This window comes from Chroicocephalus ridibundus, chromosome 6, assembly GCF_963924245.1.
Source record: "Chroicocephalus ridibundus chromosome 6, bChrRid1.1, whole genome shotgun sequence".
Classification (NCBI taxonomy): domain Eukaryota; kingdom Metazoa; phylum Chordata; class Aves; order Charadriiformes; family Laridae; genus Chroicocephalus; species Chroicocephalus ridibundus.
Window position 1 is genome coordinate 9,951,391 of NC_086289.1, and position 52,521 is coordinate 10,003,911.

The following is a 52,521-nucleotide window of genomic DNA, read 5'->3' on the forward strand; positions in this document are numbered from 1 at the left end:
TGTGGCCTCACCAGGGCAGAGTAGAGGGGGAGGATGACCTCCCTCGACCTGCTGGCCACACTCTTCTTGATGCACCCTTCTTGGTCACAAGGAGACACTGCTGGCTCACGGTCAACTTTTTGTCCACCAGGACTCACAGGTGCTTCTCTGCAGAGATGAAGAGCTGTAGCTCAGGTGACACCCCCAGGTACACCTCAAAGCTGCTACGTTTATTTCCTTTACCCTCCTTGGCTGTTACAACATGGTGCTGCAGGCCTGGGGACGAGGCTGCACGTGGGTCCCCTGTGGGGAGAAGAGCGGTGACCACGACCTCCCGCAGGCGTAGTCGTCCTCCTGCCTCCTCACTGCAGTGCCAGAACTCCCCTGCGCTATTCCCAGCCTCACGATCGATCGGCGGCGGCGGCAGCAGCAGCGAGTGCCGCTTGGAGGACTTAAACGAGACAAAGACAAATGGATGGGAAGTCCCAGGGCGCCAGGACCGTGGAGCGGTGGATGTTCCACCACAGTGCCAGCCAGACCAGACACATATTTGCTCAGGGTTATTTCATTGCTTTAGCTGACCTTGAAGAGCAGGTACTGCTGCCACTTGTTTGATGCTACAGAATAACACTAAGCTAATCCTTTTTTTTTTTTTTTTGAAGCGCCAAATATAGCAAAAATGTATTTCCAGCACAGAGCTCCAATTTTACTGTCTTTGACTTGATCTTTTTTCCTACCCCCAGTCCCTCTTGCTGTTAATAGCAATTCCTCGTGACTCCGTTTTCCTTCCTCTCTGTTCTCCCCCCCGCCCCAAGCTACGTTTCTACTACGGGGGATTTCTCAGAAACGTTACGCTGCCAGAATTCGCCTTTATTCAGAGAAACGGGAGCACAAGGACATTTGCTTGGAAGTAAAGTGACAACTGTGAAGAAGGACATGGGCCTCGGACATAGAATAAAATAGAAGAGGAGGAAATTGGAGGGCAGCAGGCCAGAATTCCTGGGGGGGGTTTAATTACTTCAATAGCATTTAGCATGTAAATGAGGTTATTTTGGCAAAATGAGTCCTGGTGTGGAATATGCGACTGATCAGTCAGACTGCTGAGGAGCAAGTACGTGAAAACATGGGCTCCTCCTGGGTGAAAAAATTGTGCCACCTTCATGGCTGATGGTGGTAGTATCCTTCAAACAGCCCTTAGGTGGTCATCGATCATGGCTTTCAGCTGTGTTGTACAGGCACGGACAGAAACAGATTTAATGGGAAAACTTACAGAGAGAGAAAAAAAAAAATGGATGTAGCTCTCTTGAAGGGCACGGTGATGACTCGCTGTGGTCGGCTGCGTTTCAGAAGGATGTTCTGTGGCATTTTGACGTCCGTTCTGCCGTGCAAAACCCGCAGTTCTCTCCCTCTGTCCCGCAGCACGGGTGTGAGCAGAGCAGCAGCGGGCGTTCGCCGGGCTGCATGCCGTCTGCTTTCCTCTCCCGCCACCCCTGCTTCACATCTACCCCCGGCCAGTCCGTCAAACGATGGCTTCACCAAATTTACCGCTGGTGTCGGTGACTCGGGAGCTGGGAGCCCCTCGCCGGGACTGTTTGCACGGGAACTGGTCGGTGGACGTGCCCCTGTGCCCCTGACCCGGCGGCTGCTGAGCTTCGCTGGTTTTCTCGTGTCTGCGCGGCACAGGCACGCCGGGGCTGAGGCTTCACAGAGCACCGGAGCTGGTCCCCGCGCAGATTTGGGATGTTCAAGTGCCCAGAAATCCCGGGCAACTGTACAACATCCTCTCAGTCTGCCAGAACAACGTTTCCAGGTGGGAAAGGGCACGTTTGAGAAATGCAAACGCTCAGTGGGCCTTTCCAAAGGGGTTTTGTAGCGTACAACTAATAATTCAGCCCTTTTCACAGAAAAGTAAGGGCAGACAAGGAATACGCTCTAACTCTTCCAAGCCTTTTTTCCCCCTTGTCTCATTTTTCTTCTGGGATGACGAGATGGAGGCTTAGATTGATTTGTTTTTCTCTTCTGGAGCAAGGACTTAGGGATTTCACTTGTACAAGGAACTTCTGTCATGTGGAGAAAGGTCAGAAACCTTTTTGCTTTGGGTTTTTGGTTTGGGAGTTTTTCTGTGCAGGTTGTTTTTCCAGTTCCCAGGGCCATCGAAGACAGGCCTGCACCACGCCGTGGTGATTCCAGATAGATGCTGTCTAGAGCAGGGCTAAAACAGAAGCGGGGTCCCAGGAAAGGCGGTCTCTGTATCAGTCTGGCCAATCCGCACTCTCACGCTGCCGACAGAGGCAGCAGCATCCTTGGTGTTCACGGCAGCAGCTGTCTGAGATTATCAGCCTGCAATTACAAACCTTGTGATTATCCTACAGCACTGCCCGGGATTATGTACGCTTAAACTGCATCACGCAGCAGCAGTCTGTCTGGCACGATCAGCGCTGATGGCCTCTGTCGCTGGGAGTGCCAGGGCCAAAGGTGGAGCAGGCTGCAGGTGGCTCATCTGCTCTCTGGCCACCTGGCAACTGCTTGCCGGACTTTGCTCTTGGCTCTTACCTCCTTTAATCAGCTTTGTTATCTCCGTTTCTTCGCCGTGACGGAAGAACTGAACCAAACTGGGAAGGAGAGTCTAAGGAGACCTCGCAGACTGGTCCCCTGCAGAGGGTTTGCTTGCTTTGGTGGCAGAGGTGTTGAGCTCTTCGGGGAGAGACCCCAGGGAGGAGCTGGAGGAGCTGGGCTGGTGGCCTGTGCCTAGGGCTCTGGAGCACCTCTCGAATGACGATAATAGCAAACATTCGGCATTTTAAACCACAGTGTAGCACCACTGGTAGCCACGGTCTTAGTGTGCCCACTGACTGCTCAACTTCACCCTCCAGTGCTGGGTTAGAGAAGAGACCAGTTCCCTGGCGCAGAGTGACCCAGGCGCCCCAGGAGGGAAGATTCAACACGGCCGGACACTCGCTGCTGCAAGTCCAGCCCTGCTCCCACCACGGGGGCTTGGTGGCCCCTGAAGAGCTGGTCCTGCTGTGAGATGGCGGTGGGACGGCTGCGTCCCTGAGCTGCTGTTGCCAGCGAGCAAAGGGCTGCTGGCCGCCGAGTATCCTCCCTGTTTCTCTTCAGGTGCTTTTGCTGAATGAAAGATTTGTATCAAGCTTGGCTGGCCTCTCCTTTTCTTTAAATGATGCAATAAATTAGGAAGTGATAAGGGGCCAAGGGGAACATTTAAAATTCCAGTGGCATTTCTAGGAACTGCCCGGCACGCTCCAAGTTCCTCGCAGGAGGGAAGCGGCTGGCTACGGCGAGGCACGTAAGTGGGACGGCTGTTCGTCCCTGGGAAGCAAACCAAAAAAGTCCTCAGCGCATCTCGGATTACGCTGACAGCTCCCCAAACCTGAAGGTAGGCGGTCCCGTGGCTAAGGCTTTCTGCGGAGGAGGCAGTACCCTGTCTGTCTGGCCCCTGCACTCACAAAGGGAGCGCCAGCGAGGAAGTACCCTTGTAAATATTAGTATTTTCCCTAATGGGGCCTGAAGTACTGGACGAATCCGTTTGACTGAGGAGATTTCTATAGACCCTGCTCGGTGCGGCTCTCTGGGGCGAGCCAGTTCCCTGCAGGGAAGCGGGAGCATCACCCAATGTTCGCTCGCGACGGTGCTGTCTGAGGGGTGACTGAGGGTAAGCCGCCTTTCTGCAGGGCACGGGGGATGGCTTCTCCCTTAGCACTGGATGGGCACATCAGCATCTCTCCGTAGCATGGGGCATTGAGGAACCGGCCTCCGCACCTGTAGCGTACAAGCCTGATGGAGGCGTTTCCAGCAGATGTTCTGGGAGGAGCAGATGTTCTCCGGAGCAATTCATAGTATTGAATGTGATGCTGGAGATCGCGTTCATTGTAAGAGATAGCGCGATGCCAACGTGTCCGAAATCACTTTTTAATTTTACTGAGTGCGTGCGAGGAAACGGCTCCCCTGAGGTCACGGGAAAATTTGTGGCAAAACATAGATTAAGCACCTGGTGTCCTCAGCTCACTCCTGACCCACTCCTCGGTGTGCAAGGTGAGATCGCTCTCCTTTATTGCCGCCGCTCCTCTATGGACTCCGTTTGCTGGAAGTCCAGCCACAGTGCAGCCAGCCTGGCTGGGTACCGCAGGTTGGAGGGACGCTCCGTAACGCCCAGTCCTGCGCATTGCCGCCACAGCCTGCGCAGAGCTTCTCTCCAGCATGGACACAGACAGAACCTTTCCTGGCTGGACTCGTTCTCCCGCAGGACTCCTGCTCTCCTCGATTGGCGTATGACTCCAAGCCCGGTTCTCGGCAGCGTTGCCCTTGAGAGGAAGCGCGGGGGCTGTGTGGGCTGGTTTGTGCTTGCTGCACAATGGGCTTTTTAGTTTCTTAACTTCAATGACCTCACACCGATTTGGAGACTTCTCTTACCAATACTTTCTTTCTGTTCCGGGACTTGTTTTTCTCCTGGACAGTTGCCATTTTCTGGCTGGAGAAGGGTACTACCGTGGTAGAAAGAGCATGATTCATTTTTGGGAATTCGGGGGGGGGGGAAATTAGCAGCCACTAATGAGTGAGTGTGGCATGGGAATGTGCCATGAATTAAGAGCCAGAGAAACAACCTAGAGGCAGTGGTTGTATTCAATGACAGGAAATAAAGAAGTTAGTGAGGAGCATGTTAAACATTAGCTAATCAGGTAATCTGTGTTGCAGTCGGTTGGGTTTTGTCTCTTGCCCACCCAGTTGGCAGATGCTGAGCGATTCAACGTGGCGTGCGTTGCAGCCAGCACTGGCCCCTGCGTCCAAGCAGGTGACTTCATGGGGTCAGCAGTGCAAGACGGTTTCAGGATCTGCAGCCTTCTTCCAGCTGTGTTTTACGTAGATGTGCCAGTCTGTGGATTCACTGAATTTCAGCATGATGTAGAATCATAGAACGGTTGGGATTGGAAGGGACCTTAAAAGTCACCTAGTCCCACCCCCGCTGCCCTGGGCAGGGACACCTCCCGCTAGACCAGGCTGCTCAAAGCCTGGCCTCAAACACCTCCAGCAATGGGGCATCCACAACTTCCCTGGGCAACCCAAATTTAAGCATCTGTGTCAAGAACCTTCCACAACCCAAAACTTACCTGGAGACTGGCTGAGAAAAGATTTTGACACCACAGACCACGCTGCAACAAGAAGCCACGTTATCACCTATTTCTTTAAGAGTGTGTGCTTATACGACGCATTTAAAATGCCAGTAGGTGATCTAAAAAATTACCAGTTACCCCTCAGACACCGTGGGTTTAAAGACATTCCCGTCAGGTCTGAAAGCGAGCACTGGGTAACGCCGTGCACGTAGCCATTTCCCTCTGTTGTTGCTTCTAGAAGCAGTCCAGAGAGTTAGCGGAATTTGCTCATTTGAAGGAAGGTAAAATTTTCACATTGGGAAAAACGTTACAGAATGAGGTTGATCTTGTTTTTTAAGGGTAGCTTTTTTTAAAAAAGGCTGTTTGGTGACTCAGCTGCAGGTTTCTGGGAAATTACAGGTAGTCTTTGGAGAATGAGGAGAGGCTGTGTCAGGACAAAGTGAGGTATTTGCAGAATACAATGTATTGTAAAGCGTTAATGCATTTATTAATCACATGTGGGCAGACAACTTCACACACCCTACCAGAATTTACTGTACCGATGTCAATTCCATATTGTATTTGTCTAAGTGTTATGAATCAGCCAATATGTGACATTAATTATCTGCATTTATCACTGTGTAAACTGACATAATGATCAATTATGGGGTAACGCATCAGTAACTGTTTACCGACGTACAGAATTAATCCCTCAGTTTTCTGAAATGTTCTGGAATTATCCTGTGTGGGTTATATCTACCCAAATCCTATTTTTGTCCAAAGGTAACATTCGTCCACGGCAGAGAGGTGCAGCATGCGTTGCGCAACCCCTGCTTGGGCAGCAATGCCGCGTGCGGGTGCTACGGTGGTGGGTCTCCTCCACCCCATCACCACATACGGGTCACAGCTGCTTTGCTAGTTCACCTCTTTTTGGAAACGTTTCTCTATGAAATGCCAGGAAATTGCGTTACAGCTGATCTCACCTCTTTTGCTCACCCATAACTGGAGAACAAGGTATTTGTCTCACAGTTCAGTGACATATATGACCACTTTCAGGAAACGTTTGAAAAAATGTTGAAAGAATGCAGGATGTTTGGTCTAAAAAAGGAGAGAAGGAAGAACAGGCAGAAGAAAACACCTTCCAGAATGAAGATTTCTCTGGAGGCAGTGGAAATCAAGCATTCCCCATGCCCACTGACAACAGGGCAAGAAAAAATCAGGTTAATTTTCTAAAAAGACCGTCTAGGATAAATACTAGAAAAAAACTTCCTAATTATACAGAGAGATGAGTCTTGGAACAACACAGGAAAGTTTGGACTTCCCTTTTCTGAAGCTCAGTAGAAGAGCTCAGGCAAACCTTGGGCAGGAAAGGTTGAAGGTGACATCTTCAGTGGATACTCTTGAACTAGGTGATCTGTGATTTTAGGATTCAGGCCTAGAGGACTGTCCCAGCAGGCTGACACAGTTACAGAGCTGGAAGAAGCCTTGTGTGGTGATGGCAAGCCATCCCACCTCTCAGAGACTCCTCAGGCAGCAACGGATTTGTTGTGCTCCAAAAGGGAGGGCAGAGCAAAGGAGTCCCATGGCAGCTTTGGAGGAGAGCTCCCAAGGAATGTCTTTTCTTCCATTGTCAGCCTCTGTAGTTCCAGAACTGGGGTGTCCCTCTGTCTTCATGCAGAATTCTGCACAAACAGGCCTCTGAACTGAACAGAAACAGAAATAGCAAAAAGTGATCCTTTCCTGCCATAAGAAATACGCGTGTCCCAAACACTCTTAGCTCAAAAGCAGAAGAGACAGGCTGTGGACACATTCAATCTGGAAATTAATCTTTCGAATAGGAGCTGAGTCTGAACAGACTGTATGAATATTTGTGTTTATAACGATTTTTTTAAAGTCCAGACTGGATTTTAAAGGATGTATACAAAGCAAATTCACTACTGGAGTAAGTGGCACCGATGCTGATTTTAGTGAGCGTAGGCTCTTACTATAGTAACTGACTCGGCCTAATTCAATTGGAAGCCGGACAAATACCTCCTTTGGGCCTAATCCATCTTAATCAAAGCTTATATAAATCTCTTAAGATCAATAATCCTATGCCTGCTAAACCCAGTAGTTATTTTGGTTCTACCTGGCAAGACAAAATTATTTGTACTCAAAACCAGTGATTCGTTTTGTTGCCACATCATTGTATATGAACCCAACCTATTTTACAGCAATATCTATGTATGTCAATATGTCCGAACACAAGCACATATACACAAATGTGTACACATCCATAGGTATGTGTTCTGCACACACGCCATGTCACACCATGTTTCTGTGAGCAACAGAGGTCACTGTAGCACAGGACAAAGCTCCCTTTTGGCATCCAGCAAAGGCACCCCTGCAGCAGCTCCACGTCAAGGACCAACAGGTTTTGGTGTGATATTAGCCGAAAATCAGTCGCGTTTCTATGATAGCAATGGAAGCAAGACATATTCGCAAATAAATATTGACAGGAAATGTCCTTGGGGATACAAATAAGCACTTGCTCTGGAAGTGCTGCAGTACCGGGGGCGTCCCCGTGGTCGTACTTGGTAGCATCAAAACTCTTTCAGTGAACTCTGTTTGCGCTGGGCTGAGTGCACGTGCCTATCCCATTTCTCTCTCGGGTTTTCCCAGCTGTCTTTACCAGTAGCACTTTCACAGAGCAGGCCAGCCCTCCTCTCTCCCAAATCCATTCATTCATTCTTCACTTAGGGCTTATTTTGGCCGCCAATGAAACCACAGGTGCTCCAGACACATTCCTTTTCTCCCACCAGATCTTTTTCCTGTCGTCCCTTGAATGTATTTTTGCGGTTGTAACCTAAGAGGGGCATAACACAAAAGGAGGCCCCCCCGAATCACTACACAACGCTCTCTTCACCAGCCTTCCTTCCAACACTACAGCTCTCAGCTTGCCTGTGCCTTTCTGGAGTTAAGGGAGAACATGGGAACACATGGCTTTGTTCCAAATGTAAGTTGTTTCCACGCCCCTAACTGATTAGGAGCACAGTCTAAATCAACGTGACTCAGCGTAAAGTGGTGAGCAGAGGTGTGAACCAGTATTTTCTACTGAAGTACTGAGTTTACACGGGGCAAAAGTTTCATAAATTACTTGGCCCGCAGGTTTTTTCACGTAGCTGAAACACACGCCAACATGAAATACAAGCCAAACGCATGCCATTCATGTCAACAAAACAAAAGTCATTAGGACATACAATGAAAATGAAACCCACGTTCTCTATTCTTTGTACTTTAGCAACAAAAGACATCTGGCAGCTCTAGAAGATAAAGATTTACCTCCATACACTATATATCGTGTTCTTCTCCCTGATCTTTTCCCTTGAACTTTGGCACTTACTTAATCATCGAGGTCATTTTTCAGGAACATGAGCAGCCTTTAACATGGAAGATATCTGAATGTGGAATCCTACATACAGTAAGTTTCACCTTAAAAAAGGAAAAAAATAAGAGAAACTTTAATAGCTTGTTATACCTGATCAACGTTTGTGCTACTACCTAACTTGTATTTTAACTAGCTAAATAAAAATGCCCAGTTAAGAGAGATGAGTATTTTTTTCTTGCAGAGACTGGCTTTCTTTTCTTTAGATTGCCACAGCATCTGGAGACCTCAACCTTCTCAGCAAAACTCAAATGGGAATGTGTTCAGGTATGGGTCAGAGAACCTGGATACTGAAATATGAGTCCATCTGACAAAAAGGTAGGTATCAACATGTAGCAGATCACAGTGGTGTTAAGGCATCACTTAGAAATCTCCCACGTTCCTCAAAAAAAGTGGTATCACACAAGGAAATGTGTAGTGCTTGACACCCAATAGGAGGTGGGTATCTAGGGCTCTGCCCTCAATACCTAAAACCACTATAAGCAACTACACATCCACTGGAGGCAATTGTTTATTTCCCAAAGTTTGCAATTCATGGGCCTTAACAAAAAATACCAAGTAACTCTCATTTATGGTTGCCCAGTAGTATCTCCTGGGGTTGCTCAGACTCTTTGAGATCAAGTCCTTAAACACAGCGGTGCGGATCTTGCATTCCCCAAATAGCCCAGAAATAAGAGATGCTACATCAGAATGATGCTGAGGAGCTATTTGGTACTGAAGTTATTCATGCCAAACTGAAACTAGAGTAAACTGGTTTGAATGGAGCAGCTTGAAATGCAAGAAGCTACTCGCTTTCTCATTTGGCTTGATTCATTTGACTATCACCTTCAGGTTTGTCAAGCTTACCTCCTTTCTTGTGGACCTGCTGATGAAGAAGTAAGCCTCCTCCACGTCCTGCGGTTGCAGGTCATTCACAGCCACTATATGGTCTCCGTGGTTAAACAAACATCCCAGATGGCGAGGACCAGTCCACTGTGAGACGCTAGGGTATTTGGAGGACAGATAATAAAGGAAACATACGCGATATCCAGTTACTGCTAATAGAACGGCGATGGTTGAACAGGATTGCATTTATGGTACTGCCCTCTGGAAATAACACACAGGCTGAATGACTTGGCAGCTTTTTGATTTGGTTCTAGCTGAAACCAAGCTGCTTCACCCACCTCCACCCGTCCTCCTAAAAGCGCACGTGACACTGACATTGCAGCACGTTACCAAGTGAGAATGGTGCTAGCAAGGTCACCGGTGAAAGCCGGGGATTCCGGTTCAAAAGCAGCGGGCCAGACACGCTGCAGATGTTCTAGCTTGATGTTTGAGTGAGGTGATTTCCGAAGTCATCCCAAAAGAATGAAATTAAAACTTATTACCATGTGTTTTATCTATGATCTAACTGCAAGGCTCAGAGACCCATTGCTGTCCTGACAGGACCCTTATGCAAATTCCAGTGTCTCTTTCCTGCTGGTCTCTGATAGACTCTTCTTAATGACAAGCTATTTAGGACTAGCTGAGCTGTCAGATCTAGTGCTCTCCCTCCCGGAACAAGCCCCGAATTCTTTCAGTATGAATTTTTACTGAAAAAGCTCTGTAAATTTAGATATCGATTGAATTATTGAGGTGGAGGCCCATTTCCAGTCCCTTTTACAATGCTGTTTTTCCTTCTTGCTGACAGTGGCTGAAACAAAAAGTGACTTGCTGTGCACACAGTGCATCTGATTAGTGTAAACACGGGAGCAACAGCAAAAGGCAGTCTCCGTGATGTGTGGTGGTGAAAGATCAACAGGCAGAACAGGAGTATGCACCGAATGGTTTTTCTGCTCCCACTGCTTCATCCTAGTTATTGATATTGAAGGTCTAAGGAGAACACTGATTTCCAGTGAGGCTAATAAACAGATGTATGTGCTCTAGCCCTTAACACCCACTTGTGAAAATCTCTGCCTAGCACTCATTCCTAGCACTGAACCAGTGCTGGGATTAATTTGGATTAATTCCAACTCATGGCAACTTGATCTATGTAACGTCATTTATGTTAAGTTTTCGCTTACAGCTCACGCTTCACTGGAGAGACTCAGAGTGCTTTGCAGGTGCTACTGCTTAAATGACAAAATGATGTGATGGAGGTCTATATGAGGGACACAGGCTAATAAGTTAAAGGAAAAAAGATAAGAAAGGGTGAGATGAAAGAGAGTGAATCACTGAATTTATTAGGTTTGGAAATGGTTCCCTCTGTGCCAGTGGGTTCCATATTGTCACCCTTTCCAGTGTTTTATGGTATATGGCTTTCCGAAGATCTGTCATCTCTTTCCACAAATTCTCCTTTTCTTCATAAGACTTAAGTATACATAAGGGGGTACAGAAGTCAAATGAATGGCACTTGAAATCTGTCCCTTGTATGTGCTTCCTAATTTTTGGCTTTATCATCAGTAACAAAGTGTTATTGGCCACCTATGCTAAAGCCTGTAAGATTTTTGGTTGAAAGGCCCTATTTACCCTATCACAAGATATATCCCCTCACTGTATCTCTGAGACACGCCACCATAATGATTCACCAGATCAAAGGTAAAACTGGCTAGCAGTGATTAGGTGACTTCACATCAACATTAGAAGATTAGCATTTGGGGTGGGACTTCCTTGCAAATTATTACACAGCACGGCAAGGTATCTTGGTTCTACATAGCCCTTTTCAACAGCAGTTGAAATAACAACTCGAGTACATTAAGAGTTAGAAAGAGCAGAAAGGAATCACTGAAGTTCCAGCACAGACTGACCCTGCTCTGTTCTGCACTGCCAAAACTGTACATGGATGTGTGTGGTTGTACCCTTCTGTACCTACACTGATTGTCTCTCGTTCACATCTGACAAGCACCATCAGAAGACATCCAGAACTTACCATATTTGTCCTGCAGCTTCGGTAAGTTTTAGGTAGCTGTTAATATCAGCCAGGGGGACAAAAATATCCAACATCTGCAGTTTGGTCTCATCTTTAACTTGACTGTGAGAGAAAACATCAGAGAGCAGGAACACTCTACCAGTACCTCAACTGAAACCCACAAAGAAGACACATCTGTCTTCTCTGCAACGAAAAATGGAGAGGACACTTACTTGAGCAGTATAGACAACTGAACCACTGAAAGCGGTAATGAATTTTGCCTTCCCTGGAGGGCTGGCTGCTGGCTGGGGCTGCTTTCAGGGAGTTTTAGGTCTCTCTTTGCTTCCAGGTCTCTTGGACATGCACCGTTGTCTTGGTGTTTGGGAAGAGATGGGAGCCCATCACGTCTGCATGGGACCTGGCAGCTCTCATCCAGCAACCTACTGAAGAGGAACCGTGATACAAAAATTAACTGGTTTGGCCATTCCAGGTAATCTTGCTGTGTTTGAAGCTGGATCAAATAGCTGTCAGTGAAGCAAAAGAATAACAAGTTCTTGTAGAATATCCAGTGGACAAAATTACAGCTAAGTAAAATAAACAGTCCGTCCAAAAATGGACCATAAATCCCAAATAAACCTTTTCATTATTTAAAGACTATTTATTAAGCCTGAAAACATTCCAGCTAACAACATGCCTTGACGAAGAAACTGAGTACAGATTGTTGGCCTTGGCTGTACTGGCTTCTGCAAGGATGTAATGCTGTCCCATGGGAGATACAATAACTCAGATGTGCTTGAATGCTTTTTATTTGATGAGCCACGTAATTCCTGGAGCCAACTCCCCTCCATGCCCCAAACAGCACCAGGGTTAGTAGCAGAAGCTGCTCCTGGTACATTTTAACTGAGATGGCATAGGCTAGCGAGGTTTTTACAGCAATTCCCTCCAGGGGCTCCCAAAGAAATAGATGAGCTTGAATAAGTCTACTGGAATAAGCTGTTTTGTGGGTCTGCATTTCCAATTGCCTCCCACTATGTGGCATAAGACCTGACTGTCTGTAGCTGGCAGGCCATAGCGAACAGCTAAGGACCAGTCTTCTGGCTCAGGAGGTAGGCTTATACCATGTAGGCACACTGCTCTTCAGTATACTGTGCTATATCGCGGAGGTTGTAAAGTTTCCTTGTGGCCCTACAACTGTCATACAAAGCTCAGGTCTTTCTTTGTGTCATGCCGAACACTGTACCTCCAAAGTACACAGCATCAGACCCATTCTTTGGATGGGAAAACGGAAGGAAAGAGACAACCTACTCAGGATCACATAACTTCTTACTGGAGTTAATGCCCCATGTCTACCCTTTTCTTTTAACCCCTAGATAACACTGCCTGCTCTGAAGAGCACCTGTCTGAAATGTTGCTGGAGCTTAGCTGCGGTATCTGAGTCAAGTGGCGGGCTGTTATGTCAAGAAAACCTAGAAAAAGTGTGAATCAACAACAAGCGCTGCATCCTACAGTCAGAGCCTGTCTGAATGCAGGAGTTTGCAATGTGAGTTTTAATTTCACTTTGATGAGTTCGAATTTCGCTCTGGTATTTCCACAAGTTCTGAACCAAGACTAAAGAAGGACTCATTCTAACAAGGTGCAACCTCTAGATATTGTTATGTAAATACCATAAATGATAGTTCTATCTGTACCACCATATCACTTTTAATTTGCAAACCTTAATGAAGTTTTACTTACAGTGATTTCATTGACATATAAATGTTCTCCTTTACTGGGTTCTTCTGCACAGGCTTCTCTTGCACAGAGACATCAGACTCAGCTGTATGGTCAGGCTTTGATACTTCAGCAGCGCACTGTTGGAAACACATAACAACATAAGACGTACATATCCTTGCCCTGCCTGCAGAAAAAAAATCTTAATTTCCTTATTTTGTTCAGTGATTGTGCTGTTTAAAGACATCGGCTAACATAGCTTGGCTTTCCCCACATAACTCGCTTCCCAGAAGCCGCGAACAAGAAAGGTGGTTCAAACTTACAAGTTAATGTTGTCTGGTATTATTGACTCTACCATTTGCTTCCCTTTCAGTTTGGACATAACCAGCTTATTCAAAAAATACCATCACAAAAATTTTGTTACGTTTTCATTTACGCACTTTGAAAAAAGTCTTGTGCTTTGGGTGTACTTAACTTAAAGCACTTCGATTATGTGACAAAATCACGTTGCTAATGTCCTTCAGTTAGCTGTACGGTCTTGGGAGAGAGGCAGTGACTTCTGCAGGAGCTGGAGTCCATTCCTCCTGACCACCATATGGGAAGCCTGGAGAAATCAGCCTCCCAAATTACATGCCAAGATTCGTTTAAAATAACCAGTACGATTCCTCCCGTTCCTTTGTTTCACAGTGAAATGCAGACACCAAAATGTTTCACAGTGTTTTTAAATTACTGCTTGGTTTTATGCAGCTTAACGATGCTTCAACCGAATTATATTTTAAAAGATATGAAAATAATATACAGCTACATTTTCTAAATGAAGCTTTCGCTTTTGAAAAAAAAAAAAAAAACAACCCAACCTTGTGATGCAATAGGCAAAAGCCATTTACAATGAAACAGTCAATTTGGGGAATTTCAACAAAATCAGCAATGTTTTTGTCAAAATGCCACTTTCTACCAGAAAGATCCTTTTAATGAGTCTAGTGTATTTTTTCTTGTACAAATGAAACCTCTGTTATCTACTGCTTTATCTACATATTCCTTTTGCAAGGTACTAGTGGTTCCTCATACTGGTTCCTTTTTGGCTCATTAAATGTCTCCTGTCTCCTTGGAGCTATTAACAAACCAGCAGAACCCACAACCAATAAACTACCTTTGCTAAAACACTGCGGGGAGTTTGGTAATAGTCTTCTTCGTCCTTTTTGATGTCTTCATCTGTATCTGACGACAGCAGGTTTTCCTCACTCTTTCCGAGATCTTCATCCTGTTAAAAGAATGGGTTTGTATTTAGCAAGGTCAGTTATACAGATTAACAATGTATTTTTCCATTTACATTGTTAATTTAATAGAATCAGCAAATATCCACAGAGAACCGAGGGAGACATGTTTCTCCTTGAAGTGAGATACGCCTCAGAGCCAGTCTGTTTTAGAAACAAGGTTTCTGTGTTCGTGGTCCTTCTTGTATTTTTCAGATTCGCTGCACACGGACAAAACCGGCCACTGGCATTAGTACTTCTCATGGATGGATCCGTGGTAACCGGGCAGTTGCAATTGACCGCGTGCTCACAACCGGTTAATTTGTAGAAAAATCAAGTGGGTTGAACATGTCATGCAGGCATTTAGGGTCACTTGCGTGGAAAAGACTTTTTACTTGCGCTCAGTTCTAAAGTCCTTACACTAGGAAAAACATCTGTAGGAAATCTCGAAGTGGATCGGGATATATTTGTCCTTTTTAAGCACCTTTTAACTGCTACCAAGTGAAGAATGGATCTGGGACTTCCCTGACTAATGAGAAGTCTGTTAACTCATACTTCTCCATGATCAGGAACATACTCTGGAGATCTGACATTGAATCCTTCGTGTCCTGAGTGATATTTTGCCTTATTAAATACCTGAAATACTAGAGTTTGTGGTAATTTGGTAAAACAAGGAGACATGAATCGCTCCAGTAAGTTTACCTTTCTAAGTCACAAATATAAATTATTTATTTTTATGTCTCCTTGTTGACTTCACTATAATGAAGAGTATGGTAATTAGTATTTAGCTGCCTCCTAATGCAATTCTCCATGCCGTGTTTGTGATGCAGCCGTTTTTTGTCTCTCCACTTACATCCTTGGTTTCCATGGTAATCATTTTAATAATTGCTAAATATGCCACAGAATATATTACTGTTTTCAAGGTAAAGTAAATTAAAGTAATTACTTTCTTACATGTAAAGAGAAGAAACTGGCATCGAATAGAAATTAAAGATGATGAATGTATTTTTGATCCTTCTTGGTATAAATGCCATAAAAAGCAGCTTATGCTGTAGGAGTCAGAACAAACCTGCAAATGGCCCTTCAAGAATTGCATAACAAAACCACAGCAGGACCCAGACTGGCTCTGTGGTCATGATTTAAAATCATCAACGAGTTTCCTAGTGACTTTTCAGGGGCTTTGGATCAATCAAACAAGTAAGCACTTGGGGAAAAGGGGGAAGAGGAGCTGATTTTATGGTTTTCAGATCCTCAGTCTCCTAGGAAATCTCAGAGAGCAGATGACACTCATCAGCTTCCCAAACTGAGCCTTCAGTCACTGACAGTGGCTACCTTTTGCCAAATAAAGGGTTTCTCCTTGGCACCATTGCAGACATTGGGGACAATGGGAAGAAGAAGGTTATGCTGCAGCACTGTGTTTCCCTAAAGTGTTTTGCTGTTCCTCCAGGCGCTTTACAACCCGAGCAATACAGTTAACCCCAGTGTATAATTATTCGCAGACATACAGCTAAATGAGTACTTGAAGCCTCTGTTGAACCATGGTGTCGATCTACATTAGAGAGAAAGAGATTATGGAGAAAACTGGCTGTAGAGGAGAGTTATGTGTTGCCCTTGGACAGAGGAACTTCTCTTTCAGAAAATCAGGTGTGTCTAACAGATGTTGAAGACAGACTTCTGACGAGGATGCCTTGGTGCCTGCAATACACTAACGAGCAGTATGGGGTGATGCAAGTCAGGGCTCCTTATTTCGATGTATTTGAGGTATTGAAAGCTGTGTGTCAAGATAGCTGGTATTGAGTTGCTGAGCCGGATGTGGTTTGGTAGCTCCAAAACGTGGGCTGAAAGGGAGCCAGGTCCCTAGACATCTCCAGGGTCCCTGCCTGCGTGACGAGACTCAGCTGACATTGACAGGCCTGTTTGCATGAGTAATGGCTGCTGACCAAAGAGTTTTCAAGATCTGGGGCTGGATGAGGGAACCACTGATCAAAAGCAAAATTAATCAGATGATACTAGAAATGTGGAGTCATACTTCTAACAGGAAGTAAATACAAGGATTAATCTGGAAGTCAGCTGTCTAGGTATCACTGAGCAGCGAATAGATCCGGAGATGTTAGCGGATGCTAAACTTGTGAGGGAAGTGAGATATTTTTAGGAAATGAATAAACATTTTTGTTTCTGGTTAGCTGTATGGCAAGCTGCTTTGTTTTCACACCTGCTGAAACAGAAATATGATCTTCCTGCTATTCCTTCTGCTTCAGGCTAGAAAGGTAAAATCCAAATTCCTTATCTTTTAACCCTCATGGTCTGTCTGTCCTAGTCTGAACAGCTGCATGTAACACGTGATCTCTGAGGCACCTTAAGTTTGAAAAGAATTAATGAATGAGACAGAAAAGGCATGTCTAAGAAAGGGACAGAAAGAGAGCCTTGGTATGCATCCAGAGCTGCACTAGTTGAAATCAGACGCGGTGCATTTCAGAGGTCAGACCCACAACTGAACTATTGCAGCTTCACAAAGTACTGTGCATCAGCTGAGCTATGCTAACTGCCCATAGCATTGCAATGTAGTTTCAACTATTTTTTACTACTTTCCACTAAGTTTAGTTGTATTATCTCATACTTGCTGCCAGCCTACATACATGGGTGGTGACTGGAGCACATGATTTACCACCCTGTTAGCTATGATAGCAGAACAGATTCTTTTCCCTGTGTCTCAGGCAATCCAGATCATAGTCCAATGCATAAACTGTTAATAAAGATGGGTTTAAACTCATCTGCCAAACTGTGTACTGGTGTGGTAGAGCCTTGGCTGTGCCTTCTGTTCTGTTGACTCTGCTGCAAAGGCAGTAAACCAGGGCAAGAGGAATGGTGAAAACTATCTGAAACTGCTGCAGGTGTTTGTTCAGGGAACACAGGTCAGAACACTCAGGCAACAATACATGATAACATCCATCGTTCCATCTCTTTAAATCATTCCTGCCAGATATGGAAGCTAAATTACTTGAAGCTACATTTATGCTGACAGAAGGTCAGGCCTGAGGTGTGCCCCCATTTAACGAGCCTTGTTCTGTACTTCAGTTACATTGATTCAATTGCTACTGGCAGAGGCTGGAGAAAGAAACCCTTTAGGAAGAATATGGCACAGCTGAGAAATGTGAGGGAAGGAGCAAATCCTCAAGCAGCGCAACTTCATAATTTTCTTGATCAAGTTTGCGACAGCTGCTACAAGTTGCAACAGCTGCACAGAAATTCTGAGGATCCACCTCTAAGAAACAAAGTAAACAAAGGATATTCCAACTGAGTTCGTAGAGGGTTATTTTCAGTGCTAAACAAGACAACAGGCTAACCATATTTAGGATACTTCACAGTGAAAACCAACTCAGTGTGCTGGGAAAGTAGGTGAATGATCTATAGTTACAGATACTCAGGTGAGATGAGAGCCAATCGTCAATTCTGCAGACTGAACAAGTCAAGAGCCGTTTGGTTTGTTCTGCTCACCAGGCTTGGAAAAACTCTTCTTGGAGCCTGATGAGGGCCAGGATCTGAATTAGGCCTGTTCTTGTCTTCTGAGGGACCATTCTCCTGTATACAAAAGAGAAATGTTGACTCCTCCTAAAGATAACACCGGAGGTGCTTCACCTGCATTCCGCTTCCTCCAACTGGGCCATTTGCTCACAGCTTTGTGACTGGAGAAAACCAACACTCCCCTGGCTGCTGTTCAGCTGTCACCAGAGGACGGGGACTGCAATTGCTCGGTGACAGCAGCAATGCTTTCCTTCCTTTCAATTTAAGTATCGAGGGAGAAGAGCTGTAAGGCACAGCAGAACTGGACCCAAACTCCTCTCTAGGCTTTACAGCCTGAGGAGACAGACAAAGAAAAGCACAGTCACAAACCAGGAGGAACGTGGGAGGCAGCTGCCAAAACAATCATCACATGGCTTTGGCAAGGCATGTCAAAGCGAAGCCGCAGTGGCTTATTTCATGCCCACTAATCTTTGCCAGTCAGTTGAGAAAGCCAATGAATATCGTTGCTTATTGCCATCAAGACCTGCCTTTATTACGTGCAGACTTTACTCAAAAGTCTTTCCTTTGTGGGGATTCTCTGATGTTACCATCCAGGTCCTGCTCAGAAATCCCACCAGGGAGCAGAACAGACCGGGCACCCATTGCACAAGCTCTGAAGAACTTTTAAACGGAAAAAAGCAACTACACAAATCAAATTTCACAGTCACCCTTAGGACCAAACTCATCAGTAAGGATGGTGAATCTGTTTACCTTCTGGTAGCTTTGCCTTTCCAGGGAACTGATTGTACTTGAAGAATTCAAGAACAGTGGCAAAGAGGAGGGCCGGCTTCTGAATTCTGGATTTGAAAGATCTTGGGTCTACAAATAAAATGACAGCAGTATAAGAAGAGAAGCACCTGATGGGCACGGACTACCGTGCAACAACACACTCCACTTGTCCACATTTCACTTCGAATGGCTCAGAGAGGTTGTCTGCACGGCGTTTTTCCGGCAGACGTGGATTTGCCCTGCCTGCGCTCTGAGCTGAGTGGGAGCTGTCGGGGTGCAAGTAGCTTAGTGCTGACTCTGAACTAGCAGGTCTGGCTGGCTGACAAGGTGCAGAAACTTGGGCCAGAGCTTCAACTAACAGAGCTTCCAGCTGCTCCTACACTGACAGACTAGATGTGGATCAGTTTGTAAAAGAGCATGTAAATATAACCAAAAAGCACACAGTAAGAATATCGCACAAGTTTTCATTCTGATGCATCAAAGGGGCAATTCATTGCAGCATAATGTCAGTCATCTCCTAATTTCCATGTGGCTTGCTCTTCAAAGAGATTCCTTCACTGTAAAATCAATCCCAGCGCAGACAGACGGTGCAATGCCTGCTTAATGCATAAAGCCAGGGTACAGGATTTATATAGAAAATGAATTTCTGATTAACCAAGGCAAGAGCCAACTTGCAAAGGCAAAACCAGGAAAAACTCTTTGCACGGGTTTCTAATGAAATGACAAAGTTCTTTCTTTCTAAAATCAAGTGCAGTAACGTGTCACCTGAGGGCAGCATCCACCTCGTTCGGCCTCCCCGCAGACTGAAGACAACACAGTGACCCAGTCCTCTGTTTCCTGCCTGTAGGTTGGAACAACAGAAATGAGAACCTGCTCACAGGTAAAACACAAGCAAAGTCCGTTTGCCTCCCTACTTCTTCCTATGGGGCCCAAAATAACACTTCCTGAAATCAACGGGGAAAATCTGCACCTTCCTTTCAAGAGAGAGTGCTGGGGTGGCCACAGCCAGACGGGGAAGTGGCAAAGTTTGACGGCAGAGAGGTGCAGCCCGGGACTGGGAGCTAAAACATGTGCGGGGTGGGTACGTGTTGGGGGGGGAGGTTGGTGTACACAAGAGACATGGAGAGGTGGGACGGTGCTTTCTGCTTCATTTTCTGCGTGTAATACTTGGTCAAGCAGGATGAGAAACATGCCATGAAAGGAATCCTGAAGCCCTGTTCCATGCTTGCGGTGGGGTGAGTTGGATTAATTCTGGAACACTTCCCACGGAGCGAGGGCCGTGAGAGCGGTGCCCCGGGGGAAGGCGTGGGGTGGCACGCTCAAGTAACACAGAGGTATGTGTTTTTCTTCTGCGCTTACCAGCATTTCACACATCAGCTGCTCTTCTGCATAAAGGCAGAAAAAAAAACCCGGAATGCTTGTGGCTGGGAAACTGAAGAGGAGAAGCTGGGAAGCAGCAGTAGAAGAGCACTGTGCCAAATGTCCTCCCTCACCTAACTGAGCTTTGGCTGTTCAGCTCGACAGCAGCAGTTTCTGCCCTTGCTGAGGACTGGATTGCGGTCTGGGAGAGCAGGGAGCACATCACCCCGCTGTAGTAACAGCCCCAGGCGTTCCTTTTGGGGTCTGTTTTCCCTCAGGGGAGTTTTCCCCTTAAATCTGCTGTCCTTGATTAACAATCTACTTCCCAGGGCAAGATTATTTCCTGTGATTTATCCATAAGGATCAGAAGTTTTCCTTAACTCCCAGGAGCCGCTGGGTGAGAAGACAAAGCTCTCTGCTCTTCCTTGACCCTTAACCGGTACAGTTTGACACGGCACCGCCACCCCGATGTGCTGCCGCTGTCACCCCCGCTCCCAGCTGCACGCTCCCACTACTTCCACATGTTGGACGTTGTAACCTGAACCAGCAAAAATTAACCTGGACGCAGGGGCAAAAAAACCCCCAAACAACTCAGAAAAGAGCAGTTTTCCATTGGATCAACCAGCTGAATCATTTCATCCCAGAGCTGCGCCATCAGCAGCCGGGACACAGGAAGGGATGGGAGCGGTTGTGAAGTGGTAGGACCTTGCCTTGGGGCAGTGCCTTAGTGTTACATTAGCTTAACTGTAATGTCATGCTGCATACATACGCGTCTTTCTATGCCTACCTGCTGCTCCCGATGAGGTAGTAACATCTGTTTCCAGTACTGATGGACATCACCTGTTCAGGAACGCATTTAAACATCTTCCTCACCGTTTCCATAATTTCATAATTGCTTATGCCAACTTCGATATTTATGATTCTGTTGAGACAACCACACAAAACATCCTGTATAACTATACATACAAGCATACACACACACATATGTGTGTATGTGCATACTTTACTCGAAGTACAGCATAGCATGGTGAGATCTACATGGGAAAAGGTAAACATTTTCCCACAGAAAAAATTCTCAAGAAAATAAGCATGCACGTTCAAAACGGATGGTTGTTCAATGAAGAAAACTTCCAAGCAACAAAATAAAATCAACTTTTGCAAAGACTCACGTTCAGATTTTAGATCCTCATTTCTGAAAAAAGGGGCCGTTGGCCTAACACAGAATCTTGAAAAGCAATGATAGTAAGAAAAATTCCTGGCAAATGTTTTTGAACCACTACAGGACAATACATTTGATTTGAAACTAATTGTATATTAACAGTGTTTTAATGGAGGGGAAAAGGAACAGACAAAAAGTATTCTTAATGGATACTTAAATGAAAGCACTTCTTCCATTAACTTCCAAGAAGTTAAATTAGTAAAAATAATAACAACAATAATGATGGTAATAACGTAACCATAAAACATTGAGCAAGCAGAATTTTTTCAAAAGCTTCACAATGTAAATCCTTTTAATAGACGAAGCTCAACAGCAATGGGAGTCCAGTGACCTCCAAGCCTAACAATTCCAGGAGCCTGGAGCTCCAGGTCTGACTGGTAAAATCTTTACATTTACTGTTTCCTTTCTATGTATCTCATACCACATGTGACATGGTAAAGAGCGCTAGTACAAAGCCAAAGATACGCAGCCTTGCTGCAGTGGGCACCGTGCTGAGAAGAATGAAATGACGAACTCAAACAAGCCAAGCAGAGCAATTCCTTGTCGGAGTAAGAGGCATCGGGGCAGCCAGCATCAGCCCACAGCGCTACATGAAAGCCAGGAGAGCTCTGCACAACTTGCAAAGCACTTTGTAAAGGCGTAAGGTGGGAAAGGTTGTGTGCCACAGTTCAGAGTGGCGTAGCCCATCCTTACTCGCATGTAAGTGAATGCATAGCACTGTCCTCACAGGAGATAAAATACCTTCTACTACAGGAATACAGCCTTTGGGATCACGGAGACAAGACATCTGGTTTGCAGATACCACATCACCACAATCACTCGCGTAAACGTATCAAATTTCATCAAAACAATTTAGGATTTTTACTTCTACATATATCGCACGCTGTAACTTGCACCCACAGCCTACAAAAGACCAAAGGACTATTTTCTGGACTTCAGCAGGAGTTGGATCAAGAACCTCAATCGGGAACAAGTGTCTATATAATCAGTGGCCATTTAAGAGTGCTGATACATGGTTTAAAATAGAAAGGTGATGCATTTGAGTTACATACCGATCAACAGCTATGGAGCCTTTTATGTTCTGGCCTTTTAGATACTTCAGGATGTAATTGCCCTTGCTGGATTTGGACAGGATGAAAAAACGCCTCTTCCAGGAATTCTGCCGAAGAGAAAGTAATTTGTCTCTCATTAAAATTTAGGATAGCAGAAAAAACAGGTGCTTGTTGAGGGATTGCTGGAACATGACTGATCTGTGCTAGCATACCTGCGAGTTGAGAAGTTGAAGAGGTGGTGATTTGATGAGGAAGCCGTGCTTGCAGACTGCACCTTCAGGGCAAAACGTATTTTGAGTCGTCACTAATCAAAGAGAAACGAACAGCACCATTACTTAATTTGTTGCCAATTAATCTCTTCCAAAGACCTGCTTGAACTGGAAATTGTTGCTGAGCACGGGGTTTCTGTGCTTAAATGGCCATAAAGCACGTTACAGTTAGAGAAGACAAACACAAATCAAGGCTATAAACCGTAGGGCCAGGCCATGCTCCTCTGTTAGTTTCCTGCTGACAATTGGCCCAAACTGTAAACAAATAATAGTGACTATGTATGTAGGGCGCTTGAAAGATATCATGGGTCTCTGACTTATTTAACTGGTCTTACTTAACTTCTGGAGTCTGGTCTTATTTAACTTCCCAATCAGCTATCTGAAAGACAGTAAACAGCCCCCTAACGAAATCTGCAGATGGCATTCAATTCGGATAGGTTGCAAACGCAGCCAAGGGTAGATTTATCTTACACCCTGAATCATGATGTGACAACAGGCAAAAGTCTTAGAAGTGAAATATGAGCTAAAACCTTCAGGGGGAAAATGCCTGACTCTATTTGCTTACAACCCTGCGTACTCTGTGGCCAGCTGTAGTTTAAGATCTGCATTTTCTAGTCACTGGTGGATTTCTGATCACAATCTCATTTTTATTAAGGCACTTTAACATTGGACGAAAGGAGTGACAATCCCATTACATTTTGTAAGCTATAAACTGTGTATGGGAAATTAAGATTTTTCTAAGAATCCAGTGACTGAAAGGAGCACGGTTTTAATGTTTTTTACAAATGGCAGTTCAACCTCTGCGTCAGGGACAAGAAAAATTCTGCTATAAAGGGAAATGCTGCATTTAGGACAGATTCTTTCAGGAAGGAAGCAGAGGGGCAGAATTCACACACGGTGTAAGTCCAGATGAGATCTCAAAATTTTTCTGTAGGCTATTTTCCCTTGTTTTTCACCTCTTGGTTACTACAAAATCCTCGGCAGGTGGAGGGCAAAGAGAATGGTATCACATATGGATAAGAATGGATTGAAACCTGATTCAACCTTACTACTGCCAAATCTTAGCAAATGAAATTTTGTACCTGCAGAATTTCTTTTACTTGAAGAAGCCATCCTGATTGATTCTTCCACCCAGATAGGTAGTGAGGAGAGCAAAAACCTTGAAGCTAATCCCTTTCGCTTTGCTTGCTGCCGAGCAGCATCTCACTGCATGCACGGTTGCCTGAGAAAATAACAAAAATCTCACAAGTGTTTATTTTCATAATGATGATTAAACTATATAATATAAACATAGACCAATCTATAATAAACTATACAAATAATTAAAACAATTATTATTCATTTAAGCATAGTATTATACATAACGATATATTATAAAGTAAATTATCCATTATATGCTATAATATTATATTTATTCTACTATAATATAATTATAAAATTGCGAATAGTCAGAGACGATTTGCCTAGGAAGTGGCGAGACCTGCCAACAGAACTTCATTTTGCCCCTTCCTTTGCAGTAGACACAACACCTGTAACCTGGGAATATTGCATCCCATATATGTTTCTGACACTGCCTTAGCAGTGTGATCAGCCCTCTATAAAATAGGCATTGCTTGGCCTAAAGAGGTCAAAATCTATCTAGAAATTCTAATCATAACACTATAGTAATCACAATAAATTGCAAGTCTGTAGCATTCTTAATACAATGCCCTCAGAGCAGTTTATAAACAGTGATGAAAAACTTTGCAGCTTTTGTAGAGGCGGAATAGTATTCTGATTTTTCAGAGGGGTACACAGAGAGTATCTGTTTTTATTTATCTCAACTTATTTTTGCAATGTCTCCTCCAATATTGCCAGGGAAATGGGATTCTCACTGTAAAGCTGAGCAGCGGTTAAATAACCTGCTCATCGGTATTAGCCAGGCTGCGGCAGAGACGGGAACAGAGGCTGGCAGGGAGGCAGAACCCACCGATGCATTTCCATGGTCTTCTCCGAAGTTTTTGTTAAATAACCCTTCAATAAAACATGCGGGTAGCGCGGTCTGTGGGATTTGGTAAGTGCAGGAACACAGGGATGGAGCATTTAAGTAAAAGGTGGGTTTGGTTAATGGGCTTCCATTGTGGGTTTTTTGAGCTAATTTGCCTTTTGGTGGTTTCCTTCGAGAGAACACCATTTGGGTGTCAGGGTAACAGAGCCAGACCTCCGCAGCACTGCTGTTCCTTTGGAATTCGTATGCGAGCTCTGCATTCTTCCCAAAGAATTGCATGCGTGGTACTATGGCACTACATTTTGCACACTCGGCAGTTTTTTATTGTCTCGCAATTGCTTTCTTGTTTATTTAAAATCAGATCTAGTTTCTCTCATACGCTTACATTTCCAATTTGTAATAGCATGTCTGTTTGTAACACCATGTAGGGAACTTCTCGAGTTTCCCTTTGCCTTACCCCAAAGCTCTCATTCCTTGCAAAATCAAATATTTTCCTTTCAGTAATTTGGCTTGAAGTTGTCCATTAGGTACGACAAGGTTACACAGTCTCCCAACATGTGTGCCACCTGAAGCTGCAAAGCCTCTTCTGGGAACGTTTGAAGGACGGCAAGTGCTGTTCTGTAGCTCTTTGCCGAGCTCCCTGGCCGGCCTGAGAGACTTGAGGGGTCTCTTTTGCTTCTGTTTCGCCAGTGATTTACTCCATGGTGCCAGAAGTAAACACGGTATGGTCAGAAGTGGTGGTCAGAAATGGTTGGCTATTTTCTGGCCTCACTCACCGGACGTGGGGTGGGTTACATGCAATATTTCACCTCTGACACACAATTAAAGCTACCGACTTCCACACCTCCTGTTCCAGGCAATACCATACTGTAAATGAGAATGACCCCCTGCAAATTTAGGTCCGCTGGGGATCTCTGCAGAGCATTTCTGCCTGTCGTTTTTTGTTGTTTTTTTTTTTTTTTTCCGAGGGAAACCTTTGCGATTCTGCCTTTTTGGGAGAAAGATTAGTTGTACAAATGCTGGACAGACTGTGATAAAATTTACTGCTAAGGTTTTCATCTATAGCCTACCAAAAAAAAAAAAAAAGGACAAAAAAGCAATTTCCAAAACAAAAAATGACTGCACACAAAGTCAAACTTTTAGTGTCAATAGTTGCCTGGGGTTGCAATGAAAGGCAAAGTAATATTCTTTTCAACGTGACTGACAGAGCCACCAGACTGACAGACTGGCAAACAATGCCAGTCTTGCGAAACAATGTTCCGAGAGCCTATGACAGGATAAAAGTCTCTTCTAGGTTTCAGTAAAAGTCAAGATTTGCAGGTGAAAAGACAAAAACCCATGATATTACAGTTGTGCTATCCCACTCTGCATTTTGGGAAAAAGTTTTTAATTGTTGCTTTTAATTGTCTTTCCTGTTCAATGGAAAGCCGTATTTTAAACAGATTACGTCTAGTTCAGAACAGACAATGCCGATACCATGATTACACCCCCTCAGATTTTTGTATGCCTGGTATTAAGAGATTTGATTGCTTTCAACCTTTTGAAACGCAATGAGGCACTTCAGTCTAAATGCAAATAAAATGTGGCAAACGATCAAGACATAGGCTATTATAAAACTTCAAAAATATAATACCAAGAGAAGGAAAACAAACGTTAATACTTACAGGCAAAATGTCTTCATGGCGTAGAAGGTCTTAGAGAAAAACACCTTGAATTATTTCCAGATTCCCTGTGTTGCCTCCTGCAGCAAAACTCGATGTGACCCTGCCCTGCCTTGGGACTGCCTTCTTATAGTCCGTGTATAAATACAAACACCCTGAACTATGACCCACAAGGAAATTCCTGTTTCTGCCACAGGAAGCAAACTAAAAACTATTCTGAAAGGGGAAATCCAGAAGCTTAATATTCACTTACAAGCAATGAAAAAGTATGCACATATGAGGCAGCCATCAATGTCTCCCGTGCAAAAAAAGCCTGGAGACAACTTGCTTTTACTGGTTCAGCTTTCTAAACAGTCCCTTTATTTCCCCCGAGCTGTGTCTGAAATATCATATCCATGACTAGAAGATAAAGCAACATTAAGAACCCTGAAAGAACATAAAGTACTGTAAAATGTAACCAAGCTCAGATTTAAAGAACAGAATTTACTTAACATGCAAGAGTGAAGCAGGATTTCTTACGCTACCTATGTAATGACAATTACATCGGGGGTCAATGTCTGTCTTGGTTATAAGTGAATATTTTGGATTCTATTATACATTATATAATATTAATGCTTTTTGGACACAATCTACAGTAATGCTCCATCTGGCAGAGACACTGGTCCCAACACAAGGGAATGTTTTAGTCTCTCTCTTGCTACCACTGTAGGTTACCTTTCCTCCCTGTAAGTTGCTTTTCCTCTCTGGCAGCGTCTTCAGGTATTTTATGCTGATCTCTGTATATTTCATATACTAGAACTAGTGCAAAGGTTGTTTAAGATTCAGCCTCAACTTCTTCCTTTCGTTGTACGTCAGCAGGTAGAATTCCTGTGCTTCTTTGTGCCTATCGTCTTTTTTCCAGGAAACCTTTGGTCTAGCAGGAGATCTCTTGCAAGTGCTGAGAGTGCCTTGTTTGCTTGCCACATCAGAGCACTGAAAAGCTTCGACTAACACTACAACTTTGCCTTGTTTCTTAGACAGAGAGCTACCATCTCACCTGTAAGTTGAAAATTCCCAAGCTGTCCTTATTTAGATTCTGTCATGGTAAATGTACAACAAAATCTGATAAAGATCTGCTTTGTCCACCTTTTTCTTTTTTCCTTTAAACATTGTGTCCAATAGGGCGAACAGCTTTTCCTGGTCCTAGAGAAAACTCATTAATAGTAACTCCTGATTCTTTCTCAGCAGTCCCTTGGAGGCTGGACCAGGGACTATTTCTAGTAAGTTTTACATTTTCCCAATGCTTCTAAGCTGAGATAAATTTGCTATAGCTATTTTTTTAAATAAAATATCATTCTCAAAGAACTTTTAAGAAAAAAGCACGACGCAAGAGGAAATGTTCTCCTTACCTTTTATGCTGTTACATTCCTTGTCATTATTTTAAAAACTTAAATGACCTGTTTCAGAGCCCCTGCTTGCTGCTTTATTGTTCCCAAGGCTCTCTGGCTTCAGAGCTACAATGTATCTGAATAAAAGCATAGTTTTGGAGACAGCGGAATATTGTTATCAGACATTTAAAAACAGGCTAAACCTTAAGCAAATAAACACTAATGAACTCTAAAGAGCTTCCAGAGAAGTAACAAATACTGAAACGTCGCCTGGCCATCGGGTTGGACTCGATGATCTTAAAGGTCTTTTCCAACCTAAATGATTCCATGACACATTTCTCACGCTAAAACAGGAGTATCTCTAATGCCAGCAAACAGTTAAAGATGGAGCTATTTGCCAGAAGTAATAGAAAGAACATTTTCATAGGAACTGCTAGACCACTGTACAGTTTACTATATCAAGGCATTTTATACACAGGGCAAGATGAAGTGCTGGCAGATCAGGATACTTCCATTAAAATATTTTCAATAATTTTGGTTTGCTCTAAGAGAGGACGTGGCCTGCCTAAGCCAAGTCACCCAACGCCAGCTTACGTTTCTAAACTACTTTTCAACTGACACTGTAAACCTCATCTTGAAAAGATGCTGAAGACCATCTGCATTCTCGGCTGAGAAAGGTTTTGGGTTGTATTTTGTTTGGTTTCCACTTCACCAGATTGAGTGACAAACATGCAGATATTCATAGGAAATTTTAAAAAAAGGTCTTTATTGATTTCATACGTCCATAACGCAATAATTTATTTAATTCGAACAACTGTAAATTTGACTTATGAAAAAAAATATATGTCTCACTATGCCACAATATTTGTAAGAAAATAAACTTATTAATTTGGTAACTTGGCTTTGATAGTATGCACTTATTTTATTAGAAGATTTCAAAAGTGTAGAGAGTACATTAACTGGGAAAAGGGTGAACAACTAATCATTTATCAGTTTAACCAAATCATTAAGCTTACTTTTTTTGAGCTAGCTACCAACTTTAAGGTGAACATAAAAGGTAGGGATATAAACATCACTGACAAAACGCCAAAATACAAAGTCAAGACTGTATAGTAACTAAAAAGGCACGTCTGGTTTCTGATTCAAGCAAGTATTTCCAGTCTTGGCAAAAGTCCTCACAAATAGAAGCTAAATCTAAACATACATTTGTTACTGGTACATATAATTTTATCATTTCAGCATTAAATTTTAATGTTTTATAAAAAAGCCTTGGCATTAAGTTTCTGTTGGTTCAAAACTTGTCAATCAATAACCAGACATTCTCATTTCTACACGCAGAAAAACTGCAATACCACTGTTTCAGGCCATTCTGTCAGTTAATTGTAATTTGCAAGGCAAAAATCTTTACAATGGTGCTTTAATAAGGCATCATCCAATTACTGTTTGCCAATCTGTTACAAAGATTTTCATTTTGATTTTTCTATTTGTTACATTTCCGTACTATTCACGTAAATCATCCACAAATATTGATTTTTTTATTTATCCATCTTATGCTAGTGACAAGTAAATTGACTTCCAGATTAAGCACAGAGCAACCATTAATAATAATAATCTCATTAATGATGTTCATAAAAGGAAATGAATATGTTAGACTAAGAAACACCCTTTTAAGTAGCTACAAACTGTTTCATCACAGGACATACCCATAATATGGTGGTCTTTGGACATTTCAGAGGAAGTTATGGTTCCATGAGCTATCAGTGAAAGAAAAGGTGGAGTCTCACAATTTAATTTTTTTGTCCTTAAGTTACAATCTGTTTTCTCGAATAAACCTCTATGGATCAGGTAGCTGACTCTCAAAACATCTTCAATTGCCATAAATCATGACAGCCACACTGAAGGAAATCAAGATACAGTAATTAGTATCAGCTATCAGGTCAGCCCACAGCATTTATTTCTGCTTTGAAATCTTGCATATTGTCCATCCATCAGATACCCCAGCTTATACAATATAAAAATCTAGTGTAATTACAATATAAAAATCAAGTGTAAAAATGTATTACTCCAGTTTATAATCAAATCTCCACCCAAAACCATATCCTGATCTTTCATCACTGGCTGCATTAAAATACACTTTCAGAAGTAAAGTTCCTTAGTGAGCATAGAGACCACGCAGGGAATCTGCTTCTTCTCACTGAAGCGTGGATCATCAGACTGTGATTCAAAATTTGTGGCAACCACATAGTTGACCCGTGTGAGGATCTGCATGATCTCAAGTTGTTTTCCATGCTCATTTAGCACAGAGCACAGAGACTGCACAAACCAGGAGCCTCTTCCAGGATTCCTCCAGGAGTAATAACCTTACAGGAAAGACAGATAAGAAAGCACATGGGGTTATTTTTCCTCTTTTTTTTTCTTATTATCTTGTGCTGAAGAATGGAATTGCAGAGAGATATGTACTAATTAGTGTGAAAGATTCTGGGCAAAAAGTAACAATGCACAGACAGAAAGTTTAATTCTTAGCGCTTGTGTCACATATCCTACTTCATTAAAGTGTAGAATAATGTATATTAACTGTCCAAAGCGCTTCTCTACTTTTGCATTTGGGAAATTGCAAGAAGTTTTAATGTTTTTCCTCTCTAAGAATAAGTTTTGTGCTGTAACTGTTCCTCTTCCTGCCTTCATCCCATACTCACTAAACTGGGACATGGAAGGGCAGGTTTCCCAGAAAATAGTACTGCCTTCGCCATCTGTAATGTCTGTGTCTTCTCACCTGACAAATCCGGGCTTTCTCCTGTTTCCGCTATAGCTTGTGTAAAAGGGGTGGATGCAACACACTGGCCCCACATACACTGGGCCTTAGTGTTTTGTCCCTCAATGTACAACATATCATCGATAAGGGTCAGTCAAAGATCAAGTCAATACGGGTGATAAATTGTTAAGCTTCTGTCCCCACCCTGACCCCCTTTTCTTTACCTGGCACTGTGGAATACGCAAACAGAAAATCTGCTTCTACTGGGATTTTGTATCTCGGATTGGCGTCTGTTTCCAGAGTCTCATTTGCAGGTCCAGAGTCAGTTTGTATACCTTCATCAAATTCAGAGCCTCTGCATGCCTGAAAGCAGTGAAGATAAAGATAACTTGTCCAATAAGGAGAAACAAGGTTTTAGAAAAATAAGTATAACTACATCTGCTGCAACTCCCATATAATAAAAAAGAGAATTCAGACCCATGGTATGACAGTTAATACTGTTTGAAAAACAGCTGTCTTTAAAAGCTTAAGAAATATAGAATTAATTATTTGCTAATGCAACAATGCAATATAAATTTTTAGGCTACTGAGGGAGAGAAAAAATATTTCTTTTAGCATAATGCAGTAATTTGTAGAGACAGCCTTTATTCAGAGACCTGGACGGTATTATTTCTATTGATAACCACATACTGTCCTCAGCTCTGTCTGCACAAGAGTTTATCTTTCTGCGTCGAAGTTCATATATTACTAAGCTCAAAGAGAAACTGTGTACAAAATTACAATGACAGGATAGAATCACAGAATGGTTAGAGTTGGAAGGGACACCTCCCACTAGACCAGGCTGCTCAAAGCCCCATCCAACCTAGCCTTGAACACTTCCAGGGATGGAGCATCCACAACTTCCCTGGGTGTTCTTTACATCTGTAAATCTTGTATATAATTTATCTTCTAAAAGCAAACAATACAAGTCACCCACAGTCAACTTCCCTCAACACTTTTTTTCACAAAACCCACAGCAAAATTCAGTAAGTTAACCTACAAGGCTCTTCTAGAGCAGACAACCAACTTAGCATGTTTTCCCCACTGCAGCAGTAGGATACTATATTTACTTTAGGGCTATTACCTGAATGAAAAATAATTTGGGTTTGCCTATAAGGCTTTTACACTTGTCTCCTCTGAATAGTGCAGTCAAACTCTTGATAGCCATGGGTCCATCAGTGCCATAGATGAGGCCTTCTTCCCCATGGCTTAGAAGGATACAGGCAAAGCAAGCGGCATCACTGTGATTCTCCTCAGCAGCTACAAATCAAATACTTCTTAATCAAAAGGAAGCAACATTTTAAAAGAAAATTATATTTATCAAACACATTTTTCTGAGACTAAATATACATTGGGCCTCTACTGGAAGGTGTAAGGAGTGGATAAAGATGACACAACCCACTTGTTAGTAATGTGATAAATACCTTGAATACGTGAATGCATCCTTCCCTTGACTTCGAGTCTAGCCCACTGGAGTCAACAGGCTGGACTCTTTATCTAGTATGACAAGGCTCTTCACCTAATACACAGGACAGGCTCTTCACCTAATATGACAAGAAAACTGAGTATTGCTGAATTGAGGTTCGAGCAAGAGGTGGGGAATTAAGCCTAACCCATTCAGAAACTGAATCCTCCTATACAGGAAATTGCATGTGGTGGGGCCTAAGCAATCTGGTTCTAATTTGACGTACTTTGAGCAGGGGGTAGTTTCCGTGACTAACAGAGGACTTTTCCACTCTAAATTATTCTATGATTCTAAAGTTTTACCTTTCTTCAGTAATTTTTCCATATCATCACGGCTTCGATCATTGTATGTGTAAACGTCAAAACCTAAGTATCTAAAACTCTTAGCCAGATCTCCAGCATCTTTATCAGTGCCATTGCGTGTACCCATTCCTGCCAGAAAACAAAGAATATTGTTAATTGGACATTACACAATTCAAAATAATTCACATGTTCAAAGGTAAATTTTTAGGTTTATAATTAATAAAGCTAAACAATGTCACGGTGACATGATTTTAAAACAATCCTCTAACAGCATTCTCAGCATTGAGAATAAATTGTGAAATTTGTTTTAATGCAAAACAATGCAAGGTTCAATGTTAATATGTGTCTTATCCTGAAAAATGTTGGCATGCCTCCAGCACCTTGGAATATAGGACCTCTATGGATGATCCCATCTCCTTTTGGTTATGCAGTAATGCATACCCATGGTTATTGGTAACGCATGCATAAAGCACCCCAAGGTGAAACTGTTGAAGAGAGTCACATGTAAAAGAAACTGCTGTAAATTCTTTGGGGTAAACACTTCATTTAGTGTCTTTGCCAAGTGTATAGGAAAAGACCTATAAAGTTAACTGTAAGACAAGGATCTGTCAGCTTTGGAACCATACGTGGTCCGAAAAGTTAAATGCAGGAGTGTGAACAGAGCACAGCTCTAGCTACTAGCTTCTGTAGCTCGTAGCTGTAGCTCAGGGACACAGAAGTTCTAACATGGGCTGCAGGTGCCAAAGTTCACATTTTACCAACACAGCCTTAACCTCTGGGACAAAGGTTTAGTTTGTTCAAACTTCAGTTTGAAGTTGGTAGAGCAAGGTGACATGCTCTTTGAAACGTATACTGCAAAGAAGCTGCAAAGAGCCACTCTAACATAAGTGTTAAAGAACAGGAATAAATTGTATGAACAACTATTTCTCAAAAAAGATGAATATATTCATTAAAATTCCATGTCCTAAAAATAAAATCCTTATTGATTAATGAAAGCAAGAATGACAGCAAGGAAGAACATTACCTGTTTTGTCTTCAAAATTTTTGTTGTTTATAATAATACATTTGCCAACTTTCTTGTAGTCCATATTATACTGGAATGTGGGTGTAACAATTCGGTACTGATTACTGAGAGAGGACTTTGGCTGTTCTTCTCCATTCTTCTTTTTTCTAGGTGAACCAAATGAAACTATTGTCAGTGGCCAGTTACATGCAGTGTGCCTATTAATCTTAATTCAAACCCTTCAGGCAGCCCTACCCAATGTTTATTCTTCTCTAATATTTGTTTTCTTCCCTTAGTATTTCAGATCAAGGCATAAAGATCTTGGGATTTCCATGAAGCGATTACCGTATGTGATAGGATTCTGATGATGGTAAAATGACTCTAGAGCAAACTGCGGCCAAGAGTAATATATGCAGATCCTGACCCACAGATAAAACAAATGGCCTACACATGAAGTCAGGCTGCCAGTAACCTTTTGCAAACTATGGTTCTGGACAATTAATGGAAAGACAGACACATCTCCCTTAATAACTATTCCAAGCACAAGAATATATGTGGTTTACCCAATGGTGTGACAGGATTTGTTTACTGAATCACCATCATCCCTAAATTCTCTGAAGATTACGACCAAGCAACAGGTAGTTTCTACTGATAAAGGTTATAGATGTGAACAGGTCATGTGTTAATTTTGTCTGACAAACAGCAGTCTGAATCTGTGCAAAAAACTAAGCACATTTTAGTGCAATCATCTATACCCAGACCTCACTTCAAAAAAAAAAACCAACCCAAAAAACCCCACCCAAAACCAAAACAAGCTATAAGTGTTCTCTGTTAATATGACTATGTACTGACCTTTCTGCTATGTGCAGGGGTCTTAGATTGGATTTGAAAGAGATGCGAAGAGATAGCACAGAGATAACTCACCAATTTATGCTAAATGAATTCCTAAGAACAAATCAGTTACAGCCTGCACACACACCTGAAGTATAAGCATGAGGAACTCGGCAGTACTTGCTTTTACAGGTGGACTTTTTGGTCCAAGCAGGTGGCTTCAGATGTTGGCAAGATCTCCTCAAGCAGAACCGAAAAGGGTCTGATTCAACCTCAGAGCTACAAACAAGTTTTGGAGCAAGCCCAGTTGGAAGCAATGCTCAGGAAAAGGCAGAAGTTATCGGCACGTCTCTTACTTATTTGGTCCAGCATCCTGCTTCCAATAGTATTTATTGCTGATGTTTGAGAGGAAAACATAACCCGCTTTCACAGCACAAATAACTGTATAATGCAGTTTGGTTTTAACAGAATTAGATTTTTCCCATAATCTCAATTAATTTAAGCACTTTCACTATTCTCACTCTGACATCTTTCTAAAGAATTACTAAGCTATTTGCTTCAATAATAGCCTGTAGTCAGACACGAGATTGCTGCAAATTGATTAAATGTTGTTTAGGAAATCTACTTTCTTACCTTCCTGATTTAACAATTGTTCTCTTTTAGCTTTAAGTGTCCTCTTTGTGATTACCAGAAGACAAGACTAATTGGAAACTATAACAAATCTTCTCTAGGTGATTCATCATGTTTAAACACTACTGCAATTCAATTTTCAAACAGCTTCTTATCTTTGAGTGTCCTCACGTTCTGTTATAAAGGGACAAATTAAATAGCTGCACCTGGCAGGCTTTCTCTGTACTTTTTACATGTGACCATCCTAATTTCATCTCCTCTCTTAGACTTGTCTTAGAGACTACAAAACGAGATACTGAATTGTACCTACTTCAGGATTTTGTCTGATACTCTGGAAGTACAGTTTTTTCTGGCAAATTGCAAGTATTAGTATTCTCCTTGCATACTGCTTCTTGAGGGCTCTGGGAGCAATAATTAAATATGCTTTGCCTCAAGAAAAGATTTTAGCCATTTTAAAGAATTATCCACAGCTGTATGATGTTAATATTACATTTGACTTTCAAAGAGATCTTGGATTCTTATTTTAGCCTAAAATTCCCCCTGGTCCTACATCATTAGACAGCTCTCTGGCAAAAAGAGAAAAAGACAAAACAACAAATAACCACTCAGGTCGATGAAGAGGCTAATTTCCTCAGTCCACACTGCATTCAAGTTTCTACAGATTTATCTGGCTTCAGTGGCTTCCTGAAAAAGCCGTATGACTAACAGTGGCTAACAGTTACACACAATAGGATATTTTCAAGAGGATTGTACACAAATTTCTGTTTATGTCCAACCCATGAACAGTTGTGAACACTCGGGACAGATCCATACAAGCAGTACAGTATCATGTTTGCACTGTCTGCTCTCCTAAAATGCTGGAAGTGATCTAATACTAGTCCAGAAGTCACACAGCCATGTTACCCCACAAAAAGCCCCACTGAAAATAGCAGCTGGGGTTAAGTGGCATAATAACGTAGCCACAATTTCGCTGAAACGACTTCACTTCCGAGTTCAATAGTTTGCACTCATTCATGCAGAAATACTTGGGAGTTTAAGGGATCTAGCTACTACTGCTGGTATTCCCAAAAGTACACCAGAAGCTCTGTGCCAGTCAACGTCAAATGTCACAGACGAGCCTCGCCAGCACAGTAGCACACATAACTCTATCATTGCCCCATTCCTTTACAGAGGATAGTATGGTTTTGTTCTACCGATTCCTTCCATGCTGAACAAGCTAACGAAATACCAAGCAACCACAGCATGCTTTGTAGGGTTACGCCTTTCATTTCTTTACTGGCAGACAACAAAAAGTTCCAGAAATCTTTTGGTATCTGTCCAACTGAACAAATAAGGAAGCAAAGGTTATGGAATATACATATCTTGGGCCTGCAGTCTAGAGATAAATTTTTTGAAGATTCTGTTTTCTGTGCCAACATAGCGCAATATGGGAATTGCCTGACTGGACTAAACCGTCAGTGTAAGGTCCAACTCTCCAGTTTCAACACGCTAAATCAGACCCTGTAATAATGACTAATAAAGTAATAAATATGGAATAATCAGTCCTTAGGGCAAACGCCTTGTCAGTGACAGGCTGGCTTATGGCTGAAAGCCTAAAGCTGTCCAGCTAAATTTTTATTTTGTAAGTTTTGAACTGGACACATGTTAAAATAAATGCTTACTGCTGTTGTTCTTACTAAGCATTCTAATCACCGTATTTTCTGAAAGGGTTTCCACAGGTTAGTTACATGCTGTTATAAAATGTTTTAAACTATTTTGCCCTCAATTTTATTTCATTCTACTTCTCTGACATCTGGTGTCTTTAATTTCCCTCTTTTGGGTTTCCAACTTGCCCAGATTAAATAGAAACTTGAATTTTATGACTGTTTACTCTTTCTTCAGCTTTTAATTACAACTGTGATGTAACTCCTCACTCCACTAATGGTCACCGATCTTCCCTTTAGACAGAAATATTGTTCCTATCAGTGCTCTCACATATTTCATGTTCTCTCCTCTTGGTTAAGAGTTCAGCAAAATTGAACCTCCACTCTGGCACCCTCACATAGGTTGCACATTTTCACCCCTGCTGTGTCTCTAAATCCAGGCCTTGGGCTTGACAACAGTATGTCTGCGAATGTAATTTCATCAAGTCTAGACTCAACTGGTGTCAATCCTGGGAAAACCATTGTTATCAATTTCTCACTTTCCAAACATAAAATTAAATTTACCCATTCCATTTATCATTTTGATATTGAACTTTTAAATAGTAAAGGCCAAATTTCTTATCATCTTGAGTGGCTAAAATTCTGTCAAAGTCAATGCAGACACATCACTTGCACCAGTAGTGAACTTGATTGTCTACGGACTGCTACTTATCACAACAAACATTCTTTTCTGTTAGACTTTGGGTAAATTATGATTTCAGTATGTACAGATATCAAGACTTAAGGATAAAAATATCACTGTTAACATTTAACTATACCTAAAGATTGCTTTCAATAACAATTTTACTGAAAGCAGTACCTCTTAGCAGCTGAGATTTCCTCTCCTTTGGCTTCCTTTCCATTGGCATCTTCCTGCACTTTCTTTGCTACTGTATATTATTATGACATACCAACATACTAAGAATCCACATGCAGAAGAATGGCTTCCTTGAGTGTTGCAGTGTTGTAGCACCTGCTACGGCCAAGCTCTGGGGCTCCGGTCTGCCAGCCCTCCAGAGTAATAAGTGTTTCAGAGAGAACCAGCTGCTTTACTTCAAGTGTAGCGTGATATATTTCCATGGGGAGGGTCTTCACTTCACATTCCATAATTAATGTCAGCTGTGTAGTCTGGTATTGTCTACCTTTGTGAAAGATGTAAAGGCCAGTGAATGTAAAAAAACCCTTCTGCTCTAAGGAAGCTGGTCTGCTGTAACTATATGAACTCCCCTTGGAACAGTACCAGCATAATGCAGGGAAAGTTCTCAAGAGAAGAGTGAATGAAATGGAAACATTAAGAAGCAAGTGCAATCTCTAGGGTAGAAACTGTTACACCAATCCATTTACTAAACCTCTACATTAACAGTGATTAAAAAGAAGATGATAGTAATTGACATACAATAGAGCTCTTCTGAAAACGTGAGCTGCTTGGCCTTAAAGCAATACGGCACTCAGCACACAGACAAAATATCTCTTCCTGGAAAAGAACAGTCACTTAAATAGCCTCACAGGCAGAGGGTTAGATGAATAAAGACAAATTTCACTATCATCACTTCCCAGTCACAGAATGGCAATGATTTCCTGTTTTTTGTTTTTGTTTTGTTTTTTTTCTTTCCTGTTTGTTTGCTTTTCTAAGAAGAAATTAATGTGTTAATCAAAATGAACTCTAAAAATTATATTACAGAGGGATAGCCAGGTTTTGAAAACAGCTATAGTCCCTTTCTCTCCCAGGGAAGTTAGGGACTTTTGTTGCTCTACTGAAAAATGTAAGCAGATTAAAAAATTCTACAATTTTGATACTATTCAATTTAAGGAAGTTGACATTCAGACGTTTACATTCATTTCTGTTCGAATGACACACACACAAAAGAAGAGAACTCTGTCTTACTCTTGTTCTCTGATGTTCAGTAAATTTGGGCTTTACTTGATAAGGAACATCACAGAACACTGTAATAGTTTTCACTCTGGCATGCTTCTTTAATACAATGTACAATCATACATTAATTTTTGAATGACCGATAACAGCTTTCTGTTAAAAAGAAAATTTGCCTTAAAAAACGTGCTATCTTTACAGAACACAGTATCTCAAGATCCCTTCTGAAGTCCCCATGCTTTTTGGCACTGGAGAATAGTTTTATTCTAGTTTCCGTCACATTGTCAGCCTTTCTGTCGAGCCCGGAAAAGAAGATTATAACGGTGCCACAGTGACAAAGACCACAGTACAAATCTTCTCAGGTAATACATCAACATCCCCTGGAACTTTCATACACTTATTGTTGTGGAATGTAAGGTATCTCAAAACTGCAGCCCTCTATTCTATTTCAAATAACTGAGATGTTTCCCTCATGACTTTTACATTTGTGTGCCTCTTTAAAGGCCTCGTTTGAATAAAATCTCATTGAGTTACAATACTGTGGAATAAGTACCGGACAATACATTAGTTTTAAGACCTCTGAGAAACTTACATAGTCCATATCGCTGATTCAATTTTATGCAGTTTATGTGGCTCTATGCTGCTCTTTCTGACTAAAACCCCCCACTCCTTCCATTATTGCCTGCACAGTACAAATGGTGATGAGCAGTAGTCATAAACTAAGTGCTATGTTTGCTCTCTTGGGAAAAAAGGCTGGACTGGATTTATTTTTTTTAAATAGGTAGTTAAAGGACAGACAGGAAACAATGAAAATGCAAAGAAGATTGTGTTTGAATTCATGAAGCATCACCAAGCTATGTGTAGTAAAATTGGGTGTGCTGGAGACCAATTCAGGGTTATTCTTTGAAGAGAAGTGAACAGGAAACAGGATTCATAAATTAGACTTGTGAAGGCTCAATATTTTGTTCTATTTTTCTACCTTAGTCTCAATAATTAGTGGTCTATTCATATGTCTGATGATCATGCACTAATACGTCTCACTCCTACATAACCTTCTCTCCAAACTGCCGGGTTTAATAGTTTTATCCAGCTTTAATACTTTTATCCAGTCTAATTCCACCATATTTAGTACACCTCTAATTACTGTACACTCTCCCCTCTTTGATTTTTTTTTTCTCTTGAAACCTATTGGCAATAAGAAGCAAAAGACACTTGTTAAACCTGACTAGAGCTTTTTAGATCTTAAGTTCTTCAAGGCAGACTCTTTGTTCTTTGTCAGATCTGTTTTGGTAAAGTGTCATGCAGATTTAAAGCTGCATGCAAATAATAGATTATCCTGTTGCCTTTTCTCATTAATATTGCATCAGGTTGGCAGAGCAACAACACTTCTGGACAAGAAGAATGTGTCACTACTTGAATTGTCTTTTATAAAAATGAATATTCCTTTACTGTTAAAAATCAGAAAGCATAAATTTTACGGGACAAGGACTAAGCAGTAACAATATGGGCTAAACCAAACACTAAAAGGGTATTACACTGCATTTGAGGGTGTGATCGTGGGTCACACACTAAGGAAGCAGCGTGCTAGAATACTAACTGAAGCCTCTAACAAACACTAACAGGAGCCACTGCAGAAGACACTGGCATTTGGGAGATCTCAATTCTGTTTCCAACCTGACTGTCACACGCTATGGGCTTACAAACCTTTTCTTCTGAATATACTCCCATGGCAGGTGCAATTTCCACCTCTCTTTTTTCAGACTGTTAACACCTTACCAAGGACTCTTTTGAAAGAGGTTAAATATAATTGTAAACCAAGAAAATAAATACTACCCTTCACAATCTTTTTTCTAAACACAGGTTACTCGGGCCTACAAATTATGTGCCAGTAGATAAACTGAAAAAGAGCTTGATAGTTGAAGCAAAAACCTCATGAGGAAAAAGGAGCAATACTAATTATATAGGAGGAAGTTCAAGTAAACATTGCATACTTTCAGTTTCCCTACTAAAGTAAATAGCAAATGACTGCTGACTTTGATAGACTAGCACAACCAAAACAACCAGTCCTTAGAAGGCTATTTTTAAGTATGCTCCAGATAAATGTCAAAAGAAAATTTTAAAATTTTCTAATATTAAAGTCAGACTCTTTTCAACATAATAGAAAGTATTTGTTTAGAAGAGAGAAGAAAGGTGGTCCTACAAAACTGAACATAAAAGTTCCTGCAAAAGCATCTACACATTATTTCACCTATATTGCTTACGACAGCAATGAGATGTCTTACACAAAAGGCATGAAAACTGACAGCTGCAATTTAGAATAGTGAACATAAAGAACACAATACAACCCCCCACAGAACATTAAAACGCAAAAACGGTCCTAAATATCTGTTTCCTCTAATGGTCTTGTTTTGTCCGTTAAATAAATTTTAAATTATGGTGAAACATGCCAAATTGATAATACCAGAGTCTAACGTTCATATTTATCAATGACATAAAGTCTGTGCAACCCTTGCATCTTCATATACTACTCTGACAAGGTGCCTAAACCTTGGAAGTCATTTTTGGGAAGCGGTGGAGTAAAGGGAAATGGCAAGTGTGCTTACTCAAACACCGCAGCCCCTAATGAACGCACCCTGCTTTCCTCCTGGGAGCAGACCTACTAAAAGTAACAGGACTAGTCAGGCAGTAAAATAATGCCTGTTTGTAACTGTTCTCAAGATCAAGGCCATAGTAATTATTTAGCCTCTAGCTTGTTTTTGAACTGCCAATTAGTTCATGACCTCTTAAGGACATCTTTGGAATTAGATTGTCAGCTGACTAAACAAAGCCAATTTCAAAGTCACCAGAGGCAAAGCCTTTTGCTTGAATGAACCTGAAACAATGAAGCTAATGGAGACGGTACCTCTTCTTTCTTTGGAAACCCATGTCCCAAGCCCTCCTTATAACCGTAAACACACTAATTTTGAAAGGAAAATATTGCTGTAGCAGTCTTGAAAGGAAGGAGTTAAGTAAACAATTGGATTATTTTCTTGAATTTATAAAGACAATAATAGAGCTGAGAGGGACCTAAGCTATCATTAACAACTTCTTCACCCAAAACAGGACTGAGTTCATTCCGGTGAGGCACTGGAACAGGTTGCCCAGAGAGGCGGTGGAGACCCTATCCCTGGAGATATTCAAGGCCAGGCTTGATGAGGCTCTGAGCAACCTGATCTAGTTGAAGATGTCCCTGCTTACTGCAGGGGGGTTGGACTAGATGACCTTTAAAGGTCCCTTCCAACCCAACACATTCTATGATTCATTCATACAATAAAACAGTATCCTATTAAAAAACCTACTTTTGTTCTTACTATGACATATGAACCAGTACCGTTACAGATTTTGCAGAAAATTCACAAAACACAACGCTTTAATTTTTTTAAAGAAATCCTGGCATTTCCCTAAGTTTCCTGTAGCATGCTATATCACCTCCAACAGTAGAACACAAGCTATAAAAATATTTATTAAGATTATATGTTAGCTATGCTTTGATCAATTAACTTTATGAAAAGCATTAAACAAACCAAAATGCTCAGTTGGTGGGATATGTTCTGTTATCCAGTAAGAGCCACTTTAATTGTGCTTCGGATGGAGAACTGAGTGTGAATCCTGCTTCTGCTAGTGAATAACTTTGGGAAAGTAGCTCCATATCTCTTGGTCTTAGTTTTTCTATTACAAAATGGAGCCTAAACAAACGTATTTCATAAAACAATTGCAGATCTCATGGCTTCTTTCCAGGGGGACAGTAGTGTACAGTAAATTAGAGAATGAATTTAAAATCCACTATTTTGTACATCTCCACAAAAATCAAGTGTGTGAGGCAGCCTACTGCTACGTGCCTCCTGGAAAAAAATGCTTGAAGCAAAGGCATTCTCACTGTCCACTATGGAGGTTTACAGTGGATCTCAGTCCAGAGAAAAATTCCTATCTTTGGTTACTGCACATTAGCTTCCCTGAAGAGACAAAACTGCTAGTGCCTGCACACCATTATTTAACGTCAACTGCAAAAATGACAGGGTTGTAGTCCACAAAATATGGCGTTTCCCCCAAAGTATATTATAGCCCTAAAGGCCTCTGGGCCCTCGGCTTACCAGCCAAGATATCACAGCTTATCACACTGCAGATTCTGCTGCACTAGAGCAATGGCTATTTGTATGTTTCTTTGAAACCACAATCTAAAGTGTATTAGGTTGAATCACAATAAGGCCTCACCTACCACAAAGCTTCACAACTGCAACAGTCTCAGAGATGAACAACATCAATTAGCGAGCTTCAGCATGCTAATTGCAGTAACTGACTCACCTGAGTGGGAGCACATTTTTCATTTGATCTCTTGCAAAGCAAGCCACAAACCCTCATTCAGTAGATTCGATAAACCTGCAGCTTCTGCTTAATCTGCAGAACATCTTTTAGACTTATACCCAACCTTTTTTTAAAAGATCCATTTATGGATCCATTGGATACATTTATGAATTCTTTGCTTATGAAAAGTGTCTCCTATCTTCTGATCTTCCATCACTTATATAGATAGTATAGTACACTATATATTTGTATAGTACAAGCAAATTATCTTTCAACTTTAGCCAGAGAAACTAAATACATTTTGAATCCCTCATTATAAGATGTTTTTCAGACCCTGAGCTACTCTTGTAGCTTTTGTGTCACATTTCCGTTTCAGACCCTTCTTCAATTAGGAAGGAGAATCTCCTCTAAGAACTTGGAAAACAGAGAAACCTGTTCCAGGACAACTGGAAACTCATCATGTAATGAAAGGAGTTGAACTGTTCGAAAGAGCCAGACTCAGACTACAACTTCTGGCATTGGGCGTTGGACTAGATGACCTTTAAAGGTCCCTTCCAATCCAAACTATTCTATGATTCTATGATTCTACTTTGTATATTATATATATCTTTGGAGTTCTGATAATTACATCTAAATATGTCTTCCTCTTCTTTTAATTACGTGTTAGTGATGGCCTTAGCATAATTCAAATCAAAACCATGGCTGCAATTTTATTTATTATATACAAATGAAGCAGACAAAGTACACTGGGGCTAAGCCAGCTACACTTTTTAAAAAAAGTTTCAACACAGACTATTATGTCTAATATTGTCCACATTTTGCAACAGTATCCTAGTCTTTGTGCACTTAATATGTTAAGTACTATTTACAGCCTACATGACAATTTTGTGGTGTAATGCTTGCAGCAGAGAGGACCAAAACAGAATAAGTTCTAAACTCTCAACCATCAATTTGTAATTTATCTTCAGCTTCCTAATTAGCTGCATAGTGCCGGCTGTGCAGGCCTCACAACACTGTATGCAACACAATATTCAAATAATAGCATTCAAAAGGTAAAATTTTACAAATAGAGAATATTGTTTGCTGAAAGGCTTTCTGTTCATTTCTAGAAAACCTGCACATGCATACTTTCTGTTCTGGAAATTGAAATCTTGCATGATCATGTCCTAGGTAGTATATTGTACATAGGTAACTGCCAATTAAATGAAAAAAAAAAAAAAAAGATGAAGCCTCTCTTATCTATCATAGGTACTAAGAGCAATTAACAGGTTGCTATATGGATTGCTTGGAAAATGAGTCAAAGCAACCCCCTCAAATACTATTTCTCAGAGAACACTGTGGCTAGGATTAGCAATTGCAGAATGCCAGCAGAGTTATAATTATCTTGATATAAGCACTGAAACTAAACTCTTTTAGGGTATTCATTCATGGGATTTCCAAACAGGTGGCAGAGAAGGGAGGAGATAAATAACATTCTACAGTACCTTGGCTCATCATCAAATAGTACTCCACACTGCATCTGAGAACAGCTTCAGCTTGTCCTAAAGAGCAAGTCTAATCTTCTTTGCTAATGCTAGGAGCCCACCATGCTCAGGGTTACACTGGGGAGTGAAACAGGATGCTCTCTGTGTTCAGGCCCAAAGATTCGCATGTGTCAGCAGTGGGTCACGCTGGACTTTTCTATGGGGCTATTCAAACCCTCACAGCTATCACCCTGCAAGCTGAGGTCATGCAGGCCTGATCTACCTTTGCTGACAAGCAGAAACCACGCTCCCATCACTCTGATTCTGTCACTGTTCCTATGTAAGAGTGTAGCAAAATACAGCAGATCTTGAGATGGAGGTGGGACAGCAGACTTCACTTTTTAATACGTCTTTCTTCCTTCTCTCAAAACCTTTACTACATTGCTGTAGTAATCCACCATTACTACAATATTTACACAATGAATATTTCTAAGGAAATAATGCAAATTAACATGCACAGTTTACAAAACCTCCTTGTATTCTAATTCATAGAACTATTTCCCTATATTGACCCTTGAACAGCTTTGGTTTATTATAACTTTATTAGAACTTAATTTGGTTTTGATTCCTTTGAAAGCTTAAAAATTACACTACATAATAGGTTTCCTCCAAATTTTGTATGATGACAGCCCAGAATTTGTTGTACTGAAGGAAATAAATTACTACACTAGAAAGGAATTAGAATACTTGCCTCACTGTTGTGATTGCTACAGATACAGTTCATGGATAAGCCAGTGTTTCCCGTGCTTCACAAGATAAAGTCTCTAAGGAGACTGGAAACAAATATTGACAGTGAATTAATGACTTCTTACACATTAGATCAGATACTATTTCAAGATACTTGGGAATTTCCTATACGGTACTTCCAGTAAGTGTCCAAGGGAAAGTACCAGCACTGACCACACACTAATTGTTAAATAGTCCTGCAACATTCTCCAGAAGCTGAGTTACGGATCTAACAAAAACTGCAATAACAAAAAATAAAAAAACACCTTTAGCTTAAAGGACAGTAATGAAAATGAAACATCCCTATTACACTATGTTAAAATCTCTTGTCTTTTTAGGAATTAACAGACTATAGATGCCAGAACCTATTGCTTCTGAAATTTTATGTTCAGCGCTTTGGGGGAGAATACACTGATATTTAGCTTGTGAAAAGCAGAACCCAAAAACTCCAAACCAAATTAAAATGATACTGTGACTTTAGAGTTAGGATAGTAAAAGGAAAGATCATCATCCATTTACAGGACAGATTAAGGTGCACAGTAATTTGATTAGAGATATAAAGGAAACCCGAGGCTGAACCAAGAGTTCAGGTCAAACCTCTGAGTTGCAGCCCAGAGCATAACTTCAGATGACTCATCAGCTGTTATTTGTTTTAAAATAACTTGCCATTTTTTATTCTACCTAATTTAAGGATAAAAGAGATACTTTTCTTAGCAGTATTTATTTTTGAAAGGTCTGTAATATTCTGCTGCTGAAAAACCTGCAACAGAACTGTATTTTTAATTTTAAAACTGTAAAAGTTATGATAAAAAAGATGCGGTATAATTCAAAGCATCATCTGGATTTGAACACGTTAATTTCAAGGCAGAACAGCTGAATTCAGGCAGTGGAGGCCAATACAGTTTCTTCATAAGCATATGATGCCAGCAGTAGTACTTTTTTTATAAAGAAAGCAATTTATAAGATCAGGCTCAGTGTTTTCAAATGGCCCAAAAACTACAAAATGGGCAACTCTGGAAAACATATGTATCTGCATCACTGTGAAACTGTTCTTCATAAAGTTCTATCTGCAAAGCAGCTTCTTACAAACCAAATAAAAATAAGCTGTTGGTAATCAATTGTGGATGGAAAATGGCTCCCCAAAAGACGGAAGAACAACAGAAGAGGAAAGCTGAAACAAAAACAATTTTCCACACCTGTTACAGCTCCAAAGCTGAGGTTCAGCTGAGGTAGAATCTCAAAAATGAATATCTATTCTTTGAAGGACAAGGTTCTTTACTTTGAGAAATATGCCTATACTGAGATAAGGGACATAAAGTTAAAATAGACAGCTTTGGTAACATCTGTGCTTCCCCTCTTTGATAGTCTGCAACTCAAATAAACACGATACAAATGAAAAGAAAACCTATGTATCCGTGAATCTTTTTGATCTAAATACTAGTTTACAAACCTGGTAGATATCATAACCACATAACTATCATAACTGTTGAACTACAGAAGGCAAGATACATATTGATGTTTCCAGCAAACTTTCCAATTAATTAAAATGAAAAAAGTCTCAAACTTTATACTGGCCGGACTTGCTAGAAATAAATACCTTCTAGGTATTTTGGGTTTGCAGTGTTAAACAGTGGAAGTACTCTTGGTGACTACACATCAGTGCACCTTACAAGCATCTCCAGTTCCTCAGTGGGATTTTCTTACAATATATTTCATGTTTCTGCATTAAGGGCACTAAAGAATCACACAGTTTCAATTGTAACTAGTTATTTGTAAGAATTCTTCAATATATATTTAAATTATGTTTTTCTGTTTCCAGATGAGAAGGGGAATATTGACTGTAAACAGTAAGGCTGGAGTAGATAAAAATAAACAGAAGACAAATGGTTCTACAAAAGTAAATTAGAATAAAACTTGTACCTTGATACTACTAACAACCACCTTCTTCTGCATTATGCTTCTTCACGGAAGAAGCTTCACTGAAGCCCACAGTCATTATTGACAGTGCAAGTACCAAGCCTTGGGAATTTTCAGATGCAGCTTTTTAAAAAAGAACAACTTTCATTAGGAGTAAGAGAATTCTTGGCTCTACTTACATTGGAACACACACAATACATTGGAACCACAATTTTGTTCTGTTTCATTGTGTTTCCTGGATGCTAATATAAGCTTGCTGCTATCAATCTCCCTAACAAATTCTCCAATAAAAGACAAAAGATACCAAATGAAGACATTAAATTATCCTGTGGAGAAGTGAGACTATTTTCAAAGCCTCGAAAGTGTAACAGGAGCACATACAGCATAGAAAAGAAAACTTTCTATGTGAAAAATTCTATTAGTTTCTAACAATCACATAAAGAATTAAAACACAGGTTTGAAATCCTCAGCTCAATCTTCGTTTAACCGTTTTTTAAAATTTTGTTGAGTGCAGGCTTGCCAAAGCGTATCCAGCTATTTCTGCTTTATGAAACATAACTTTTTGCTCAACTGCGAAGCTCACAAATTTTTGTTCACATTTTTGCAGTAAACAAAATTGATATCCTCCTGCCATCTAGTGGCTAAAAAAAACCCTACACCAAATACTACCGGCAGATGTTCACTAAAAACTTTTTTTATTTTTAAACTTTTTTTGCCCACCGAACAGTTTTTCCCCACCACCATTAACTAAGTACTAGCACTTTTTCAAAGAAAAGGAAATACGTAGAAGATAATTCCCCTGGACTGTGGTGCAGCCAGAAGAACCTGCCCACTCTGCAGTTTGTTCTGAGCCTCATGGCCTTCATGGTAAAGCAGGCTCACAGGCTTCTCGCAGAGAAATATGCTGTAGTGTGAAGAAGATTTTCACTTATTTCTATGTACTGCTCTTGCTACATAAATCTCCAGTCACAGCCAGAGAATGACGAATTGGAGCTATGAAGCTGCTGGAAACAGCTGGTCTTTTTGCACAGCTTTGAATTCAGTTTCTCACTGCTCTGTTCTCTGAAATTAAAATTGATGTGCTTACTTAACAATACAAGTTACTTGTAACAAAAATAAATTAAATACTATGTAGAATTTCATTGAAAGTAACTGCATAGCTGGTAAAAACTGGGTTGCTAAAACAAAACAAGGTACCATAAAACTGTAGTCTATCTAAAGCCTTCTAGACATCTTATTTTACAAGTATTAATTTCATGCTGCCAAAATGAAGCCTTGGCAATCAAAAGACAGAGCCATGCTTGTTCCAACTAAAAGTACATCTAGGCTATTATCTTGTAATGACTAGTAATGAGTTTTAAGGAAAGAAACAAAAGAAACTGGATACCGGATATATTCTCACAGAAACCTGATTTAGGAATATCTTGCACCAAAGATTTTAACATCAATATTCCCCACAAATACATTTAATCTCTTCTGAACTCATCTAAAAACTCGACATCTGCATATCTTGTGACTTTGAGTTCTGCAATTGCATTCTGCACTACGTGTTTAAAACAACTACTGGTTGTTTTAAACCTACTGCAGGAACTTCTAATTGGGTTTCCTGTCAGGCACAAGGAATGATCATTCTCTATTCACTTTCTCCTCCATTACGTCATGATTTTAGATCATATCCCATCTTCCTTTATCCTCTCACATTCCTCTCCTATCAAGACAAAGACCTTGTCACTGTGCTTGGATTTTTAAGACCTCCTCTGACAACCAGCTCATTCCTCTTCGCACAATTATCACAATAATCACCTGATGGATTTCTATCCTAAGATAGATTTCTCACTTTTTTGTTCTACAAAATCTAAGTTGAATCTTCTCAATTACCTCATATTTAATGTGAGCAATTTTTTACTTCTAAAGAAAAATGTTTCAAATCGTATCTTCAAGGACTTCCCAAAAGATGAATGCCTCAAACTGACACATAGCCAAATTACTTGAAAAATTTCTTACCAGAAAAAAGTGCTAGAAATGCTGATTGTGGCCTTTCCTTCAGGATTGATTTACTTCGAGTTGCATAATTTAATAATAGTACTAGCATTAGTATATAATAATTAGTAATTAACGTAAATTAATAATAGTAAAAGACCAATTCAGATATTAAAACAAACATTTTATAAAGTTTAAAAGAAACCTTTCAAACATGTTTGGCAATATTTAGAAATAGATGTTACATTGTCTATTTTGCATGACGTGATTCTGTTAAAATTAATAATACACAGACACATCATAAAACAAATTTGAGGAATGAGAAAATGAGACAGAGAAAGTAAAGTGATTTGCTTAACAGCACATCAAAAGTCTTCTAAGACTAAAGCATCTTCACGTCTCAGATTTGTTAACCCCATTAGACTCACGTAATAAGCAGCAAAAATAAAATTATATTCTCTATGTACTCACTCTGAATTATACTGTTCACTTGAATGTGAATGTCCAATAGTAAAAAAAAAAATAAATAAAAACCTCTCTGTAAATACAATAGTCTTTGTAACAAACACCTTTAATAAAATCTTTCTAAATCCATGAAGTTCACAATGTGAAGTAGCCATTTGCTGACATTCAATAGCATTTGTAAATTTTGCATGTTCATTTTTCAACTTCTGCATTTTCAGTCACATTTATCTAGTGTTTTCGGGAGTACAGACAAGCAGTACGTAGTTCTTGCTTCCTATACATTTGATGAAAGTAAGCTCACGCTTCAGTGAGACCGCTATGTTTTAAAATTAAAGGCTTTTAATTTATTCTGTAACGGGTTACATGTCTAGAATCAGGGAGGCTTCTTTGTGCTACAACCTAGATGGCACATCCAGGCTTTAAACTAACTTAAATAGTCAACAGGGGATTTCAATGATGCAGGAGATTAGCTGAGCTGAATGCAGTAAAATAGATAATTAATGGCATATTGAATTCCCAGCTCCACCAAAGGGCAATGTTTAAGATGAAGGACTGTAATTGATGCTAAATGAACTTAGTGGTCTCTTGACTACGAAATAAAGCTTATGCGAGATACTATAGCTCTCCCTATAGGAAGATACTATAGAAAGATAGCTTTAAGGTAAAGACTAGATACACTAAATAGATAACACAAACCATCTCCCTATCCAGACCATCTATGATATTGTGGACATGGCAAACTGAACACCAAAATCCCATTAGAAGGGTAGTATCACAACCGATACAACAATAACAGGAATAAAAGTAGTAACTTACTTTCCAAAAAGTGAGAATCTGCTACTTCTGTCTGGCCTTGCATCGACGACATCATCGTGAACTTCATCACCTCTCTCTTGAGTAGAGCGATCAACATGCTGATCCCCTGACATCTACAAATAAAAGTACAAGAATGAACCTGTCCCTCGATGAACACTATCATTTCAGAAATACTTCCATAAACCAAACCGTTAGACCAGATACATGTGAGGTTGTTAGTTACACCATATAATCCTTCATCGAGTAAGAGTGACTACAGATTTCTGGCCCTGAATTAACACGACATTGCACACCCCTAGCCGTCTGTGTTACCTCGTGGCAGTTACCAAAAGTGACTTGTCTAATACCACCCTCAAAAATGCAGAGAAGAACAAAACTAAAAACCATTTTATGGTGAAATATCTTACGACTAATTCCCAGAAAATTTTTCCTGGTCTGGAAAGATGTTAGGAAGACCAAGGACAACTAACATCAAAATATTTGTAATTGAAATCCTGTCCAGTACTATGACACCCAGAGAGCTCCTGTGTTTTCACTTGCAGATACACAGTCAAATGTGCAGAAGAGAAAAAAAACCTGTATTATCTTCCATGGATGGGATCCTAGGTTTTCATTTCTCTGTTTTGTCTATATCAACGCTTATACAAATTTTGTATTCTTCTAATGATTAATTAACACGTGTACAGTTGTTAGGAAAAAAAACAGTTGTGAAGTGTTTCTTGGAAATTAAAAGGTATTCTCATTACATAAAGCAGCCTCTTACACAAATTGCTGTATTTCAGCCAATTTTTTTTCCCACTACTCCAGTGCAAGCTTGGAACACCTTCACTCGTCTCAAAAGCGACACAGGGCACTGCTAGACAACAAGGCTGAGCTGACCTAATGACTTTTTCCTCATGAAAAAATGGTTTCTCATTCCTCTTCTTCCATGTACTGAGTTGCCAGCATTAAGCCAGCAGAAAACTACAAGAATAAAGGAGTCATTTTACTGACAGCGCAGTGATCTGTGCCAGCATAGTGCAGGGTGAGAAGAGAAGGCAGCACGGGACCCCCACCCTCGCTCACGGTGGGATGCGCTGAGCCACCTTGTCCAACTCCGGTTCCAGGTTTTCATGAGGAAAAGCAGCCCCTTCCCCATATTTAGGCAGATTAAACACAGAATCATAGACTCATAGAATGGTTTGGGTTAGAAGGGACCTTAAAGATTACCTAGTTCCAACCCCCTGCCACAGGCAGGGACACCTCCTACTAGACCAGGTTGCTCAAAGCCTCATCTAACCTGGCCTTGGACACCTCCTGGGATGGGGCATCCACAGCTTCTCTGGGCAACCTGTTCCAGTGTCTCACCACCCTCACAGTAAAGAATTTCTTCTTAATATCTAATCTAAATCTACCCTCTTTCAGTTTAAAACCATTAACCCTTGTCCTATTGCTACACTCCCTCGTAACAAGTCCCTCCCCATCTGTCCTGTAGCCTTTAGGTACTGGAAGGCCACTATAAGGTCTCCCTGGAGCCTTCTCTTCTCCAGGCTGAACAACCCCAACTCTCTCAGCCTGTCCTCACAGCAGAGGTGCTCCAGCCCTCTGATCGTCTTTGTGGCCCTCCTCTGGACCTGCTCCAACAGGTCCATGTCCTTCTTGTGCTATCAGGAGCGTATACATTACATCTAGCTTGCAAGCCACCCTGGTGACATGGCAGCAGCAGCTCGAAGGCCACCCACCGGGCCGTGTGGCTACATGGCTACCAGCACCGCCCCAGCTCGGGTCCAGCTCCCTGAAAGCAACAGCAGTTCCTGAAAGCTGGAGTCCAGATTCAGCTTTGACAAATACATTTTTGAATCATCTCTTAAAAAAAGATAAGACTGGAGGAGCACGCAGGCCGCAGGTGAGCAGCGAGGCCCCAAGGCGGAGCGCGGGGGGCTGCCCCACACCGAGGCAGGGGCACGGGGGAAGCCAGCACCGCCAACCCTGCCGACCACAGACATGGGACACCCCGCTGCCAGCGCTTCTGCCCTCTCTCAGGACACGGCTGTGGAGCCAGTCAGATAAGAGCAGGGGCCGGGCCCCGGGGCTGCCGGCCGGAGAGGCCGGGGAAGCAGAAGGGGCGGGGGAGCGGGAAGGCGGCGGTCGGCTGAAGGAAAGGCGGGAGGCGGGAAGGTGGCGGGCTGGGGAGCGGAGCGGAGCGGGCTGCCTGAGGCCAGCGGGGAGGGAAAGCGGCCGGTGGGACGCGGAGGGGAAGGGGCCAGGGCTTGCCTTGACGCTGGGCTCCGGAGAGGTGGAAGGGAAAGCGAAAGCGGCGGGGCGGGCTCCGCTGAGGCGGGACCGCGGGCCCGTCCCCCGGGGCGGGGGAAACGGCCTCAGCCTTCGCCCGGCGGCGGGTTGGGGAAGACGAAGGGCCCGTCCGCCTGGCTTCCCGGGCGGCTGCCCCAGCAGAGGGGCTCGGGCCCCGCCCCGGGGCCTTCCCGGCTGCCCGACTAATGACGGCTTCATCACAGCAAAAAGCAAATTGCCACGTTTTAATGGCTGTGCTCCGCCGTGCCCCTGCGAAAAGAAGAGCCTCAAGTTTCATGGTGACACGAGATTGTCTAGATCTAAGGAAATTTTTTCCCGTGTATAAACTTCAGTGGCATTTCCTTAT

The 52,521-nt window shown here is 41.6% G+C and overlaps 2 protein-coding genes and 1 long non-coding RNA gene across 5 annotated transcripts; 1 reads left to right on the forward strand and 2 right to left on the reverse strand.

Moving 5' to 3' along the window:
• Window positions 1-1,562: 1,562 nt before the first annotated feature.
• On the reverse strand, window positions 1,563-26,304 carry PLEKHS1 (pleckstrin homology domain containing S1). 3 transcript variants are annotated; one of them, XM_063339808.1, is made up of 15 exons: window positions 26,178-26,304; window positions 23,609-23,748; window positions 22,470-22,561; window positions 22,258-22,364; window positions 20,774-20,908; window positions 19,393-19,468; window positions 18,610-18,717; window positions 17,833-17,916; window positions 14,235-14,345; window positions 13,109-13,224; window positions 11,608-11,817; window positions 11,396-11,497; window positions 9,355-9,490; window positions 8,467-8,555; window positions 1,563-6,787 (listed from the first exon to the last, which is right to left on the reverse strand). In XM_063339808.1, exons 2-14 carry the CDS (start codon window positions 23,637-23,639, stop codon window positions 8,487-8,489), a joined length of 1,377 nt encoding a protein of 458 aa, XP_063195878.1. In that variant the 5' UTR covers window positions 23,640-23,748; window positions 26,178-26,304; the 3' UTR covers window positions 1,563-6,787; window positions 8,467-8,486. The 3 variants fall into 3 exon arrangements, with proteins under 3 accessions (XP_063195878.1, XP_063195879.1, XP_063195880.1); XM_063339809.1 differs by lacking the exon at window positions 17,833-17,916; XM_063339810.1 differs by lacking the exons at window positions 17,833-17,916; window positions 18,610-18,717.
• LOC134517847 (uncharacterized) lies at window positions 11,540-13,064 on the forward strand. Its single transcript, XR_010071755.1, has 3 exons — window positions 11,540-11,641; window positions 11,724-11,864; window positions 12,745-13,064. It is a non-coding gene; the product is annotated as an uncharacterized LOC134517847 (long non-coding RNA).
• Window positions 26,305-28,292: 1,988 nt separating the features above from the next.
• CASP7 (caspase 7) lies at window positions 28,293-52,184 on the reverse strand. Its single transcript, XM_063339880.1, has 7 exons — window positions 52,137-52,184; window positions 49,884-49,996; window positions 33,124-33,269; window positions 32,100-32,228; window positions 31,417-31,592; window positions 30,518-30,656; window positions 28,293-29,901 (listed from the first exon to the last, which is right to left on the reverse strand). The coding sequence occupies exons 2-7, from the start codon at window positions 49,994-49,996 to the stop codon at window positions 29,678-29,680; spliced, it is 927 nt and encodes a 308-aa protein (XP_063195950.1). The 5' UTR covers window positions 52,137-52,184; the 3' UTR covers window positions 28,293-29,677.
• Between the last annotated feature and the right edge of the window lie 337 nt (window positions 52,185-52,521).

Coding starts and splice junctions, on each gene's coding strand:
- PLEKHS1 (XM_063339808.1), bottom strand. CDS start 23,639: ATGGCTTCTTCAAGTAAAAGAAATTCTGCAG. Junction 17,917..18,609: donor AAAGGCAAAGCTACCAGAAG/GTAAACAGATTC, acceptor TTTTGTATACAG/GAGAATGGTCCCTCAGAAGA. Junction 11,818..13,108: donor TATATGTCAATGAAATCACT/GTAAGTAAAACT, acceptor GTTCCTCTTCAG/TAGGTTGCTGGATGAGAGCT.
- CASP7 (XM_063339880.1), bottom strand. CDS start 49,996: ATGTCAGGGGATCAGCATGTTGATCGCTCTACTCAAGAGAGAGGTGAT. Junction 33,270..49,883: donor AGATTCTCACTTTTTGGAAA/GTAAGTTACTAC, acceptor TGGTTCACCTAG/AAAAAAGAAGAATGGAGAAG. Junction 31,593..32,099: donor GGAAAAATTACTGAAGAAAG/GTAAAACTTTAG, acceptor TTTGATTTGTAG/CTGCTGAGGAGAATCACAGT.